General features: G+C 31.8%; 8 protein-coding genes across 8 annotated transcripts; 1 reads left to right on the forward strand and 7 right to left on the reverse strand.

The window, feature by feature from the left end:
- Positions 1 to 546: 546 nt before the first annotated feature.
- LOC145615530 (putative pectinesterase/pectinesterase inhibitor 41) lies at positions 547 to 4,799 on the reverse strand. The gene is made up of 2 exons (XM_081670606.1): positions 3,701 to 4,799; positions 547 to 1,407 (listed from the first exon to the last, which is right to left on the reverse strand). The coding sequence occupies exons 1-2, from the start codon at positions 4,788 to 4,790 to the stop codon at positions 716 to 718; spliced, it is 1,782 nt and encodes a 593-aa protein (XP_081526732.1). The 5' UTR covers positions 4,791 to 4,799; the 3' UTR covers positions 547 to 715.
- A 13,825-nt stretch (positions 4,800 to 18,624) lies between these two features.
- LOC145624106 (pectinesterase-like) lies at positions 18,625 to 25,978 on the forward strand. Its single transcript, XM_081677065.1, has 2 exons — positions 18,625 to 19,727; positions 25,007 to 25,978. Exons 1-2 carry the CDS (start codon positions 18,704 to 18,706, stop codon positions 25,705 to 25,707), a joined length of 1,725 nt encoding a protein of 574 aa, XP_081533191.1. The 5' UTR covers positions 18,625 to 18,703; the 3' UTR covers positions 25,708 to 25,978.
- A 577-nt stretch (positions 25,979 to 26,555) lies between these two features.
- LOC145625280 (basic form of pathogenesis-related protein 1-like) lies at positions 26,556 to 26,966 on the reverse strand. Its single transcript, XM_081678340.1, has one exon. It carries the CDS (start codon positions 26,964 to 26,966, stop codon positions 26,556 to 26,558), a length of 411 nt encoding a protein of 136 aa, XP_081534466.1.
- Positions 26,967 to 35,873: 8,907 nt separating this feature from the next.
- On the reverse strand, positions 35,874 to 36,686 carry LOC145625281 (uncharacterized). The gene has a single exon (XM_081678341.1). It carries the CDS (start codon positions 36,684 to 36,686, stop codon positions 35,874 to 35,876), a length of 813 nt encoding a protein of 270 aa, XP_081534467.1.
- A 437-nt stretch (positions 36,687 to 37,123) lies between these two features.
- Positions 37,124 to 38,989, reverse strand: LOC145625283 (pathogenesis-related protein 1A1-like). The gene is made up of 2 exons (XM_081678342.1): positions 38,549 to 38,989; positions 37,124 to 37,228 (listed from the first exon to the last, which is right to left on the reverse strand). Exons 1-2 carry the CDS (start codon positions 38,987 to 38,989, stop codon positions 37,124 to 37,126), a joined length of 546 nt encoding a protein of 181 aa, XP_081534468.1.
- A 2,450-nt stretch (positions 38,990 to 41,439) lies between these two features.
- Positions 41,440 to 41,934, reverse strand: LOC145625284 (pathogenesis-related protein 1A1-like). Its single transcript, XM_081678343.1, has one exon. It carries the CDS (start codon positions 41,932 to 41,934, stop codon positions 41,440 to 41,442), a length of 495 nt encoding a protein of 164 aa, XP_081534469.1.
- Positions 41,935 to 45,786: 3,852 nt separating this feature from the next.
- On the reverse strand, positions 45,787 to 47,665 carry LOC145625285 (pathogenesis-related protein 1A1-like). The gene is made up of 2 exons (XM_081678344.1): positions 47,647 to 47,665; positions 45,787 to 46,250 (listed from the first exon to the last, which is right to left on the reverse strand). Exons 1-2 carry the CDS (start codon positions 47,663 to 47,665, stop codon positions 45,787 to 45,789), a joined length of 483 nt encoding a protein of 160 aa, XP_081534470.1.
- Positions 47,666 to 50,170: 2,505 nt separating this feature from the next.
- Positions 50,171 to 50,662, reverse strand: LOC145625286 (pathogenesis-related leaf protein 6-like). The gene has a single exon (XM_081678346.1). The coding sequence runs from the start codon at positions 50,660 to 50,662 to the stop codon at positions 50,171 to 50,173; it is 492 nt and encodes a 163-aa protein (XP_081534472.1).
- Between the last annotated feature and the right edge of the window lie 16,756 nt (positions 50,663 to 67,418).

Below are 67,418 nucleotides of genomic sequence, written 5' to 3' on the forward strand. Positions count from 1 at the left end.
ATTAAACTATATAGCCACTTGAGGTTTTGTTAGATTTTTAATAATGATTTTAATAATCAAATATACGTTTTTATGGTAGAGCAAACTCAAAACATTTACATCATTTTGAGATGAATACAATTACAAAATAAAATTTATTAGCATACATTGGTACAATTGTAAAAATCTAATATATATATATATATATATATATAAAGGGGAGTTTTTTCCCGAGTTTTTAGAGAGCCACGTAGGATCTAATTTTCTCAGCGCGCCATGTAGGATTATAAATCTTAATAGTAGCCAATTAAATAAGAGATTATTAATTTCTTTTTAGAATTAAATAATTCAAATGCCATGTAAGCAAAATTGGCGAATGAGATTTTTAAGTTTAAATTAATTAAATATTATATATTATCTTTTAATATTAGGAATTTTATCTAAATATATAACAAATTTTAGGCTCATAAATACAAAAAAAAAAAAAAACATTATTTAAAAAAAATCAAACAAACCGTGCATCGCACGGGCTTCATCTAGTTATTTATATTTTTGTACGATGGAGTATCAACAAAACAATATGTATATAGTATATTGTCGAATTCCTATTCGATTTTACAAAGTACAACTTATTTCTTCTTCAATGCATATAACCAATAGATAAAGAAAATTAAATGTAATTTTTGAATAAAAATCTACCTAAATTAGAATTTTGAATGACACTTAAATATCATGTTTACAACAAGCCACTCATATAAGGTACCCCTGTTTGAGGTAACCATTCATCTCCAAAAACAAATGTAGAAACCGTAAAATTAACAGCATCTGTAACATTCATAACATGGTACCCTGCCCAATTTACTCTGTTTGTAACATTAGAACTTGGACCCGAATTGTTGAATTCGCCATAATATAATGTATCCAAGGCGAAATTACCATCCCATTCTCTCCAACCAGCCGGATCAACCACGTTATCAATATACGACTCTAAATAAACCGTCCTAGAGTATTCCTTCCACGGCCTCCCTAGATACGTCTTAGTCGTACCATTATTACTAGCAAGATCATCCGCTGCACGTATCACACAATTATTAATAGCAATGCCGGTGTTTTGGTTCGGGTCTGTTCTGCCTTGTGCAGTGATGGCGTTGAATTGTTTATCCAAGGGTAATCGAGGGTATATGTTACAATTTTGAAACACAACATTTGCGTTACCAAATATAAAATCGACTGTACCATATATGTCACATTCCCTATAGAATTGTCTTAGGGAATGTACGTATAACGTGTCTTGGTAACCTTCAAAGCTGCAACTATAAAAGGCGGATAAATCCGCGCCGCTTCTTAGAGCTACGGCTTGGTGTTTGATTGCACCAGCTGTGTTTCTTATGGTCATATTCATGCCCACAAATCCTGTTCCAGTTACAGCTGCATAACAAATGAAAATGTTCCTTAATTAGCTTACATACATTCATACATATACAATCAACTGGTTTAACCATCACCGATTTAAATTAAGGGAGTATAACACATTTTTCATATTGTTTTTAATAACTTATTTACAAATTACAAAATCGATCCAATAATACTAGTATGGTGCATTATCATCCTACAATAATTGATGTAGTAAAAATGAGAAAAAATAATTGACCATAAATTTTGAATTATTAATATTCGATTCAGATTTCAACTTGCATAAACACAATAATTTACTCCCTCCGTGTTTTTTTAAGTGACACACTTTCCTTAAACGGCCGTTTTTTTTTTAAGTGACACACTTCCCCTTTTAGAAATTCCTTACATTTTAATAATATATCTTCACCCCACTATCTCTTACTTTATCATTTCTCACTCCTTTCATGGTCCTCACTTCCTCTCACATTATTTTACTTTATCATTTCTCACTCCTCCAACCTACCCCACTAACATCTTATTTTATTAAAGTCAATAAAATCTCCTAAAATTACGTGTCGGTCAAACTGTGTCACTTAAAAAAACATGGAGGGAGTAGCAATTATCAAGTTTAAAAATTAGTTTGACCCTGTGCGACTTTACCGAACCTGACCCGGACACCAGAATTGACACCTCTACTTCTAAGCATGTTTGACCTTGATTTTAATTTTTGCGATTTAAAAGATTTCAAATGAGCTTTTGAATTGGTAGAAAATAGTGAACCACAATGAGTATTGAGTAATTTTTCCTAAAACAAAAACCATTTCCTCCTCTCTATGATATAGTTCATGCCCTCATGGTTGAAATCTTAGACTCACATTGGGTACAATTATTATATTTTCTCCAATTTTTTCAATTTTTTTTATTGCAATATTTTTCTCAAAAGTTTTCACTACGGAGTAGTCTATAATACTCCCTCCGTCCCCGAAATAACGATCCATTTGGCCTAATTTTAGTCCCAAAAAGAATGACCCATTTGCATTAAAACACCCACCAATTTGCAACAATATTTGTGCAAAATTAGCTTCCCCATATAAAAATTTGATTTTCCATGTAATTTTATTACTTTCTCTCTCTATTTTTTTACAAACTCCATGTAAATTTATGTTTTCAATATACTTTTACTTCTTTTTATTTAACTTTCTTAATACCCGCGTAATCAACCCAAATGGGTCGTTTTTTCGGGGACAGAGGGAGTATATTGATTGCACAATTTTTTTTATTTGATACTCCATTTTATTTATCTTTTATTTTTGTACACACAAAATGACTTTACTACCCTTATTCACCTAATAGTACAATTATTATAACCCCACATTTCTCTCTCTCTTTCATTTAGTTTGCATGGATAAACTTGATATTCTTTACCTTTTACTCTTTTTCTTAAAACTTATGTTCATACCAATTAACGCGATCAAAAAAATGTAAGAAGTATATACTTTGTGTCAAAATATTTTACAAAATTAAGATATTGGTAGATTTGCTTTAAGATTCTATGAATCTTATTCAGTTATTCCTCCAAAAATATCTTTGTTGGTCAAAAGTCAAAACCAAAGCATAAGTTACTACTTAACGAGAGAGGATTGTTTTCTAGCTTTGCTATTGCAAGTTGGTGTCGGTGAAGAAGTACGAGAATTCAACATACTCCTCACAGCTAACAACTTAGCACTACTCTTTCTGAATTTAACTCCATCCCTTCTTATTAAATGTGGCCTGCATATCATTTAATTTATGTTTATCTGTTATTTTTAATCATATTTTTTTAGGGATCATTTATACCACATTATCTATTGTATGTCTACTAAGCTGAACAATATGAACACACTTTATTACTACCTCCGTTACACATAAAGTAGAGAGGGAAAATGTCTAATCGTTGCACATAACCTGTTACGGAGGTAGTATAATTTTTCATATTATACACAAAATCAAATTAATAAATTAAATTAGTAATTAGTTTATCATATTGAATTATTAGTTTATTGCATGTGGTGCATTTCCTATAACTCATCATTCATGCATAAGATGTCTTTAATTATTTCGTGTACACCCGTGATAAAATTTCGTATTTAAGGATAATGTCATAATATCCCCATATAGACAATAAAAAATGCAAGCATTATTACAGCAAACAATGAAATTAAATAAATAATAACTACCCTAACATACATACTAGCTTAGCTAGTTTTCGTTATAAATGCCATTAATTAAACACGACCATTATTATGAAATGGATGGAGTACAGTAAAAATAATGAAAGTGTACTTACCAAAAGTAGCGGATTGGAAAGTAGTAAAATTATCCGCAACACTACGATTTCCGGTAATAATCGTCTGATTAATACCATCACCAATCATCATAATATACCTCTTCTTCTTATCAATGGAAACAATCTCGTCATAAACTCCGGCAGTAACGTAAATCAAATAATATCCATCACTTTCCTCGGTTTTATTTGGTGCAGCAGTAATTGCATCATTTATTGTACTAAAATTCCCGCTACCATCTTGGCTTACGGTAACAACATCGTATATATTCACTTGATCATCATCGTCATTGTTGTTACTAGCGAGTAACCGCTCGTGATGACGGCTAAGGCTTTTTTTAAATACGTTTCGAGCATTCTCGGACATATTTAGTCCGGGAATGCGGCCACCACCACTACCACTACCGAAGAAACCCTTGTGGGTTTTACCACGAGGGGTTAGGTTTGATCCTTTTTTCTTTTTCGGGATCCACGCTTTGGTGAATAAAGCAAGAGAGATGGAGTATAGTTTAGTGTCACTTGACAAAGGAGAGGTAATGCCACGGTCGAATGACCAAGCTGACTCGACGGATTTGACTCCGTCGAGACAAGTTTGTAAGTTTGTGAGGATGCCACTAAGGAAGGTTTGTACGTCGTCGGCTGTTGTGTAAGAGAGTGTTTTGTTTTGCTTGGTGTTGACGGCGTTGTACGAGGTGTTTAAGAAATCGACGTTGAGTTCCGCTAGGAATTGACAGTCTTGTAAGGCGCCGATGGCAGAGGGTGTGAGTTTGAGTTTACGGCTGTTGTGGAGGTATTTGTTGATTAGCTTGAGGAACTTTGAGGCTTGTGAAACGGACCGCTTGAAGGAAAAGCGGCCGTATTCGTAGACATTGCTAGATGTATTATTAGTACCGGATTGTAGGATGTTTTTGCAATAGGACGGGTATTGAGTAGATTGGCAAACGGTCGAGGCAGATACTGGCACAGTTGCGTTGTTTGGGTTTGACTGTGGTGATGGTGGTAATGGTAATGAATTTGTATGAGTTACGACGAGGTGAACGATGAGTAGGATGGATGAGAGTCTTGCAAGGAATGAGGGGTGGTAGAGTGTCATGGTGTTAGAAAGGGAGTGTAGAAGTGAGTAGTTTGATGGGGGTGGCAAAGGGTGGATTTTATAGTCAAGTGAATAGAAATGAAAAGTCAAAGTGGGGTAAGATTTGATAGTTGTAGCAAAAGCGCGTAGTCGTGGCTAATGGTATTGAGGTGCCAAATTAATGGAAGAGTGGTTGCATTGCATTGCATAATTGCATTGCATTGGTCTATCTAGAAGACTTGGGCTTTGTTTGATAATTGGCTTTTGGTTGTTTACCTTAATTGAATTGATTATTAATCATTAATTACTTTTTTTTATTAAAAAAAAAATCCTTTGTTTGACATAGTTTTTTTCTTTTTGAGAATTGAGATATTGATGTATGTATAGACAACGTGATAAATAAAATAATTAAGTCAAGTGAAAAAGAACCTAGAAAATATTAGTTATTGATGATCAGTTATTGATTATTAGTGAAAAATAAGGATAAAAAGTAATTCTAAAGGTGAAAAGTCAAAAGTCAATGCCAAAAAGCTAATAAAACTAGCTTTGCATTTATGGCAAAAAAAACTGGCTTTTCAGCTAGTAAAAAAAAAAAAACTCATTTATGGAGTACTATATATTTTTTAAATGTATTTAAGCAAGATATAAAGTTAAAAGTCAAAAGCTAATGAAAAAACCATCACTAGACGTCCATAAATATATAGCAAATACAAGTTACTCTGCCAGATTAACGAAATTTGTTAATCTGGCGCCATATTATATAAACATGTGCAAAAGCTCGCTTGGCCAATAGTTTTGTACTTTTTACAGCAGTTCAATGACTTTATGCAACTTGACTTTGATACTATTAGGGTTTGTTCACATTTACTAAACTGAGCTGAACTGAATTAAACTGATTGGACCTGAACTGAACTGAACAGAGCTCAAATGAATATATTATGAGAGAAGGAAATTAGGAACTGGACTAAACTAAAATGATTGAATCTAAACTGAACTGAATTGAAATTAAGTTGAAGTGAACAGACCCTTAGTTGGTCATCCAAAAGTCTATATAGCAAATTACGCATGTGCCCCACACTTCGTGAAAACATAATTATACCCCAAATAAACAAATTTCTTTATTCTAGCAGATTAACTTGGCACGGCTCTATGGTTTATGATGTCAAATTATAAATAAAAAAATGCATGAAATTTGATTTAATAAGTTAACTAGCTTCCTTTTTTTGTTCTTTCCTAGGAGTGGAGGGGGGGTATTGTAGGGGAAAAGATAGTACCTACATAACGTTAGTGGATTACAGTCTAGTCATGAAAATTAAATGCAAGAGAAAAATGAATAGCGATTGATATGACATTATTTCTATAACAAATTTATGTGTATAGAAAAATAAGCTCAAGGTAGATTTGTACAATATGCCACCGACACATGTCCATTACGTTGTGTTCCGGCAAGCTAAGGGAAATGAGATAGGTATCTTAACCCCGCTAATTGTGCTTACCTATAATATTATTGTTGTATCACTTGTATAGTTGTATGCAATATAATGCTTAATAATGCTTAATTCAGATCAATGTAGGGGAAAAGTGAGTATGATTAAGAAATGGAGTACTCCGTATTTGATAAGTATCGATCTCTTTATTTGAAGATCGAAACCTAGCAGTTTGTGCTTGAGTAATTGGTATATATATATTTATATAGAGCAAATGTGGACATTGGAAATAAAACATATGGAGTCTATAACACTAAATTTAGGTGCTTAACCTTGATCGGTCCAAGCTTCATATACAAAAACAATATTGGGATTGACGCTATAGAGAGTGTAAAGTTGGCATAAGTTTATACTCCATCTTAATTACAACAATTTAACTGTGCAGTGTAAGAATGTAAGAGTTAAAAGTGTTGTATACACAGAAGAAAAAAAACATGTATGTACATGTTTCAGTGATGCAAGATTGTAGCTTATCAAGGAGTTGGCGTCGGCAATTATAGAATCGCAATTTACAATACATCATGCATGTCTCCTACACTTAAGATGGGAAGAATTCTAGGACCCCATATGTACCAAAATGTATTTGTCATATTGATCATATAATTGTTGACGTACATCCGAATCTCTTCTCTTCGATAATTGGCATATTTGATCATCTACTAGGAAATAATCAATAATCGGTTGATTGAATCGCATGTTGGATGCTTAATGTCTTGTAGCCTAGACAATATACTTAAACAACTCTATTTTATTTCCTATTTTCATTACTAGGGCTTTTAAAGTTTTCCTACAATGACGATTATTTATTATTTTTCTTTCTCTTACCCTTTTAAAAAAATATAATAAATTAAAGAAATTTTGTCAGAAACCACCCGTTAAAAACACTTTTTTGTTAAAAACCACTCGAAATTTTTTTTGTTGTCTGGAACCACCCAATTTTAAAAATTAGTTGTCAAACGCCACTAAAGTCTATTTTCCGGCATTGACTCAGAATTCCGGCATTGACTCAGAATTCCAGCGTTGACTCCAACCAAGAAAATAAAAAAAAGCCCCGCACCACCGCTCTCCCACCGCCACTACGCTTAACCAATTCATTTGTCTTAACCCACCAATCGCACCACCTTAAACCACCCACCAGACTCACCTAACCCTAACTCGCCACCTTAACCCACCCCTCCCGAACCCACCCACCACCTTTACCCTCCTAACCGTAACCAACCCACCACCTTAACCCACCTAACCCGAACCCACCCACCAGAACCACCACCTTAACCCACCTAACCAGAACCACCACCTTAACCAACCTAACCCTAACCCAATCCGAACCCATCCACCCTAACCCAGATCTATCACCTAAACCCACACAAACAAAACCCAGGACTACCACCCTAATCCTACCTATTCCGACCAACTACCCACCATAAACCACCCACCACAACCGCCCAAAACCACAACCACAACCCAAAACTTAACAGAAATTCTTTTTTTTAAAGAAAAATTAAAAACAAGAAAACATACCTATAATCGAATTTGGCTTTGAATGTCACCTCGAATTTGGTTTAATATGGTCAAATTCGACCATGAAAACTCTAGATCTAGAGTTTTCATGGTCGAATTTGACCTGAATAACCATCAATTTCGTGTCGACCACCGTACCTCCACGCGACGCCGGCGAGAAAGAGGACCGAATTGGCGTTGTGACCCAACCCCTTTGCCAGCGACAAAGAAAAGAGAAAAGAGAAAGGGAGGGAGAAGAGGAAGGAGAAGAGAAAAACAGAAGGAGAAGAGGAAAGAAAAGAGAGAAAGAAGAAGGAGAAGAGCAGCAGATAATGAAGAAGAGGAAAGAGAAATGGAAGGAGAAGAGAAAAGAAGGAGACCAACATATACGAAGGAGAAGAGGAGAGAAGAAAGACAGGGGAAATAGAAGCCTAGAAGGGGGGAATTGGGGAAGGGTCAACGCCAGAATTCTGAGTCAATGTCGGAAAATGGACTCTAGTGGCGTTTGACAACTAATTTTTAAAATTGGGTGGTTCCAAACAACAAATTTTTTTTCGGGTGATTTTTGACCAAAAAGTGTTTTTAACGGGTGGTTTCTGACAAAATTTCCATAAATTAATGACATATCTAAATCCAAGTACTAATAAAAATAAGTACCCTTATTGAAATTATTAAATCTTTGACTTATGTAGTACATTGTGGTCAAAGTTTACGGACTTTCTTCAGATAATAAGATAACAAAAGAATAATGCCCCACACGTAGAAAACTGTCATGCAAAGAATAGAAAATAATGCACAAGGTTTCTTGAGCCTCATAAATAAACAATTTCAACCTAAAAAGTTCTTTTTATTTTAGTCCAATGTTGTAAAAAAAAAAGGGGAGGGGGGGTTCTTTTTAAACTAACAGATTAGAAATACAGTAGTATGGTACTTCGAAAGTAAGTAACGTTAATTAATAAGCAAATCTTGTCACGCTAATATGCTTCTTAATAATGAACTAGTCTTTTGACCCGTTCGATGCACAAGTTGTTACTTGGATAAATTATTTTCAAATAAAGGTATATTTTTCATAAGTTGAAACTTTTAATATAATATACGAAGTAATTATTTCATTGCTAAAATTTTTTAAAAAAAAAATATGGTTAGAGTAGAACTTTGAAAGAAGAAGAAGAATTAGGTATATATACATGAAAATTGTGGAATATGAAATGACGTATTAGTTTAAGTTATATTTTAAGTGGAGGAGATGAAAACACAATTTTGATTATAATTCATATGTTTTATGTTATATGTACTAATTATGGTGTAAATGAAACATTTCATTTTATTTCTTGAATTTCGAAGTTATAGAATGCATAAAGACTTGAAAAAAAAAAATTAAGGGAGGTGACATGTGGCATATGGGGTAATGAGTGACTTGTGATGACATGTGTAATGTGAAAAATATGTGGTTTGTGTTTTTAAATACTAAGTATAGATTTGGCTGACATTAATCAAAGTTATACTATTATATTTAGTGCTGTCAAATTTCAAACCGAAACCGTTTAACTGCCCGAAACCGACCGACCCAAATGAGAACCGAACCGATTAAAAACCGATTTTTTTTAAACCGAAAACCGACCCGAACCGTATTTTAGTAAACCCGAAACCGAATCGACCCGAATAATGTTAAACCGTATAAGAATCGAACCCGTTAACAAACCGAACCGAATATAAACCGAACTGAAAGAAAACCGAACCGTATCTAACCCGAAACCGGTTCCAACCCGAAACCGTTTAAACTGGCAAAAAATCCGCTTACACCGAACCGTTAGCAAACTGCTACCCATTTGCACCGAACCATTTAAAAACCGAACTGATTGTAAACCGAACTGGTTATAAACCGAACCGTTTATGAACCAAACCGCTTCTAAATCGAACCGTTTACAAACTTTTTTATATAATTAAATGGATTTTTTTTTTTTGACGGGGATATAATTAAATGGATTAAATATTAGAAATCTTAGAATATTTTTTTTAAAATAGCAAGGCAAATCATTCATTAAGGTCTTAAGGATAATCAGTGTTCACAAACAAGAGCAAAACAAGCAGGCTCAGGCCCTGCCTCAAACTATTAGCAACACTACTGCCTCTAGTCATGTATACATTTGAGGTGATGAAACCAAATGAACAAAAAGCTTGTAATATTAAGTACCAAGGCTTGGCTGAAGGCGTAATAAATAAAATTAATTCACAGAGACTATTAAGCATATGATTACATTGATTCTGTGAGTAATAATGAAATAAAGATGGGAGTGTGCTAGTGACATGAATATACTATTAGGCTATGTTTTAATTCAGATTCAACTATAATTTAGTAAACTTGAAATGGAACCGATATGAATAACGTTAAAGTGGTTAAACAATCGAAGAACTGAACCAGTTAAAAACTGAACCGAACCAGTTATAAACTGAACCAAAAAAGAACCGAACTGTTTCTAACCCAAAACCGTTTCCAACCCGAAACTGTTTGAACCGGGATAAAAACCGTTTACACCGCACCGTTAACAAACCGCAACCCGTCTGCACCGAACCGTTTACTACCCGGACTGTTTACAACCCGAACCGAATTAAAACCGCTTAAGAATAAACCGAAACCGAATCGAACCTATAACTATTTAAACCGAACCAAAACCGACCCGTGAGACAATTAAACCGATTCCAAACCGATTTCAAACCGAACTGTCAAACCGTTTTGACAGTGATAATTATATTATATAATCAATCAATCAAGTCAAACTTCGTTGAAATATATATGATGGTAGATTGGACAAATGGGATAATACCAAATACATGCATACAAAATGAGAGCGTTAGGCTACTGTCCTTAAAACTTATGGTCTTTGGACTTTGGCAGCCCTCCTAATTCCTAATAAATAGGCTACCAAATAGCTATAATACCAATTTGTAAACATATTAGCTTTGCAAAATTAGGGAGGCCTTGACTTTTTAGAGGCTTGGAAAATTTCAAAAATGTAACATTGAATCCTTGAAAAATTATGGAAAGATACCAAATACAAATTCATTCACCATAAAACTTTAACGGGCTTATTGTGTGGAATGTGATACGAGTAATGTTGTACATGCAGTGCCGGGGCTACAATGGTGCAATACTGCAATGCGTTAGGGGCCATGTGCAACTTCTCAAAACTAAGGGCCCCGTAATACTCGTAAAACAAACTGAATATTTTTCTATTAGAAATAAAAATTAATAAGAGTGAAATGAATTTGGAAAATAAAGGATTTATGTAGATTAATCGATAATAATTGAAAAATTAAAGATAAAACTGTTAATACTCCGTACTACGTATTAATCTTGGTAATAGAAAGATATTGTAGAAATTAGAAAAGGGAAATTGAATAATTGAAGGAAGGAAATTAAATTGGAATTGAATATGAAAGGTTTAAGAATGGAAAAGATGATTATGATGTAGCTTATTATCGAAATTGTGGGTGGAGAGTTTGAGGTGAATGAATTTATGAAGTTTTTTTAAGGAAAAAAAAAAGTGTTAGAGGAAGAGAATCGAACCTCAGTTGTTTAGAGCACTTTAAAGTGCACTCACCACTACTCCAACTACTTATATAGACAACCCTATAGAACAAAAAATTTATATAACCAGATTTTGGGGCCCCTGTTTCGTCGATCACTTCACATCGGGCCAAAGCCGCCCCCGTGTACATGCATGACATTCGTAGCAGCAGAAATTAGTCCTGTTCACGGCTCGGATATCCGATCCAAAATGTGATTTCGGATCGAATATCCGAATACTCGGATATCAATTGATATCCAATTCCGATTTGAAAATTTCGGATATCCGATATTCAGATGTCCAAAATTTTCGAATTGGAGGTTTCGGATATCCATTATCCAATATCAAGTAAAATTAATTATGATTGATTGCTTTCTAAATTTCACTAATCTTACCCTTTTTTTATCGTTATGTTGTACAACATATCTTAACAAAATAGTACTCGTTTTGCAATAAATATTATCATCAAATCTATTAAGAATACATTAAGAATACTACACTTGGTAGGGAGGACTCGTGTTCGATCCCCCGCAACAACAATTGGGAGGGGAGTGGAACCTAACCATCCAAAGCTGATCCCCGAATCCAGATTAGCCCAAAGGGTGAACCGGGTAGAACACTAAAAAATATATATATTAAGAATATTTATAATCTAATATATATAAAGGGGAGTTTTTTCCCGAGTTTTTAGAGAGCCATATAGGATTTAATTTTCATAACGCGCTACGTAGGCTTATAAATTTTAATTATAGCAAATAAAATAAGAGATTATTAATTTCTTTTAAAATTAAATAATTCAAATGGCATGTAAGCAAAATTATTGAATGAGATTTTTAAATTTAAATTAGTTAAATATAAAATATTATTTTTTGATATATGAATTTTATCTAAATATATAACAAATTTTAGCACATACATAAATTTTTCTTAAAAATTCAAACAAATCGTGCATCGCACGGGCTTCATCTAGTAAGTTAATAATACATGGTTAGTTTTATATGAACAATTTAAAATTTTTATATATGTTTCACTATTTTAGGCTTTATATTTCGGATATTGGATATCCAAAATTTTGAAAATCAATATCCAAATCTGCATTCGATATCCGCTTTTTCGGATCGGATATCCAAAACTTCGGATCGGTTGCGGATCGGATTATCACATTCTCGGATAGTTTTGTACATGCCTAACAGAAATAGATTTGTTCTCTACTTATTCAGTTATTCTAGGATGACATTAGGAAAGATTATTATAGAGTATAATTTGATCATTGTCTTTCTTTATCATGTTAAATGGAAGATGATGTAGTCTTATGACTTTTGACTACCACAATTTTTTAAATTGGACGGTTGAGATTATTTGTTTTATTTATTTATTTATTTTTAATTAGTAATTTTAATTAAAAATAATTTTTTAATTATTTTAAATATGCTTTTATCTTCTAGAAATTATCTTTTAATATTTTTGAATTCTGGAGATTATATATATATAATAATTAAAAATTAATTTTTAACTAAAATTACTAATTAAAAATAAATAAAAAAGATCAAAAGTCTTAGCCGTACATTTAAAAAAAAATCAATAGTCAAAAGTCATAAGACTACATTAGAATTTCCATCAATCATACTTTAACACTAATTTGATTAATCATACTTTAACAATATCTATACGGAAAATATATCAATCATACTTTAACACTGTCCCACAATCGTAATGACAGTAACTAACAAGAACGTTACGATTGGAAATTCTTCAATTTGCCGAAGTCGATATGCACTCTCTGGTGATGTCGCCTTCAATTTTTTTTTTCAATGATGAGAACGGACATTCATCTTTTTCGAACTCATCAGTCAACAATCAAGCAGGAACGTCATTCTTTTCGAACCTACAAATCTAATAATTTTGGTTTTTCCAAAGCAAAACCGAGCTCCAATCAAATATTGGATTTTCAGAGTAAACCACACTAAAATTTCTTATTGGTTTTATTTTTGAGCAAAACCAAACTCATATCCAAAGGAGCAAAATCATGCTCAAATCAAATCATAAACCTTGTCTCACGGCACAAGGAGATTCAATACATAAACCCTATCTCATGGCACAAGGAGAACCAATATATCTTGTTTCACGACACAAGAGAGCCGATTTTTTATTTTAAATATTGCATCAAGCATAATGCCCAAAGTGAACACAACTTTCTTATTTATTCAATGTGACCCGTTACAGTTGTCCACTTTATACGACTAAGGAGGTTACACCTCAAAACCATATGGCAATGAGGGGAGTAGCTCCTTGAGGGAATGGATATTTGGTCGTTGGGCAAACACCCTACAGTCAAACTACCTAACTAACCACTAACCTAAGCATAATGGTAAGTAAGGGTATTCTTCCACAGGGACTAAGGGGAATCACCGACAAGTATTAATTATAATAAGCTAGACCGAATTAAGGATTGAAAGTTTATGGACTAACTAATTTAGAGTAAAGAAATGACAAGGGAAAGAAGTGCTACGGATAAATGGGGTTCAACACCAACCAAACCAAATAATCGATAACAAGGATAAATCATGAACATACATGGGTGATAGAATGGGAACTCAATGTTGCCTTCTTTCAAATTAAAGCCACAGCACTAAGCATTTCCTATACCAAACAACTAACATAATAAGAAACAAAGTCTCAATGATAGGAAGTGGATCTCTAACTTGAGTTTGTGTTTCGACGGTCCGAGAAAGCTTAAGGCACAAATAATTGGGATTTCTCACCTAAATTATCACACTAAAGCATCTTATTCATTGAAACAAAATATCCATAGTCATGAAAGAGGCATAATCCAATTGCACAAGAAATGACTTACAACCAAACCCCATCTTTCATGTGAGTAAGGGAATGAACACATGAGCATAAAGTGGCCACCAAAATGCACATGCAACAATCAATTCAAGCACAAACAACTATCAATCCAAAGTAGAACATGAATAAATCCAAGTCAATCAACCATGGCTTGGTTGGGTTTTCACACAACCTCTTCACTACAAGAAAAATGTCTTTTCGTAGCGGTTATTTCGTAGCTATTGTACATTCGCTACAATATGCAAGTATGTTTGTGAAATAGTTAAGGAAGTCGTATCATTTTACAATCGCCATGGTTTTCCCAGATAAAATCAATATGGAAAACATAATAATACATATCCACACTATTTTTACACAATTATATAATTTTGAGAAATCGTACCATTTACAATCGCCACTAAATCCTAAAAATCAATACGAAAAGCCTTTTCAACACTAGATATATAAATATTGTTTGATAAATAATACATAAAATATGTCATAACTTATTGGTGAAACATTTAATATAAGAGTTTGAGGTTGCATGTTCGAATCTTGTAAAGATCATACGCATGTTTTTTTTTTTTTTTTTTTTTTTTTTTTTTTTTTTTTTTTTAACAAAATGAGTTAAACATTTGTAGCGATTGTAATCGCTACAATAATCACCACGATTGGATGTAATTTTTCGTATCGATTATTGAGGTTAACCCCAGCGATAATGAAAACCACTACCAAAGGCTAAGGCAACGGGGGATATTTTATCGAATGACCATCCGTTGGGAAAGCTTTTTGTTGCAATTACAATCGATACTAAAGGTTAAAATAATCGCTATGAAAAGGTTATTTTCTTGTAGTGTAACTAAAGAACTACACACAAGTCATGGATAAGAGTAACATTCTAACATTTAACATGAAATAACAATTAATAAGCATTAAGAGAAAATTAAGATTCGCAATTGCATATAAAAACAGAAATTAAGAAGAGAAGAGAGTAAGATATTACTACTTGAAGCTTTAAAGTTGAGGGTAAATGTTAGTTGAAATTGTAAGAAAAAGCTTGAAATTATATCTTCTACAATGCTTAAGTTTGAGAGATTCTAAGCTAAAACAACTAATTAATTACAGATCTACATTGTTAACTAGGAGAAAGGGCCTAAGAAGACTAAGGGAGAAGAAGATCTCCCCTACAAATGAAGCCAAAAGGGGTATTATATTACTCCCAAGTAAAAGGACGGAGAACACGAGGAAACGACCCGTCTACAGGTCGGCACGAATGTGAAAACCTATTAAAATACGAGAAGTAGCTACTACCTGAACTTGCACGGGCGTGCTTCATTAGGGACTTGCACGGACGTGCCACTTATTGGCACGGACGTACCCTGAAACTCTTTTTTGGCGAAACAACTTATTTTCGGAAGGTCATAACTTCTTCATTACTTATTGGAATAAGGCATGTGACCAGTCGTTGGAAAGGTCTTGTGATGAACTTTAATCTCCAGTTTGAATAACTTCAAAATGTTGAGTAGAAAAAAGTTATGGTCATTTGAAGTTGACCTTAGTGTAAAAATCATTTCAAAACCCTTCCAAATACTCTTATTTCACTCTTGGACTCTTTTGCTTGTTTCTTTCATTCTTCCATAACTCCCTTTTTTCCTCCTCTTGCCTCCAACTTCATTTCTTATTTGTCCATAAGCTTCAAAGTGTCTTCTTTATACCTAAATATGCACCAAAACAATAACAACACCGTAAAGCATAGGATACACAAAAAATCCATAAAAATAGAGTAATTAGTGAACTAAGGCATTGATCCTTACAATTCTAAGGCTCAAAATCACTCTAAAATCATACAAAATTACAAGCTATCACCTCTTAGCCTTATAAAGTGGACACAACTTTCTTATTTCTTTAATGTGGGACACACATCCTAATACAAACTCTCACTTATAAATTCAACCAATGTGGGACAACATACTACTCACACGTGGAGTTTCTCATGGACTCAACACTCCCCCTCACATGTAAATTGTCCATAATATTGGCCCAGATCACACAACCTAACCTGGCTCTGATGCCATGACAAATTAGGAGGAAAAGATAATAGAATGACTTGTTTATTATTCATTAATAGGTAGAATACTTATATACAAAACCTAGGCTCATAAAATAGGAAACAATATTCCTAAAAGATATATACTAGCATAACCAAACCCTAAAAATATATTCTCTAAATAATATCTTAATATAAGATAATACTATATATATTATTCTAATAACAATATCTATACGGAAAATATATCAATCATATCTCTAACAAATATTGTCGCTCATTTAATGGCATGGTGGCCTGGGATTCCAATAGGGTTTCAGAATTTGCTTGTATTGCCTTGTTTCCTAAAGTGTTTTTACTTAGACAGAAGTTAATCTAGTTTACTACGTAATAAAATGTCTATATCTTTTTCTCCAGAAAATATACTCCGTACTGTTTTCTGTAGTTAATTTAGATCTTTGAGTGGAGTAAATACCAACAAGAAGACATGTGCAAATCTAACTTTTAACGATCAATGTATGTGTATGTGTATGTGTGTGTTGGTTATATGGTCCTCTCCATTTGCATTACAACTTTACAAGACAGTCATCTATATGAGTACACTGTACAAACGTAAAGAATCTCAAGTACATATAGTTTTCACGGGCAAGTAAAATAAAGTGACAAGAATTAGAAATGAAGCAACTAACCCACTTCCATAGTTCTATGTATCTTATCACCCTTTAATATTGGTCCATATAAGTGCATAATACATTGCCGTGAATTAAGCTTCATCAATTTCATTCAAAAGAGAAAATTAAATATAGAGTTTAACAATTGTAATGTAATTTGAAATGCTAGCTAAAGGAAAACAATGATTTTAAATATTAAGATCAATAATTAAACAATCCTAAGAGTTTAAATTAGAATCAAAAGGTTTTTTTTTTTTTTTTTTTCCCTTACATATTATTGATATGAGAGTCTGTTCTGTACACCCGGATAATTTACTTATTTATAAAATGAAAAAAAATTAATTAGCATATTAGCTGAGTGTACGATACATCTGAGTTTATTTAACAAACTTTAACTGCATATCAAAAAAGGGGTGGCTAACTTGGTAAGGCGGCTCTTACCTTATTGGGCGGTAGGGATTCCCTTGCCCTCCCGTTTGTTATCAATTTTTTAATAGGCAATTAATCCTTATATGGGTTACTCGTGGGCGTCGTGGCTATGTCTGTACTTGTGGAGTGGTAGTCTTGGGCTTATTTGACAATAGAATGGATCACGGGACACGTATAGACAATTTACAAGCGTTGGAGTTTAGCCCACCATTTTGGAAATTTCTTCACTAGGACCATTTTGGTGGGCCCTAATGCTATAAAAATGAATAAAACATTATTCGTCTAATTTAAGGAGACTTTAGCAGTATAGCCAGAGTTCAACGTTAGGAGCTTGGTTCCCTCAACTTTATTCCAGTAACATTTCTATTCATGTTATCATGTACATGTAATTCATTCTATTCTTCTTCAGATCTAGACAAAAATCTCATAAAAAAAATCCAAACTATTCAGTACAAATTGTTGTACAACACCACAAACATTGAGAACACTACTTAAAACCACTTTAATAATATATTTTCCAAACCACATTTACGATTAGTTAAGTTAGGTGTTGTTTGGCAAAATGTAGTTTTTAGTCGTGGGAATGTGGGATTATCTTTCGATTGTTAACTCGTGTGAAGATAGATAGCGAAATATTTTTCTAAATAATATGGAAAATATCAACAAGTTTTTTTTTCTCTTTAAAAAGCTACTTGTAATATTTGCAACTTTTTGACAAAAGTTAGCCACTATTAAATCACTACATCGTCTGATTGTCAACATAGTTTCTCTATTTCGATATGTACAAAAATTGAAATTTGATGTTTTCTTATAAACTTATTTGAAAACAAATATGATCAACAATTGTCATTAAAAATATAATACGTAAAGAGTATTAATAATAGAGTTAATTTAACAAGAACCCTCGTAATTATATTTTTACATAGTATAATTTCTAGTCAAATCACGTACTATGGAGTAAAAATTACTTAAATGCTAAAGCTGGCCAAACAAGACCTTTGTAGATTAGAAATACTTTGTTCTACTAAAAGTGAGTAGTATTATCAGATTAATGTGATTTGAAAACTATTTAATTCTCATTACATTCCTTTGGATACTAAAATATGGTGTCATGACTATTGATTTATACTAGTTCATAATTTGTTGTCTTAACATGCAAATAAAATTTGAAAAATTCTCTTCAATAATAATTATATAACTCGTAAGAAGAAAGATTCTCCTTGATTAACACAATTAACATGAAAATTCATTCCATCTTAACCTTATTATGGCTGCCCAATATAAATTAAAGCTAGCTAACCACCTTATCTTTGTGTGTATATATACAAGCGGCTTATTTCCACAACTACAAGTCACTCTCCAACTCTACTCCACACAACTCCTCCCACTCATACACCTAAAAAAAATGAACATACCAAGAAAAACTAAGTTTATACTAATAATACCAATCTCAATTCTCACCATTTTTGTACTAGTACTTAAACCCTCCTTTAAAACCTCTCATAAACCTCACATTCATCATCTTCACGTCCAAAACCACCTCCAACTCGCGCAATCTCATTGCGATGGCACCCTTTACCCCGACTTTTGTATCTCTACTGTATCCACCATCCCTCATCTTCATAAGAAGTCGTTAACGGAGATCCTCCGTTACACTATTAGTGTCACTGAGGTGATAGTCCGCACCTCCACCGCCAATGTCTCAGGCCTTGAGTCTGGCAACCGACACAGTTTGAGTCGGTTGCAGCACATTGCGGTGAAGGACTGTCTCGAGCTCCTGAGTGAAACCTCAGACCAGCTCGAGACAGTCCTTAGTGAAACGGCGGACCAGTGTGGTCCCACTCAAAATTTGAGTAGTATTCTCTCATTTTTGAGCGCGGCCATGACCAACCAGTTCACCTGCTTGGACGGGTTTGCCGTAGGGTCCAACAGGACCGTACGACAGTTCATCCAAGCAGGCCTGTATAACATCTCCCACCATGTCAGTAACTCCCTTGTCATGCTGAAGAAGATCCATGGACCCCGCCATTGCAAGCATAAGACAATGCCATTGCCCTACGATGATCTCGACGATGTGAACGGGCTTGACAAAGCCGGGTTCCCGGGCTGGATGAAAAGGAAGGATCGCCGGCTATTGCAAACAGTAGCTCCACCCGGGAGCGGCAACACAACCACCCGGGTGGATTTGGTGGTGGCAAAAGATGGTTCTGGTAATTTCACAACCATCAAAGACGCGGTGGCGGCCGCCCCGAAAAAGAGTACAACAAGGTTCGTGATATACATAAAGGCTGGAGCTTATTATGAGAATGTGGAGGTTGATAAGAAGAAGACAAATATAATGTTCCTTGGAGATGGAATTGGAAAGACTCTTATTAAGGCAAAAAGGAACGTTGTTGATGGTTACACAACTTTTAGGTCTGCTACTCTCGGTAAGTCTAGTAATAACTCAAACCTTTTTTTTGTTTCATAATACAAGCAATATTTTGTTTGATTGGTTACAATATTCAGGTCTATGTATAGACCGCGACTTTTTTTACTAACGATCTAACATATAAATATTTATATCAACGTAAAAATTGTTATGGGATAAGTTTTATTCTGTATTTTTAGAATATAAAATTTTAATAATTTTTAATTAATTTTATGTATAAAATAATTAATGGTTAAAGTTGTGTGTTAATAAATTAAAGTCAAAATGATGTTAGTATAAAATTTTGACTTTATACATTATTGTAAACATAGACAAATAGTATTTACATATAATTCTGTCTAACAATTGTTTACAAATTAACTTTGATTAAATTTTTACATGTATAATACATAAAATATGTAAAATAATAATGTTGGATTGATCTCAATTCTGAATGTAATATATATCAAGATATATATTAATTTTCTATTTTATAATCCATGTATACGAAAATAATAGTCAACGTGTTATGTCGAAAATAAAACAAAAATAAAAACATTGTATTTATTGCGAAACAAAGGTAATACTAAAAATAACAAAATTCCTATAATTTGTAAATGCCTTCATAACAACCAAACAAGTTGTTTAACCATTTCCTAGCTAAGATTTGATGTGAGATCTTCATTCATTCCAAATTTCCAATGAATTAAATACACCAATGAGTATTGATTTAATTCCTATATCAAACAAACAATACTTTAAATCAAGAAAGTAAAACAGGTAGGAGGTCAACCATATACATTTAAGACTTAAGTAAATTTTAGTAAGGGCATAATGTTCACTGGCAGTTCTAAGCCTCTAAGGAGACATACCCGGGGGGCCGGGTCATGTACCGCTCTATCAATAATCCACACTACTCCTACTGTATGTATGGCTTGTACTAACAATACAGAAGTTGTAGGTTTAGCTTGATAGAAATCGATTTTGGGCTTCAATTATCATAGCTTTATTTTTTATTAGTTGAGTTGGTGTTTTAACCTGGTGTTAAGAGACCTCATTACAAAAGATCACAAATTCAAATCTCATGCTTCAAAACCTGTTTATAAGCGAGATTTATTTCGTGTTAGGTGTTGCTAGTGGTTAAACGAAACCCATAATAATCAGTTTATATACTCTATCATAGCTAAGCTAGTTTTCTTAGGTCATATGGCTCAAAGGTCATAACTTGTAAGTTTTAATAATGCTCGCAGCCCACTTATGGTTTCTAAGTTATGTTAAGGTATTAAGGGATTAGAGAGGTAAGGTTTAAAACAAGTTTTGATAAAAAATGAAATTAATGTACAAGTAAATCAATTTTCAAAACACCCTAAAATAAATACAAGGAGTGAAAAAAAAATTATATGCTAAAGAAATTTATTTTTTCGAGTTATAAATTGGTTTTTTTTTTTTTTTTTTTTTTTTTTTTTTTTTTTTTAAAGTATGAAAATAAGCAGTTAGATTTTTATCATATTATTAATTTTAGGGGAAGCAATGCAATAATTTTAAACTTTCTTTTAAAAAATAAAGTATATGTGAGTATACTCTTTTTGGTCACTTTTGCACGAGTAAATTTCTTTTGTCATTATCATTTTTCGCACAAGTATTCAAATAACGTTAGTACGTCGGCACCCTTTTGAAAATATCCCTTTAAAAAAAAAAAAGTATTGAACATGATTGTATTGGAAAAACCGTATACTATTTAGATAAGATTATTGAATAAAATTTATAAAAATTTGCATATTTGTATGGAGGACAAAATTTGAGTTAGAATGTCCAAAAAGCGAGAGTGACCTATGTCTTAAAAGTTTATCGTGCTATATTTCATCTTTTATACATGGATCTACCTACCAACAACGCAACAACTTAGACAATTTATAAGGTCATGTGAGTGGGGACTAGAAAATATATAATGCTAATTTAAATCTTATGTAGCAGAACTAATTATACATCTACAAATTAATGATATTACAAACAAAAACTTGATAAGCTGTAATTCTTAAGGTAAAACAATCAATAATCGATAAGTTGAATATAAAGTAGTAATACTTGAACACAAAATTGAAAATTACGAAAAATGGGTACAAAATCTTTTATAACATTGAATAATTGAAAGAAACAACTCAATAGTTAGTTGATCAAAATGCATGACTATGTAGTTACATGAGAGGTCTTACATCATGTAAATTACATATTCATAGAATCATCTGATACAAAAGTTGATCAAAATACCTACGTAGTTGTGCATTTAGTATATGCTAAATACCTAGAAAGTCGATTCTACTATTTAGGAGAGTGCACAATATTATAAGTAGGACTTGTTAAGAAATTATGCTCTAATTTGTACTTGAGATTTCTCGATTTCAGTTTATAGTCTAACCTAAAAAATCTGGTGTAACCCGGTGACTCAAAAGAAAAAAAAATTTATGTTAACTTTTTTGAAATCGTCTTATAACAATTAATACATTTTTTAGGAATAAATATCAAACATGGATGCTCCTTTTTTTTTTTTTTCCTTTCTCGTTGTTTACTTAAATGTAACCATATCTATATTTAAAAGTTCCTTATATTTATACTTCTAATGGCCAACCATAACAATGACTGATAGTTAATACGAATAACTAATTAACTATTATCTTTCAATAATCAAAATTAATGAACCAGCTAACAACCTACATGTTTAAAAAACCCAAACTTGCAAGCAAGGTCTACGTACAATTATATTCTTTAAATTTTGTAGATTGTACAATAAAATCATGCAAAGAGTCATTTATCTTAAAAAGTGTGTGATATTATTTATTTATTTTATAAGAAAGGGTGTGTGATTTTATTAAAAGCAAGGTACTTCAAGAGTTGCATAATCCAATATTCCAAATTTCCAATTAATGAAAAAAGCTAAAGATACCATGATACATTTTTCATGCATGCTTGACAAACCTACAGAATGACAGTGTAGTGTAATGAATTATAGTAGTGAAATACTGAAACAGAATTGAAATCACCGACTAAAAATCAAGGCGCACAACAAGTTGAAAATGTTTGTACACAATTTTTCATGTGGGATTTATTATCCATTTTATTTACAAAATAAACTTTCGTACGATAATATATACTGTAATGCTATAATATAGAAATATTCATCTGTGTTACGGCCCCATTGAAGATTGCATGAAAAAGGTTTTAAAGTATAGTTATCTACAAACAAGAAACAACATATGTACTATTTCCGTTAATTGTTATTATTTGTAATTTTTGAGCATTATTTATGAGATTAAAAAAATTTCAATGTTGCACAAAGTAATTAACGAGGTATTATTTGTTCCACATAAAATAAAATAAATAAATAGAAACTCAAACAAACATTTTCATAAAAATCTTCAAAAAAAAAAAAAAAAAAACATTGTCAATGCTAAAAGTTGACTATAAATAGTTGAAATTGGAAAAAAAAAAAAAAAACAAAAAGAATATGAAATTCATACGTTTCTCAAAAATCCTTAATACAAACATTGAATCATGCAATAGATCACTCAAATCCCATCAAACAAACACCTTATCCCTTTGGAAATTATTCTGATTTAAGAAAAATGAAGATGTTTTGACGTTATAACTAAAATTGAGCAAAATAATAATAATGAGCAAGTGACTAATAGCAGAAAACGCATTAGCAAGTTATTAAATAATTATGCATGTGGAGCCATAATTACTTACGAGGGTGGGAAGGGGTTGGATGCCACAAATACATGATTGATTTTGTTAGGTCCTTATTTCTCTTCTTTGGCTGTCGGTGTCCACTTTTTACTCTCATTAATTATGACTACTCTTTCTTCTGCTTAGGTCGATCTTCTTAATTCTCATTATATGAATTAAGTTTTAATTTTAAGTTTTTAACTATCATTCTGACCCGTACAATGCACGAACTGTTTATAGGTATACAATATAATTTTTTATTTCATAATATATTTTTATTGAAAAATGATTAGTTTATAAAGGAGAAGAAGGGGTGGAGCCATAATTATTTAATACACCCATAAAAAAATTTATTAAATACAATTATGTTTTTTTATATAGGCATTAGGATAAGTCAACAAATCTTGATAATTAGTTAAGTAGTACATTGTCATTAACATTGAAAGTAGTATTGAAGCATGATAATACTAGCCCATTAAATAAAGCGAGGATTATATGGGCCTTTAGTCCAATGTGTTAAGTAGTTTTAAATTTGTATTGAATTGGAGCATTGGACTTTTATATTCTAAGAGGGATGTGGACTTTATGAAGTTTCACTTAATGGTGTTTGCCGTGTTTCTCACCATATAAGTACTTTGTAGTAAAATCGTGTGTGACTCGGACAATATCAAAATTATACTCGTATTATTTGCTGGGACATGAGAAAACATATTAAGTACACCTGGCAAACAGGTCATTCAGGTCGGGTTTGGGTCGGGTCAATTCAGGTCAGATCAAGTTCGGGTCAGCAAATGTTCAGGTCGGGTCAAGTTTGGGTCAGCAAATGTTCAGGTCGGGTTTGGGTCGAGTCGGGTTGATTCGGGTTTCGGGTCAAAATCGGGTTAGCACTTCGAGTCAAGTTCGAGTCGGGTCAAGATCGGGTCGGGTCTGTTTGGGTCGGGTCAATTTTTAAGATCAATTTTCGGGTCAATTTCAGGTCGGATCAAATTCGGATCGAGTCAATTCGGGTCGGGTCTATTCAGGTCAAGTTTGTGTCGGGTCACCAAAATAAATTCACTTAAAAAAAATAGTTGGAAAATAAAGTAAAATCGTTAAAAAAAAAAAATCATGAGTACCTATTACGTAGGAAATAAAGAAGCCCTAAACTAAGTAATTCACTATTTCACCCTATTCACTTAGGATTCGGGTCAATTCGGGTCGGGTCACTATGGGTCGGGTCGATTCGGGTCAATCAATTTGGGTTAAAATTGGGTCGGGTCACTTCGGGTTTCGGGTCATTTCAGGTCGGGTCAAGTTCGGGTTTCGGGTCAATTTCGGGTCAGGTCATTCGAGTCATCGGGGCATGTTCGGGTCAACTCTATTTCGGGTCAGGTCGGTTTAGTTCGGGTCAACTTTTGGGTCATGGGTCGGGTCATAGTCGGGTCAATCAGGTCGGGTTAGGATTGCCAGGTCTAATATTTAGTAGCAAAATTATTTTTGCATCAAAATCCATTTTCAATTTACCATTAGAAGATATTCCATGACCAAATTGATTTTCATACATTACTTAACATAATGTATCTTTCTTATATGCAGCTGTAGTTGGAAAAGGCTTCATAGCCAAAGGTATAACGGTAGAAAACTACGCAGGGCCGGAGAAACACCAAGCAGTAGCTCTACGAAGCGGATCAGATCTCTCAGCATTTTACCAATGCAGCTTTGTAGGCTACCAAGACACGCTATACGTCCACTCGCTAAGACAATTTTACAGGGAGTGTGACATATATGGCACGGTAGACTTTATATTTGGTAACGCGGCTGTTGTACTCCAAAGTTGCAACTTATATGCTCGAGAGCCACTTCCAAAACAAAAGAACATCTACACGGCACAAGGCCGAGAAGACCCTAACCAAAACACCGGCATTTCCATCTTAAACTGCAAAGTTGCGGCAGCAGCTGATTTGGCAGCTAACAAGTCAGCCTACAGAACATTCCTAGGACGACCATGGAAGGAATACTCTAGGACGGTCTTTATGCTCTCGAATATTGAGGATGTCGTCGATCCTGCTGGTTGGTTGGAGTGGTCGGGTGATTTTGCGTTAAGCACACTCTATTACGGCGAGTACAAAAATAGAGGACCAGGGGCGGATATAAGTTCAAGGGTTACTTGGCCGGGTTACAGAGGAGAGATCAGCACCAATGATGCAAGCAACTTTACCGTTGGAAATTTCATTGAAGGTGGTGATTGGCTTCCATCTTATGGAATTCCATACTATTCCGGTTTGAGTAGTAATTGATAGCCAAATTGAGTTGGTACATTGCCAAACCAAAGTATTGTTATCATTGTTTGAGCCATTTGAGCTTAATTACAATTGCTATAGGTGGTATTAAAGTATAGTTAGCTAAATGATCAATTGTTTAATTCGAGTTCTAAGTTTAGTTCCTTGTAGCAAGCCATTGGCACGTAGTACCAAATTATAGCTACATAAGGGAATAATGTTGTATTATATACATCGATTAAGCTACTCAAATAATATATGTTGTGCATACTTGATCCGTTCGTTATAATCTATTATCTCAACCGAGAATTGATTTATTTATAAAGGGGAGTATAGTAGCAATGTTGAATCATTAGCTTCCCAAACAACACATGTAAGTGTCTATATTAATAAAGGAAGAGAAGGTTAATCCAATTTATAAGATTAACAGGTTATTCCATCAATTATTACGATGTGGTTTTGAGATGAAAAGTTCTTGGACATATAGGGCCGGGTAAAGTGGAGTTTCTTTCTCAATAATGACTGGTCTGACCCAAACAGATGTTTAGCATGGAATAAGAGTCAGGCCCATAGTTGATACTTTTTTTTTTCTTAATTTAGACTTTATTGAATTGGATTATGTGAGGAGGTGTATAAAAATGCACTCTGGCCTCATGAAACATCACATGTCCTTGAACAAAAAGGAATTTTACTTGTTAGGGGGAATATTGAAGCATAACTATATATGTTTAACAATCATCATAAACACAAAATAATTGAGGCAACAATATACGTTTAACAATCATCATTAAATTGAAAGTAAACATCAATGCTATTACGAAGTATATTATTTGTTACATGCATCGATCATCATATTTGTTACATGATTAATACGGTCGTTCGCCTGGGATATTTCCTGCAGGATCATAAACACAAACATATAAAGGCCATTCAGCGCTACACATAACACTAGCACAGCCAAGGCGGACCGACTTACGCCAAACAACTTGTGTATAAGCCGAGCAATCTTGACCTTGTGCACACGAATTCGAAGTATAGTTATAATTTTTCTTTTGGTTAACCCATGTATTCATCGCTTGCGAACTACTCAAGGAATCGTAGCCAATCCCACGGTTCAACCCATACGAACCCTTTGAACCCTTGTATGTGTTACAATCTCCTAATTTCGCGTTGTTAGCATAGTCTTGAGCAAAGGCTTCAAGCGTTTGGTCCCATGTAAATGGACCAACACCGACTTGGCTTCGAGCCAAGTTATGGCCATCTAGGAAGACCTTCATGTCACCAGCTTGGTCGTCTGCTTGGCATGGATGACATTTGAATAAGAATGTTATGGTGAAGAGTAAGGCAATTGAAAGTAGGGGTGATTTCATTTTTTTTTTTTTAAATTTTTTTTTTTTTTTTTTTTTTTTTTTTGTTGGGATTTTGATTTTAACAAATTCAAATGCCAATAAAAATATAATGACATAAGCTAAGCTAAGTAGCTAACATCTATTTATATAGGCCACAATTTAGAGCTTGTAATATTTGATTGATATTTTGAAGTAATAGTTTGAATATTACTCTATCTCACATGATTTTAATTTTTTTCTAATATCTCAATTGATATTCATATTTTTTTTATTCTAGTATCTCACATGATTTTTTTTTTTTTATTTATTTTATTTATTTTTTTTTTATTATAATATCTCAGTTGATATTCATATTTTTTATTCTAGTATCTCACAGTACATGATTTATTTTATATTTTAATTGATATTCATATTTTTTATACTAGTGTCTCACATGATTATTTTTATTATTTTTTTAAAAATCTCAATTGATATTCAATATTTTTATACTAGTATCTCACATGATTTTTTTTTTATTATTATTTTTTTGATATCTCAATTGATATTCATATATTTTTTTTATTTTATTCTAGTATCTCACATAATTTTTTTTTCTTAACTGATATTCATATTTTTTATTCTAGTATCTCACAGTACATGATTTATTTTATATTTTAATTGATTTCATATTTTTTTATACGTGTCTCACATGATTTTTTTTATTTTTTTTAAATCTCAATTGATATTCAATATTTTTATACTAGTATCTCACATGATTTTTTTTTTATTATTTTTTTGATATCTCAATTGATATTCATTTTTTTTTTCATTCTAGTATCTCACATGATTTTTTTTTTTATTTTTTAAATATCTCAACTGATATTCATATTTTTTTTTATTCTAGTATCTCACAGTACATGATTTATTTTATATTTTAATTGATATTTATATTTTTTATACTAGTGTCTCACATGGTTTTTTTTTTTTTTAATATCTCAATTGATATTCAATATTTTTATACTAGTATGTCACATGTTTTTTTTTTTTTTTTGATATCTCAATTGATATTCATATATTTTTTTATACTAGTATCTCACATGGTTTTTTTTTTTTTTTTTTTTTTTTTTTTTTTTTTTTTCCTTTTTTTTTTTTTTTCTCACATGATATTCTATTTATGAAATAAAATCATCATCAATATTTTCTATAATAAATATCTATACTCCATCCGTCTCAGATTATTTGATACATAGCTAACACACACCAAAACACTAACCGAGTATAACTTGACCGACAAAGTAACCCCTAACTGACCGACTAACCCCTAACCGATCGCGTAATTCATAACTGACCGAGTAACCCCTAACTAATTAAGTAACATCGGTCACACGGTGTAGTCAACCACATATAAAACTCTGTGTAAGGTTAAAATAGTGCATCGACATGCGTATCAAGTTTGACTATGTCAATTATACAGTGACAAAGCTAGTACTTCCTCCGTTTTTCAATACTTGCTCCATTTCTTTATTTGGAAAGATTTTACAATATGTAATTTAATTCTCTCACGTAGTGGACCCACTATAACTCATATTTTATTAATTTTATATTCCTTCTCCTCTAATTCTCTTAACTACTTTTGCTTTTTATAATTTTTCATTCTTACCCCTACCCCACCACCTCCATATTTAATTATTTTCTCCAATTTCTCCTACAACTCCGTACATGAAGAAATGAAGCAAGTATTTAAAAATGGAGGGAGTAATAATTAGGTTTATTAGGTCAGGTACCACACACAATAACTTTTAGTGTTATTATCAATTTAACACTGTTTTTAATTGGTGTAAAATAATTGTCTTAAAATAATGCGAAGTAAACTACCAAAATATTTACTAAAATTAAACATAATCACGAAAAAGCCGATTAGTTACATACTTACATATGTACTTACAAATTATGCATTTGATCATATGATTTTTGTGTAGTACTGTATGTTATAGTGTTATTTTTCTAGTTAATTAAATGAAAATTTTAAAGCTATGTATCTAATCCTGTGAATAAATTCTTATTCACACACTATTAAAATCACTCTATTATTTAATCCAAAATCAGATCATGCAACCCAAATTTCCATATCTTTTCAACAACGTTTAATTTTCTTATTCAACTTTTCTCCTATTATATATGCACTCTAATTAAATCTCAATATGTTTTAAATTATATTTTTATATAATAATTAATTGTTACCAATCAATAAATTATATAATTATTGATTGATGATTGTTGATTGATTGATATTTTTCACGTGGTTATTGATTATTAAAGTAATTTGCTTGGAAAAAATAATAAATATATTATTTTATTATTATTATGGATTGTAGACTTGTAGTGTATTCTACTCCACTGTCCCATAATACGTGGGACGTTGGAGGGAGCACGTAGTTTAAAAAAATGTAAGTGGGTCCTTTTAATATATTTGTTTATCGTAGAAAAGATTTTATTTTATATTACTTTATTGCTAAAAAAACTAAGCGGGGCTAGCTGTTAAGAAGGGGGGGAGGGGGATTAAATTTTTTTATTATTTCCTAAAAAGCAGTGGGCCCATAGAGTATGTAAAGAAATATAATTTTATAATAGTGACCTCTTTCCAAAATTGGTAATGTATTAAGTATTGTGGGATGACCAAAGATGGAAAGTATGTCAAGTATTATGGAACGGAGAGAGTATATAATATTTTTCCTAATGATTTGTTTTTTTTTTATTCTTTCTAAAATAAAATTTTAATTAGGTAAAAAATAATTTTCTATAATTAAGGTTATTTACAGTTAAGTCAACGGCTTTTACCACATTAAAACTTTAAATTACTTTTTAAAAAAAAAATTTCTAAAAAAAGAAAATTATATATATATATATATACACACACACACACAAAGATATAACACGTGTCATTGCTGGTGTGTCTTTTAGCATAAAGTTATTGATGATTTATAATTGGTGTTCTTTATATATGGGCTTAGCCGCTTAGTCCACCCATGTCATCAAGATAGAGATCTCATTTCGCAGGTACAAAAAAGTTCTACTCGGTAATCCATTTCATTTCATATGGAAACTTTGTTTTTCCCATAAGAGTAACTCTAATATAAATACTTCCCCCGTTGCTATTTAGTTGACGTATTCAATTTAAGAATACATATTAAGGAAAGGAGAGAAAATGATAAAGCAAGTGGGGGTACACTAGTAAATGCAAGGTATAAAAACTTACCCTGTTTCGATGGAGTTTCATGGCTCATGGATGGGTGGGGTTTCAAAGGCTAGTGGTAAAGACAGGGCGACGTATTCGAGGTGGACGAAGGGGTGTAGCTAGGGATTCGGGACTGGCGAAGGGTGGGTGGGTGGGAGTTCCGGGCTTGTAATTGGGTAGGCCAAGAATTATGGGTTGGTTGATTGTGAGGGTGGGCGAGAAGGCCAGATTTGGGAGAGGGGGCTATCAAAGTGGTGCAGTGGTGGTGGGGACGAAGACGGGGAGAGGGGAGAGGGGAGGAAAGAAAAAAGATAAAATTTTTAAAAAAAAAATATTTAAGCCAATAATAGAGCGACACATGGCATTGTTAACTTGTTTATCAGGTTACTTTTGGTTTTGACTTATTTAAAACTAGCATATAGTGCCCGTGCGATGCACAAATTATAAATCATATTATTAATCCCACATGAAAAAAATAAAAACAATTCAATCAGTAATAAAGGACTCGTTTTTACTAACAATTTAATCATTAAAATTTTGTTTGGTCGCAGTAATGGCCAGTACAGAAATTACGGAATGTGATTTGAATAATATTTTATGTCATTGGCATTTGTTTTAACATTTTATTCGCTATTTTTTTTATTAATGTTGTTTTATTAATTGAAATTTAAATGAATAATGCTCCACATAACTATATAAGAGAAAATAAACATAGCATCAAAAAAAAATATATATATATATAAGAGAAATAGACATATTCATTTTTTTATCCCCGGTCAGTAAAAACTAAATATTTTCTTGTCATATCATCTGCTTCAATAGCTATATTATAATCTAAATTTTTTTAACCCGTCGCAGTTACCAAATCTATAGACACAATAATAACCTTATATCTCACACACTATATATAAATTTTTGGCATATTTTTGGCTAGGAACATATTGATCGACTTTTTGTAATAAATTATTTGGAATCAATTAAAGTCAATAAAATATATTTTGAATTCAAGACAATTTATATAACAAAAACTAACCAAAAATATGCAACACAATATATCAAGTCTTTGTTATCTCATTACAAATATAAGATAAACGAATCAGTGATTGATTTGTTTGTCTTATAGTATAATGCATTAATTGATTGGTGTAAATTAGGATATTCTAATTAACAACATTACTATATGTAGAACAATATAAAATTATTGACAATAACGGCTATATATTTAGTATTGCACCCGTGAAATGCACAATTTTATTTTGAATCAAAATAATATTTTTCTCAAAATTCTTAAAAGTAAAAGCATTGTCAATATATGAATATTACCGTGTTAAATACGAGTAGTTGTTGTAAAAAATTTTACTCCTATATATATTTTCCTATCAAATGTTTAATTTAACTTGTATTCTTCTCGTTTAGACTGATTTTTGCTTCAAATTTCTTATGTAAAAAAGGGGAAAATGTCATTGCAAGAGACATTGTACAGAAATTGAAAGGACAATTAAAGTTAAATTTATATTCAAGTTTAATTTTTTTTAAAGCAACATTTCAACTTAATATTCAATATTTGTCAAGGAGTACAACAACCGATAAAATTAATTATAACACTATTTTGCATTGTACCTTTATTGACTCCATAATTGATCTCAAACTAAAGTCTACCAATAATTTTGTTTACGTTTCAGTAGAAAAAACAATATTAGGCTTTCAATATACAAATTATCTTGTTTCCTTATACCACTTAAATTATATTTATTCAAATTATTTATTCTGTAACTTGATGACTTTTGTAATCATAGATGAAGTAAATGTTGCAAATATATTATGAGTTATTTGTAGTATTAGAGTAAGTAAATCTACATAGTTATACTATAAAAATTACGGATAACATTTAATAAATACAATACACATAGTATAATTTATTGCTAAAAATAAATACAAAATTTAGTTAGGAAATCATGAATATCTTATGCATGTACAGAACTTCCTGTTTATTGATAGATTTAAGTTTGAAGTTTAACAATAATAATTATGCTAGAAATATTTATATAAACAAGATAAGCAAAAGAAGGAGTGACATTTGTCAGTCTCACATTGAGGCGCTTGTCTTTTAATAGAGTACTAGATTAGGCTCGTGCGATGCACAATTTAAATATTATTTTATGATTTCAACAATATTATTTAATTTAGCTTGTTTGTGTGTAATATGTATTGATAAGATTCAGAAATTGAGAGTTTAGAACAATTTCTAGAGAGAGAAATTAAGAATTTTTGTCAATATATCAGCTAACTGAGCATCAGTAAGGACATAAGACAACTCAATGAGACCTTCCAAAACTTTATCTCTGGTGAAATGGACATCAATCTCAATATGCTTAGTCCTTTCATGCATAAACTGGATTTTTTCCCAAGTGAATTGCTGACTGATTGTCACAATTCAGCTTGATTGGTTTCAAATTTGTAACACCAAGATCTTGCAGCAACCTGACAAGCCACTCAATCTCTGATGAAGCTCAGCCATTGCTCAATATTCTGCCTCAGTTGATGACTTTGATACAGTAGATTGCTTCTTAGATTTCCAAGAGACCAAACTCTTTCCAAGCATCATTAAGTAACCAGTCACAGACCTTCTACTATCAATGCAGGCTGCCCAGTCTGAATATGAGTAGGCCTGTAAAGTTAACTGTGTAGAGGCTTCCAAGAATAAACCTTGTCCTATAGTACCAGCTATGTACCTTAAAAGGTGTTGTAGAGATTTTACACGCTGTACTCTGGGACTATGCATAAACTGACTTAGAGTTTGTACTGCAAAAGAGATATCAGGCCTTGTATGAGTGAGAAAAATCAACTTTCCTACCAGGCATATGTAGAGTTCTGGATCACTATAAAGTTCTCCTTCTGTTTCTGTGAATTTTAGGCTAATAGGCAAAGGTGTCTTAGCTGATTTTGAAACATCTAAACCACAGCCTTCAAGTAACTCCTCAGTAAATTTCAGAATGATACCTCTAGGCAGTCTTGAAACCTCAATTCCAAGAAAATAGCTCAGCTCCCCTAAGTCTTTGATGCTGAACACTTGATACAGATGAACCTTTAAGTCTACCAAAATCTCAGAATTTGAACCAGTGAGAATAATATCATCAACATATACTACTGCAATGCAAATGTCATTGTTTTTTTTTTTAAAGAATGAATAGAGAATAATCATTCTTATTCTGAATAAAACCTTTCTTCTTTAATTCTGAGGTCAACCTAGCAAACCACTGTCTGCTGGCTTGTTTCAACCCATATAAAGATTTAACAAGCTTGCACACCTTATTCTTTGGATTGGGTATACCCGGAGGCATCTTCATGTAAACTTCTTCATCAAGTGTGCCATGCAAAAAAGCATTGTTAATGTCTATCTGGAACAAAGGCCAATTATAACCAGCTGCAATGGCCAGTAAACACCTTATTGTTGCCATGTTAACAACAGGAGAGAAGGTTTCATCATAATATATTCCATATTTCTGTGTAAATCCTTTAGCAACAAGTTTTGATTTATACCTTTCAAGTGTTCCATCTTTCTTTAGTTTCACCTTGTACACCCATTTACACCCTATAGCTTTCTTACCCTTAGGCAAATCTGTAACAACCCAGGTGTTGTTGGCTGCCAAAGCTTTAAGTTCTTTATTCATAGCATCTATCCATTCTAGGTGCTGTACTGCTTCAAAGTAAGTAGCTGGTTCTGTTACACTTGAGATCTGAGTAATGAAAGCCTTTAATGGAACAAGAAACTCATCATAAGCAACAAGATTACACCAATGAGAGGTTGCAGAATCAACTGCACACACATAATCAATCATCCAGGCTGGTTTCTTTGTGGGTCTGGTTGATTGTCTATCAGGTGGGGGTGGTGTTTGGGTTGTAAATGGAGGGTTACTTGAGATAGGGTGAGGTAATATTTGTGTGCTTGGGTTATTTTGTGGTTCTAGTGTAGGGTCAGTAGTAATTTGCTCAGGGAACAGGACAAAAATGTTAGGTATATCAGGATCAAAAGTAAAAGTGTATGTTGTTTCTGCTGGGAGAAAAATTGGATCAGGTTTGGGTGTATTGTCTAATAAATGAAAAGGAAAGTGTCTCTCATGAAAAGTGACATCTCTAGAAACAAACACTATGTTTGTTTCTAAATTTAGGAGCTTATAAGCTTTTTGTCCAGTTGGATATCCAAGCATTACACAGGGTGTTGCCCTGGAATCAAATTTTGTTCTGCCATTTTTTAGAGTAGCAGCATATATAACACAAACAACCAAACACTTTAAGATGCTCAATGCTAGCTGCAACCCCATAAACTTTCTCATATGGTGTAACATAGCCAAACAGGACAATGGCATCCTGTTTATCAAATGTGTTGCAGTTAATAAACATTCTCCCCAATATTTTGTAGGAACCTTAGACTGAAAAAACAAAGCCCTTGCTGTCTCTAAAAGATGCCTATGTTTTCTCTCCATAACTCCATTTTGCTGTGGAGTATCTACACAACTCCTCTGATGAAAAACCCCAAACTTCTCATATACAGTGAGTATTCTACCCTCACACAACTCCTTTACATTATCAGTCCTCAAACTCTTGACATATATACCAAATTGAGTGTGAATAAAAGTAATCAAGAACTCTAAAATATCAACACAATCAGACTTTTGTTTCATTAAAAATGTCCAAGTATGTCTTGACATATCATCTATAACAGTCAAGAAATAAGAACATGCATCATGAGTTCTTATTTTGTAAGGCCCCCAAGTGTCTACATGTAACAAATCAAAACAGTTGACACTCTTAGCACTATCTTTTGGAAAAGACTTCCTAACTTGTCTAACTTTTGGACAAATTTGACATATGCTGTCATTAGAAGCTTTATTTGAGAACTTAGAATCTATATGACTCATTTTATTGAAAGGAAAATGGCCTAATCTCAAATGCAGTAGCTTAGCTTCATCTCCTATAGCCAAATTTATTGAGGGTTTAATCACTGTCTTCTTCAAATCATCATCTGATACAGCATACAAACCTGAGTCCAAATTACCAAGAACCAGAGAAGTGTTATGGGAATGATCTTGAATCAAACACTTATCATGTGTAAAGACAATATCACAGCACATATCTCTACAGATCCTATGTGTGGATATCAAATTGAAATGCAGATCAGGAACATGCAGCACATTGTTAAGCACTATACCATTATCAAACTTCACAGTACCTATATGCTTAACTTCTACTTGCTTTCCATTTGCCACAGTAATTGTACTTGGAAATTTATCAAACACATCATATGAATCAAATAAACTCAAATTTGAGCATATATGATCAGTTGCTCCACTGTCTATTATCCACTTAGAATTCAGACAAGTTATTAGGCAATTACCTGCCATATTGGCCATTCCATTGAACTTCTGAGAACTATCCTGCTGTTTATCTTGTTGAATAAGGCTAACAAGCTTCTCATACTGTTCTTTGGTAATTGGTGCATTCTTCTTCACTCTGACCTTCTCCACAGGATACAACTGCAACTCTCTTCCCTTTGTTCTTGGTGAAACCTCCCTTTGCAGGATAGCCATGTAATTTCCAGCACTTGTCTATGGTGTGATTGTTCAACTTGCAATGATCACAAAATAGAGGTGCTCGAGCAGCTGTGGGATAATGCTTACTATAAATTCTCCTCTCCTCTCCTCTGCAGCTGCAAATGCCATGCTACTAGGCTGCCTGGTAACTGCATCAGTAATCTGCATCTGCCTTTCATCTTGAATAAGCAGATTATATGCAACAGACATAGAAGGCAAAGGATTTATCATCAAAATATTTGTCCTAACTCCAGCATGTTTAGGATCAAGCTTCATGAGAAACTGAATCAGTCTTTCATCTTGCTGAGATTTCAGAAATTTTTGTGTCAAATTACAGGTACACCTTGAACAATTACAGACAGGAATCGGATTTGCAACACTAATCTGATCCCAAATTCCTTTGATCTTTGTAAAAAACTCAGCTATTGAGAAAGAACCTTGTTCTAACTGATTCAAAGTTTGTTGCAATGAATAAATCTTAGGTCCAGAAATTACAGAATACCTGTCTTTAAGATCCTTCCAGATCTCATATGTAGTTGAGAAGAAAATAACACTCTTAGCAAGAGTATTATCCAAAGATCTCAGTATGTATGATATTATCATATTATTGCACCAGCTCCAAGCATTATACATTGGATATGCTTCTCCTGGATTCTGCAAGCTTCCATCTATGAAGGACATCTTATTCTTCATTGACAGTGCCAAAATCATACCTCTCTTCCAATCTTGATAATTCTCACCATTAAATTTCTCAGAAACAAGTGAAATTGTTGGATTTTCACTTGGATGAATGTAATAAACTGATCCAGGATCTTGTGTTGGATTAACACTTTGTGCTTCCATTATAATCAAGGTTTAATACTTGAAGAATTGATTTCAACAGAAAATTATATGAAAAATTGTTTTTGAATTCAAAAATCGAATCAGAAAAACACAAAGAATATATGAACTGATACTAAAATGAGTATCAAAATTACTGCATTTTATGAAAAATTTGCAGAAAATTAGCAGATCTTCTGCTCTGATACCATGATAAGATTCAGAAATTGAGAGTTTAGAACAATTTCTAGAGAGAGAAAGTAAGAGTTTGTTTTATTAATTGAGGAATATTTCTGAATGAATCAGAATATTACAGCATTGTTGCTTATATATGCAAGAGCTCTAACAGAATTATTACATAACAAAATATCTATACAAAATATCTTGTAACAAACTCTAACAAACTTATAACAGAAAATAGTAGCTTCTAGACTTCTTCCAGCTAGCCATACAACTCATCATCAAGAATTCAAACTTCTGTCCTGCTCCAGCTTATGAGGAAAAGCTGTTGTGTCATCTCGAGCTAGATCAACCTTGTTGTGCTCTGTAAGAACAGAATCTGGAGCCTTGATAGTATGATCACTATCATGATCATCAATATGTACGCAGTACAAATAATTAAATCAACATCTAATAAATTGAGAAATTAATATAGAGTGGAAGCCTTAATTCATATAATCTGTATAAAATATACGGAGTAGGGGAAAAAGGTAATGTTTATAAGAAAATGAAATAGTCTGACGTTCATTTAATTTTTCCAATCGAAATTGCATAATTATTCAATTTAAATATAAAATTTGCTAGAGATATGTATAATTAATTTATCATTTTCAAATTTTTATTTATGTTGAAAAAAAATAATGATGTCATTATTAGTTTTGTCAGGAAATTTTTTATAAGAGGTTGACATGTGGAAAATAATGATATCAGCGGTAATTACTTTAGTTATATTTATTACTTTAGTTATATTTATAGATAGATATAGATATAGATAGATTGACACCCCAAACGTTGTTGTAATACTCACGAATAATAAAAAAGTTGTCTTGTTTAAGCGCTCAAAGGTTGTAATATTAATAGTAATTTTCCCCTTTTTTTAAAAAATAATGTTTACATATTGATATTTGAATATGTTAATAGTTGAATATATGCACTCAAACGTTTCATCTAAATTAAACCTAAGAAATAATTTGACTTGTTTTGTTAGGCTTCTTGTATATGTTTACTTCACCTGATTTGATATGAATTTATGTCTTTCTGATATGATATAATCTCCATATTTGACTAAACTTTGACTTTATTTATGCATTATGTTGTATATCCATTGATAAATAATATCATATGAATTGAATGTCATTTGATTTGTATTAATGTGTATTATTTCCCAAATTAGAAAATTTCATATTTTATTAAAAATGGAATTAAAAAATACAAGTAAATAAATTTGATCATATCATATCTTTCATTTCTGAAAATAAGCTGAAATGAAAGTAGTTTGAATCATTTCCTAAAAAAAAATAGTTTGAAACTTTGAATCATTGATTGTGATGAATTGGACCAATATATTCACTGCAACATGGAACGTAACAATGAAACAAAAGAATTGAACCCAAATTTACAACGAAAAATTAGAATGAAATTGTACAAATAGATAACCGAGACAAATAAACAGAAACAAGATAACTAATTATAAGTTCATTTTATTTATATATATATTACACCTCTTATTATCATCTTTGTTATCAATCAAATTAAAGAACTCATCAAAAGCCCTTTAATTGATTGAACAAAGCAAAAAGTACATGATAATATGATATAGAACTACATAATGATTATTAATAAGGTTTTTCTCCTGGAATGTTTCCCTTAGGATCATAAACACATACAAATAAAGGCCATAAACCACAATTAACACTAGCACACCCGAGACGAACCGATTTACGCCAAACAATTTGTGTATAAGCCGAACAATCTTTACCTTTGGCACAAGAATTTGATGTGTAGTTATAATCGTACTTTTGACCAAACCATGAATTAAACGTTTGACCACTAGTCAAGTAACCATAACCTAAACCAAGGTTTATACCATATGGAATCTTTGAACCCAAGTCTGTTGAACAACTAGGTTTCTTCTTGTTAGCAAAGTCTTTAGCATAGGCTTCAAGCTTTTTGTCCCATGTAAATGGATCCACCCCGACAACGCGACGAGCAGCGTTGTGGCCATCTAGGAAGGTTTTATTGTCATTCAGTAGGATTTGGGATGAACAATGTTTGAATAAGAATGTTATGGTGAAAATAAAGGCAATTGAAAATAGAAGTGACCTCATTTTTTTGGGGGGGAATTTGATTGGAACCAAATGTAATTGCTAGATGAGCATATGAATAATGGATGTATTAATATATATATATATAACATATATATATGTTATAAATTATATATTAATGTATGTTCATTATTATATTTGTAACCTATTTAGCTTTATTATTTCCTTTTATAAACCCCTTTTAACTCCCTTAATTAACCTTATTACATCTCTTTGTAACTCTTTTCATAATGTGGCTTCTTATTGTCATAAGGAAGTTATAGTTCCAATAATGTATATATGTATCATGTATGTAATTGTACAGAAAATGGAAGAGGCAATCAATATTCGTACATCTTTTTTTTTTTTTTTTTTGAGGAAAATATTCGTACATCTTTATCTTTAATTCTTTCTTTTATTCTATTTTGTAACAATATAGGATAAAATCATTTTATAGGCCAAATTAAAATTTGATTGATGTACTTTTTTTAGTATGTTGTCTCACAAGATCTTATATATAAGGAACTAAATAACTAAATAATAAGGTGAATTATCTCAATCAATATTTTCTATGCTAATAGTGATCAGTCATTGGTATTCATACACTGCAGTATTCTTGGTAGGATTGACTAAAACTATTGAGCTGTTTTGACTTCGAAAATAGTAGAAAATAAATAGATTAATGGACAAAATAAAAAAAAATCTTAGTTTGCCACAATTGAGATTTATTTGATTGAATTTGATTTAATAATTTTGTACTCTATCAGAAAAAATTGTACAAATTATTATTATTATTATTATTATTATTATTATTGAATTACGAGTAATTTTAGTTTTTAGATATAATAAAGGTAAGGAATACAGAGTCGGGAGAGTATGAAAATGCCCACATGCAGTGTACTATAAAATTTCTACCAGACATATGTACAAAATGTACAAATACTTTGAATAAGTGTCATGGATCAACTTATCAAATAATAACCTAACTCAACCATATTAACTACTAGCAAGAGTAAGAAAGGGTTGAACCCATGAGAAGTGTTGAATAAACCACTAAATGCTATTGTTAAAACGAGTAATTGTTAAACAATAAAGTTCACGATCAAAATAAATTAATGTTATAATGCACATTATAGTTTGTACTATCCCAAAACTTCGTAGTTTGTAATTAATATTCAAAGAGTATATTTTGCTTATTTGATGAGTAAATAAACAATAATATTCAAAACAAATAAATAATATTCTTAGGAACATACACTGGCCTGGCCACACCCGATGTATATAAGAATCTCTAGCTTTTAGGAGCATTTGTAAAATATTTTTTATTTTACAAAATATAATTTGTATAAATGATATTAGAGGTCCAAAGGCTGATAGATACTAGTGCAAGAATTACATGGCCAAGTTAAAGAGGTGATTTGCTTAATTTCATCATCTTTTGGAATTCCCTTATATCTCAATTTGACTAGCTAATACTCCTTATATGATTTTTATTATATTTTGAGCCATTTGAGCTTGATTATAATTGTTATTGGTGTTATTAAAGTATGATTAGCTCGATTATCAATTGCTTAATTCGATATCTAAGTCGAGCTCCTGTAGCATAGCAAGCCATTATCACTACCAAATTATAGCTAGGTATGTTGTAGAGTTATTCTTTGGAGCTTTGTCTGTTATCTCAAAGAACTGTGTATTCGCACAAGGCACTAATAGAGACGAAGCTAAACCAAATGACTTGCCGAAAGCTATCCATTATTATACTACCTCCGTTAAATATTATGTGCAACTTTGAAATATTTTATATCTCACAAATAATACCCCAAAATTGCACATAACAATTAATAACAATTAACGGAGGTAACACTATTATAGTCAAGACTTAAGAGGCTCATATGCTACAATAATGTACCAGATCAAATATAAAGGGCCATGGAGTAATTATTGATACACACCTTTTTTTGCTTAGTTGTAACGTCAATAATTACACCTTTTTTTTGTTTAAAAGATATACAAATACAATTAGTCTATCTTAATTGATACCTCCGTTTTTTATTATGTGCAACAAAGTGATAGAGAATAAAACATATTAATGGACCTCAACCATAAGCTTAAGTTTTTAGTTGATGTGGTTCTTTTAACATCATATCAAAGAATGTTTTTCTTTTTTGGATAAAAAGAAGTTTAATAAATTGTGTCCGATTTGTCGAGTTGATCCTATTATTTGTGAAAAAAGCTTAAATGAATATAGTTTGAATGAGATGAATTGGATCAACAGGGTTGATTGAGTTATGGAACAAAACATTTTTGAAACCAAATATAGTCAAAGTAGATGAAAGGTTGAGATTTAATCTAATATAATAATATAATGGCCACAATTTTATTGTAGCCATTTGAAAACTGTCCTTATTTAATTTAACAAAGCAAGATAGTACATGAGTACATACTAATATGATATAGAACTACATAATGACTTATTAATAAGGTTTTTCACCAGGGATGTTTCCCTTAGGATCATAAACACATACAAATAAAGGCCATCCAATGCCACAAGCAACACTACCACAACCAAGACGAACCGATTTACGCCAAACAACTTGTGTATAAGCCGAACAATCTTTACCTTTGGCACAAGAATTTGATGTGTAGTTATAATCGGACTTTTGACTAACCCATCTATCAATCGTTTGAAAACTACTCAAGGAACCATAACCTAAACCTAGGTTTATACCATATGGAATCTTTGAACTCAAGTCTGTTGAACAACTTGATTTCCTCTTGTTAGCAAAGTCTTGTGCATAGGCTTCAAGCTTTTTGTCCCATGTATATGGATCAACCCCGACTTCGCGACGAGCAGCGTTATGGCCATCTAGGAAGGTTTTATTGTCTCCGGGTTGGATTTGGGATGAACAATGTTTGAATAAGAATGTTATGGTGAAAAGAAAGGCAATTGAAAATAGGAGTGACTTCATTTTTTGGGGGATGAATTTGATTGGAACCAAAATGCAATGTAATTGCTAGAGGAGCATATGAATAATGTATGTGTTAATTACATTATTTATAGGATAAAATCATTTAATAGGCTAAAATTTGATGCAATATTTTTGGTATGTTATCTCATATGATCTTCTATATAAGGAAATAAATTACTTATGATAAAAAAAAATTATCTCAATCAATAATTTATATACTAATAGTGATCTGTCATTGGTATTCATATATATATTGTACTCCGTAGTATTTTATAACTAATAAATTGGTCCCAAAGAATGAAAATTCAAGAATTTTTTAAATTCCGTTAGATTTAATAGTTATTTTAACATGTAGCAAAAAACCAATTTTAAATTTTTACTTGGTAGTATAATAAAACTTTTAGAAGTTTTGGTAGTAAAAAACAATTTCGTATTTTTTTGTGGTGGTAAAAGTCAAACTGTTACTTATTAATTTTGATCTTTATTGGCAAAGTTGTACATTTTTTTAAGCACTTAAGTATTGTATAACCCAAGCATTGATTAGGTTGCTATTTTGAGACATGACATTCGTTTAAAGAAAAAAAAACAGAGGATTTAAAGAATATAATTCACTATTGTCTTGAAATTGTTGAGGTTATTCTTTGATCTTTAATTATTTTTCCAGGCTATGCTTTTTGAAAGATATACTTTGTATTTTTTAAGTGTATATGAAAATCCTAAATTACTATTGGCTGAGATACTAAAAAAATGTGATCTTATATTCTTGAGGTTTAGTGTTTGAAACATGAAAATTTAATAGGGTATACTTTTAAAAGAGAAAATTATTAATCAAATAATTGGTATATTAATTATACTGATTTACGTGTAATTTTGTCATACATTCCTAATTACTGTAGTTTTTTTTAAGCATCGCCTGCAGCTGGCAACTCCGGTTGTCATTTTAAATCATACAATTGAAAGAAAAGACGAATGTGTTCGTTCAAGTTAGGGAAATTCTCATTGGTAGCCATCAACTTTTGCTTATTTCCATTGGTAGCCACTTTGTATATGAATAATCTTTGGTAGCCCTCAACTTTTAAAATATTACTTCTGTAACCTTATTTAGTTAAAAATGTTAAAATAAACATTAACTTTGAATTAGAGTTATTTTAATTGTTAATTAATCTTTTAAAATTAATAATTAAAAAAATTCTTTCTTCTTTCCCCCTCCTCCACCGAGTCCATCTCCTTAGGCATTTTGTTCCTCTCTCTCCTCTATTTGCTTCTCTAACTTCTCTCTCTTAGAATTCTCCCCCAAATTGTTTAATGAAAGGTAGATCTAAGCCTCTGAAGCTTACTCTGACTCTTTGAGTTCTCCATCGAAGTGACTTTTGAGCTTTCTCTTTTTCATTGAAATAGTTTGTGAGGTAAGATGGTTTTTGTAATCATCGAAAATCAATTTCCCAAAAGCGCAATCCACGTTGTCCATGGTGGCCTGGTTCGATTGTAGTGAGGGCATGGTGGTGTCGTGGTGATATTTGATTCGATTGTTGGGTGGGGATTGATGGGGCTATAATTGGAGCTTGCGGCGCTTCTTGGTAGTGCGGCGGTGTGGTGTTGTTGGTTGCGAGTTGGTGTGATGGTGGTTGGTTGTTCGGCAGCTACTATGTGACGGTTGTGGGGAGTTGCCCGGTTGTTGGCTGGTGTTGCGGGTTTGGTGCGTGAGGGAGCAGGGGAGACAGTTGTAGTAGTAGTGTGGAGGGACGCCTGGGGTGTCGGGAATTGGGCGCCGGTGGGAAAGGATTGGCCGGCGCCGGCAGCGGAGGGGGAGAGGGGAGGGGGTGGCAGGGCTGGTTGGGGAGGGTTTTTTTTTTTAATTAATCAAATATAATATAACTAACCTTAGTTAAATATGTTTTAAATTTTATAAAACTAACTTCCGTTAAATTTAACAGCCAGTTAACGGTTTTTAACCATATAAGGTTACAGAAGTAACATTTTAAAAGTTGAAGGCTACCAAAAATAATTCATATAAAAAGTGGCTACCAATGAAAATAAGTAAAAGTTTAAGGCTACCAATGAGAATTTCCCTTCAATTTATTACATTTTCCATCATCTTTGTTATGAATCAAATTAAATTACTCAAAAGTATTTGATTTGATTGAACAAAGTAAAATAGTATGTAGATGACATCGTCCTTGTTCTTTTGAGTTGTTCTGCTCTGTTGAGTCCTGTTGTGCTTTGTTGAAATTTACTCTGTTCTAATTTGCTAAAATTTACTTTGCTCTGCAGTGTTGGAAAGCTCTGCTGTGCAGAAATTGGTTTACTGAAATTGATCTGCTCTAATTTGCTGACCCCTACTCTGCTTTGCGCAAAAGCTCAAAAGAACATAGTACCCTGTTAATAGTGGCTGATTAGTAAGGTTTTTTCCCTGGGATGTTTCCTTCAGGATCATAAACACATACAGATAAAGGCCATAAACCACAAGCAACACTACCACACCCAAGGCGAACCGATTTATTACCCCAAACAATTTGAGTATATGCGAACAATCTTTACCTTTGGTACAAGAATTTGAAATATAGTTATAATCGTATGTTTGATTAATCCATCAAATCAAGTTATTTATCCAGTATTAATGCTACTATGGTAAAGATCTCCAAAATTAATTCTCCTTTATCCAGTAGTTCCTCCATCTTTTGGATAATTCAAGTGCTTTTTTTTTAAAAAAAAAAAAGTGGGATCTTGAAAACTTCTTAATTTTCAAAATATCAAAATAATTTAAGGAAAACATGTTATATATAGCTTTAAGGGCTATGTATAAGAAATTAAAGAGAAAAATACTAGTGAAATATATTCATTAATTACACTAATTTACGTGTGATTTTATCATCCATTTCTAAAGCATTTAATGCTTATTTGTAGCCATAATGGCTACATTTAGCATGACACATAATTTAATGTTTACATATTGATAATTGAAAAAAAAAATAAAAAAAAATAATTCTGTATTAATTTAATATTTTGATTTTAACTTTACACGGTTTTTAAGATGTACCTTTGACCGTCAGCATTTTTAATTATATATTGGTAATTTTGAACATTGGCTATGTTCAGAAGTTTTTAGATTTGACTCATTTGACAATTCATCATGATATATGTCAAATGAAATTTGACAAATAACAATAACAAATGTAAAATAACAATTGTATATTTGTATTAAATTATTAATGTGTAATTTTCAAATATGATATTTATGTCTTTTTAGCCACAGATTAAAGTATATTTAAATTAAAATAAATAAACACAAATATATAAATTAAATGTTATACTTGATTTAATCTGAACTAAGCTAACTGTGATGAGTTGGACTAGTAAGGATAAGTGCAACATGAATTGGAACAAATTTATTTTGAACCCAAATATTTGCAATGAAAATTATAAAAAAAGACAATTATAGTATTACATTCCTCATCAACTTTGTTATTAATGGAAGAAAAAAAATAATGAGTTCTTCTTAAGTTAGTTTTATTTAGTACATGGCAGATCTTGGCCAAAAATATTAAAGGGCCGAGATTTAAATCTTCTATCTTTTGCCCGCTCAAAACTAATCACTATATTCTAATATATTAGAAGTAAAATAAAGTTATTTAAGTTCATTAACTAATAAATTACAATAATTTACTGGGAATCGAGCCCCAAATGACCCCGGTAGAAGGTCCCTTTTGCGTACATTCCTCATAATATAATCTTTGTTACTAATAAGAAATAACTCAAAAGTATTTGATTTGATGAAGAACTAATATAATCTTTGTTACTAATAAGAAATAACTCAAAAGTATTTGATTTGATGAAGAACTATGTATTGGTTAATTAATAAGGTTTTTGGCCAGGAATGTTTCCTGCAGGATCATACACACATACATATAAAGGCCATCCAGCGCCACAAGCAACACTACCACATCCGAGGCGAATCGATTTACGCCAAACAACTTGTGTATAAGCCGAACAATCTTTACCTTTGGCACAAGAATTTGATGTGTAGTTATAATCGGACTTTTGATTAGCCCATCCATCCATTGCTTGCCAACTACTCAAGGCTTCGTAGCCCGACGCAAGGTTTAACCCATAAGGACCCTTTGAACCTTTGTCCGTGTTACAATCAGATTTCGCCTTGTTAGCATAGTCTTGGGCATAGGCTTCAAGCCTTTTGTCCCATGTATATGGATCTACCCCGACTTCGCGGCGAGCAGCGTTGTGGCCATTTAGGAAGGTTTTGTTGTCATCATCTTGGTTTTGGCATGAATAAGATTTGAGTAAGAATGTTATGGTATAGACTATAGAGTAAGGCAATTGAAAATAGGAGTGACCTCATTTTTTTTGTTGGTTGGGATTTGATTGTGTAAACAATTTCAATGCCAAAGAAATATGTATGGTTTGAAGAGCATGTTAGATATTTTGATCAAAAAGGATATTAATTACTGTAATTTGTTTTAATACTCCCTCCGTCTTTTTATTAGAGTCTCATTTCTAACATTTATTACTCACGTAATAAAGAAAAATGGGACTCTAATAAAAGGATGGAGAGAGTATTATTATTTTTACATTCCAATTTAAAATATTTCGATTACTAAAATAATTATGCGTTTTACTCTACTTTTTAATTTGGTTTTAATGATGTTTAGTAAATAGTCGTTTGATCACTTTTTTTTAATAGCAAAAATATTTCATTAATTAAAAGTCATACGACATCTACAATAGAGATTCGACGTTAACAAATACATAAGATATTGAATTTTCCTTCATAAAAACTACGATCGTCGAGTAGATCTTGCACTGCGGAACATCTCCCGCTTATATCGCTGAAAATTACAGCCTTGTTGGAGAGACAATCTAACGATCCTTTATAGCCGTGAGGATGTTTTCCTTCTGATTTATCTATTCGTATTCGAAAACTTGATAACTTTTTCACCAACAAAATAATTTCTCGACAATCCATTAGATCTGCTACCATGGATTCAAAACTAAGAAATTTCTCCCTCGAAAAGAGGAGACAAACCTTGTCTTTCGAAGGAGGTCGAAAAACCCTTGTCTTTCAAAGGAGATCGGAAACCCTTTCTTTCGAGGGAGAAAAGTTCCTCCCAAAAGGAGGAAACATTATTATAAACCTAAAAAAAACAATAAAGAAACAAGGATTGGGGCTTTCCACCGATTAAAATCGATGGAAGTCCCTTCAAAATTCAACAATGGAGGCTAGGGTTTTGGAGAGAGAAAGGAGGAGAGAGAGGTGAGTAGCAGGGGCGGACCCATGAAGGAACAAAGGGGGACCATTGTCCCCCCACTTTCGGGAAAAAAAACAGAGGAAAAAAAATTTAGGAAAAAAAATAAAACTGGAAAAATAGTTGTATAAAGTTGAGTGTAAAAATAAACAAGAAGTTTGCCTTAGCTAAGTTGGTTGTGGGCTAAAAATAATATGTTAAGGGGCCCAATTTCAGGTTTACCTAGATCAGGGTTCAAATCCCCCTTATAACATCATTCTTTTTTTTTTTAAAGTGTTTTATTTTAAGTTATTTTGACTTTTACTACCCGCAAAAAACGAAAAATTTGGTATTACCACTTCTATAAAAAAAAGTTTAATTTTACGACCACATAAAAAAAAAAAAAAAAAATTGGCTTTTACCACCAATCACCTCTAACTAACGGATTTCGTCCATAAATCCGTTAGGGGCGTACCATGTCCACGTGTCACCATATTATTGGGTTTTGTTTTTTTATTTGTTAATTTATTTATTTTATTACCCAATAATATGGTGACACGTGGACATGATAGGCCCCACTAACGAATTTATGGACAGAATCCGTTAGTTGGCGGTGATTGGTGGTAAAAGTCAATTTTCATTTTTTTTATGTGGTGATAAAATAAAACTTTTTTTTATGGAGGTGGTAAAAACAATTAAGTTGTTTTTTAGAGGTGGTAAAAATAAAAAATTTCTTTATTTTAACCAAACCACTCTACTACTCCCTTATTCCTATTTCCCAACCACGAGGCACGAACCACCACCCACGCGACCACGAGTCACGGACTGTAGCGAGCATCTTCGGCAAATGTTTGCTAAGAAATTAACATCACAAGATAATATGGCATTCGAATCCCCCTTGTAACATCACTCCTTTTTTTGGGGGGGTGTTTTATTTCAACCATACCACTCGACTACTCCCTTATTCCTATTTTCCAATCAAACCCAAATTACTTGTGTTGTGTACCCGTTTTTTTTTAAAATAGGTTGATGTTAGTTGAATTATCGAAATTGTCCCCCATTGTCAAATTTCTAGGTCCGCCACTGGTGAGTAGGTCTATAGTCACTTATGTTTGGAATACTATGCATGCATTAACTAACAAATAGAAATGAATGTTGACCTTGATTTGAAACCGTTTTCGTAAAAGGATTTTAAAGATGAACGCTTAATGACAATATATTTTATTGAAGGGTTATTGATTGCCTGAAGTTAAAAGGGTGTTTTTGCTGATTTATTTTTGTAATGACTATCTTCTTTTTTTTTTTTTTTTTTTTTTTGGGTGTGTTTAAAGAGCCACAAGGGCGGGGGTGAGAATCGATCCCAGGATTTCCTAAAATCGGGACGAAAGCTTTAACCACTTGAGCTATCCTTCACTCTCTAATGACTATCTTTATTGATGGCGTATAAAATGTATTTTGAGCATTAGGTTTTTGAACTTCTACTCCTCAATATGCAAATTGCATAGGTAGCGGATTGTATAGGTTGGGGCTTTATCCTTGAGACGATGCGTTCAACATTTTATTCTTTTATAGGATAAAAAAAATCTATAGTCCAAAATTCAGAGCTTAGCAATTTGATGGATTGATATTTGTTGTACTTGTTTGGAAACTCCATTACACATAATCTTCTATATTAATTAGACATAAATAATCCACGATAATAGGATCTAACTTCGCATGATAAAAAAAATTAAAAAAAATTAAAAAATAATAATAATAATAATAATAATAATAATAATAATAATAATAAACTAACTAATAAACAACCTGATAAAACCCAGATTTTATGAAAACTACCAATTAAATAAAATGTTGTAAGAAATTACCTAATAAAAACTAAAATATTATAAAGGATTTTTTTTGTAAATTACCACCCCAAAATGTACCATGTATTGAAATAACCACCCACTTTTTTTGAAATTAAAAATAATCACCCATATTTTACAAAAAATGTAAGTTTTACCACCCGACCTATACTCCGAACAGTTTTTCGAGCATGGGCTCCACATAACGGCTCTTTTTATTTTTATAAAAGTTGTTTCTCGATTTATTTCCTCCCTTGTTTCACAAACTACTCCCAAAGTTAAAATTCTTCATTTTTTCCACAAATTCTACCAATTTTTACTCCAACTTTTGCAAATTGACAAGTGAATCCTTCGAAAAACGCACTTAAATTTTTGTACACCAGTTTGTACAACAAGGTAATTGAAGATCGCAGTTAATTTTAATTTTAATTTTTTTTAGTTATTTTGCAATGTTTAATGAAGTAGAATTCTAGTTATACGATATTTTTTGTTTGGAATGTGTTTTATTAGGAATTTAATGATGTAATCGTTGTTTGTATCATTCGATTTAACTTGAATTGAAAATTAGGGTTCTTCATAATGAAATTGTGGGGCACATGATCGGAAAACTGGTCGGAGTATAGGTATGGGTGGTAAAACCTACAATTTTGTAAAATATGGGTGGTTATTTTTAATTTTAACAAAAATGATTGGTTATTTCAACACATGTTAAATTTTAGGGTGGTAATTTACAAAAAAAAATCCTATTATAAAATACTAATTCTATTTCCGATGTAGACCTAATTTTCCGACATTGACTAACCTCCATTAGGAGTAAAATTTAAAAAAAAAATCCTCAAGCATAACCGGTTCTCTTCCATGATTGAAATCAAACATGGCAATTGAATGAAGTAAGACAATCCCATCTAACATGCATGGGAAATAGAACTAATTACAATCAAACCAGCAAATAATTATTCTTATATAATCCTCTATGATAATCCCCCAACTTATAAATTCGTCCTTGTGGCTCTCCAAACACCAAAAAAAACTAACAGGATTATTAGTTTTGTTACAACTCGATCAAAACATATTATCTTCAATCAAAAAATCAACCTATTTGAATTGATTTAACAAAGGAAGAGAGTAATTGCATAAAAATACATAGGATTTCAACTAATAAGGGCGTTGGCCTTCAATATTTCCCGGAGGATCATAAGCACAAGCATAGTAAGGCCATCCAGCACCACAAGAAACATTACCACAACCAACACGAACCGAGTTACGCCAAACCAATTGAGTATAATGAGAGCATTCTTTACCTTTGACACATGAATTTGAAGCGTAGTTATAGTTGTTCTTTTCACTAACCCAATCACCTATGACCGCCCAACCAATGCTAGCCTCATAACCCGACGCGATGTTCATCCCATATGGACTCTTTACACCATCTTTGACAATGCAATCAGATTTCACCTTGTCAATATAGTCTTGAACATAGGCTTCAATCTTATTGTCCCATGAAATTGGTGCTACCCCTACTTGGGCGCGAGCATTGTTATGGCCCTCAAGGATGAATTTTTTATCACTTTCGTCAATGCATAAATTACTTTTGAATAAAAATATCGCGGTATATAGTAATGAAATTGAAAGTTGGAGTAACCTCATATTTTTTTGTTGTGATTTGATTTGAATTGTTTGCTAGAGGAATGATATAGTATGTGTTGCAATATATATAGACTAAATTTATCCATCCATTTTGCTTGGCTAAACTAATGTAAATGCATGCATTATTTGTGGTTGATTCTTCTTATTCACAAATCACAATACAATTGATGATTATATTTCGCATGACCAATAATCCAATATTTGATTACAAGTATAGAGTTCTAAAATTAGGTTGGGTAAACTAAATGTAAATGCATGGATTATTTGTGGAAAAATTTTATCAATTATCGATCACTAATTAGATCATTATATACTTTTGGAGTTAAAGGTATGCTATGTTCAACTATCAATTATTTACGGCCACAATTAGCGCTACATGAAATTGTTGTTCATTAAATTCTTACATACACCCAAGTGTAAGGTGAATTTAGAGGAAGTTTTTGCTCATTTGATGGTTATATTTTATATTACCTCCGTTTCATATTATTTGCAATGATTTGACGTATAGTAGAGAAAAAAAAATGTCTAATCATTGCAAATAATATGAGTGAAAAAAATGTCTAATCGTTGCAAATAATATAAAATGAAAGTCGTATAAACAATAATCAACAGAATTATGTTTTTTATGTGCTCAAAATTTGGAAGTGAACATGGGTGAAACGGATTTTATAGCCCAGTCAGACTAGCCCATAAAAGAGAAAGCCCATTTTTTCTATGAGCCCAGTAGGCTAGCTTGTTTAACCCAGACTGCTGCTACACAACTAGGATGATGAGTCCAACTTACACCCAATTTAATTTTTCACCCAAGTAAAACAAAAGTACCAGCCACAAACTCATTTCTCACATATTTGTTGTTTAACTGACCAATCCAAAAATATAACCCACCATTTTTACAATTCAAAAACAGGCATGTTGGATCCAAAATTGATTAAAGTCTAATATATTGATTTTGATTTTGAATCTTGCTTCATCACTTTAGTTTTAGGGGTGTCCATAATTCAGATTAAAACTGAAATCCAACTCAATCCAAACCGAATTAGCAAGTCGGATCGAATTGAAATTTTAATCGGACCTGATCGGATTGAAATTCTTTGAAAATTCGGACTTTTGGATTGGATCGGATTGACCCTAATTGGATCCAATCCAAACCGAAATCCGAATTGTAAAAATAAGCTTTTACTTCGTATAAATACGTATTTCTTTATTTTTGAAAGTTTAGCTCAAATACTTATTACTACATAAAATAAATTTGGGATACTTTGTACAGTATTAATTAATTAATGACTTGATGTTGAACTATATTATTTATTTTAATTTTCACCAAAAAAAAATATTATTTATTTTAATCATGATTTTGAACACTTCTATTTATATTAAAACTTTATTTTATAATCGAATTAGGCGCTAAAAAATAATGTACTATAATTCGGATTTTCGGATTGGATTCAAATAACCGAATTTTATTTCAACTTAGATCGAATTGGATTGGGAGATCGAGAAATTCGGATCGGATCAATTGGAAAATTTAAAACTGAATCATATTTCGGATTGGATCGGGTTTGAACGAACACCCCTAATTAGGTTTTTCAAGCAAATTATGTGTGAACTTGGTATTTGAGCTGTGAGTTTGTGAATTTGTCATTATTGTGAGAATTCTATAATAAAGTCTGTGGTCATATAATCTAATTCAATCAAATACCTCAAAAAAAAATAATAATAATAATTATAATAATAATCCTTTGTACTCCGTTTCAACTCCGTGTTCAGCTTACTCAAGGGTTTTTGATGGGGATATTTATCGGGATCATGCAGTGTCTTGTGCTGGGATGGTGGGTATTAAACATCGGCACAACGTTGTTCGTGACACCCTTGTTGATATTTGTTTTCGGTCTGGGATTTCTGCTCGAAAGGAGGATAACTTTGGGTTGTCTGGAGGGAACGACGATGGGGCTCTTCGACCAGCATATGTGTTGCTTTATTCCTGGGATAGAGGCCTTGATGTATGTGTTGACTTGACGGGGTCTTCACCTTTGACCCAATCGGGGTTGTCTTACTTCGTTCCTGGTCATGTTGTGTCGGCGGCGTCTCAGCGGAAACGAGACAAGTATGGGGCGCGTTGCAGGGCTATTGGCTATGGTTTTCTTCCTTTCTCATTTTCTTCATTGGGGGAATTAGAGAAGAATGATATTGCGTTGCTGAAGCAGGTTCAAGCGTTCGCTAAAACTCAGGATATTGGTGCTCGTGCAGTTGCTCACATCTTCAGCAGGATCGGGTTTGCAATAGCTAAAGGGGTGGAGGCCCAGATTGTATCTCGCGTCGGCTTCCCACCAATTTCTTGTAAATTGATTGACTTTATAGGTTTTTTGAAATTTTATTATTGTAATAATAATAATAATAATAATAATAATAATAATAATAATTAGACCAATGAAATAAAATTCAAAATGAAAAGAAAAGGAGGAATGGATTGTAAAATTATAACTTTATAAGTAAGTATTTTGGTTGGTGGTATTTGGTACATCGTCAGTGGTGCTTTACATACCTTTGTTAAAATTCTTGTTCCACCTCTGCTTACCTGTTGCGAATTTGCAATCTATCTATCTATCTATCTATATATATATTATACTAAAAGACAAGCGCCTCAATGTGAGACTGACAAATGTCTCTCTATGATTCGCTGCCTTTTTTTTATTTTTTTATATATTATACATTTATGTTTCTATATATTAAAAAAATATTCTTAATATATTATAAAAAAGTATAGCAATATTATTTCTAAAATAGTTTTAGGATTATATTTTAGGAAATTGCCTTTATTAATAGCATAGAGTGATATTTCTTTGCTCATGATGTAATCAGTTATTATAATAGATGGTCGTGAAATTTGGTTAGAACGTTTATTATAATAAAGTTAAGCAATATTATTGCAACATAATGAGCGAAGGAAAGAATTATACAAGTATTTGGGATTACATAATATGAGTATAATGGTCAGAGAATCTATTATAGTAAAGTCTACAAATATAACGACAGCATGATACGTTAAAAATAAAATATTCAAAAAATAAGGTAATAATAAAATAAGATACATTTTTTTTTTTTTTTTTTTTTTTTTGTATTTTCATCTATATAAATAGTAGCCATAGTCATAACATATATGTCTTTATAATTATCATTTTAAGGTCATATTATATATCTATATTATATAAAGATTAATATATTGTTCTTCAACATGACATTTACTATGATATTTGACCTTACCCCTCTTAAAAAAGCATGGCAAGTATATTAAATTAACTTTGATTAAAAATATATATAACTAATGTAATTTTAGATTAATATAGAATCTATGAATTGTTAATATACAAATTATTGAAATTAAATTAACTTAGATTAAAAAAATATATATCTAATGTAACCTTTTCCTAAAAAAAGTCAAACAACATTTTCCTAACAATAATTATGCCAAAAATTTATGCATAGATAATAATTAAAAATTTCGTACAATTTTAAAATATTATTTTTAATTAACATAGATTTGTAATGAAATTTGTATTATAATCTATATAAATAATCGTCATAGTCATAATAGTCTTTATAATTTTCATTTTAAGGTCATATTATATATCTATATTATGTAAAGATTAATATATTGTTCTTTAATATGACATTCACTATGATATTTGACCTTACCCCTCTTAAAAAAATCATGGTGAATAAATTAAATTAACTTTGATTATATATATATATATATATATATATATATATATATATATATAATGTAATTTTAGATTAATATAGAGTCTATGATTGTTAATATACAAATTATTGAAATTAAATTAACTTAGATTAAAAATTATATATCTTATGCAACTTTTTCCTTAAAAAGAGTTAAAACAACATTTCCTAAAAATAATTATGCGAAAAATTTATGCATATATAATAATTAAAGATTTCGTACAGTTTTAAAATATTATTTTTAATTAACATAGATTGGTAATGAAATTTATATGAAGAATATTCTCATTTCTATAACCATTAAATTTTCATATTCCTTACTAATTTAATGCTAATATTCAAAATTTAATAATTACAGTATAAGAATACATATCCATAAAAAAAAAATACTACATACATGATTGGGTACTTGATGAAATTTGTCTTTTATTCTTAAAAATCTTAACAAATATATTTCGTTCGTATAAAAATTAACCAATATCCGTATCTATATATTTGTGTTGTATTCTATCAGTTGTTGATTGGTTGTATGGATATTATGTACTCCGTAATTGTTTTTGACACAATGTTTTGCTTAGGAAAAATGTATATAGTGGTGGGTCAAATATAAGGTAAGTCATTATTGAATCTAAAATTTTAGTAAATACGACGAGTAAATCAAATATTCGATTGTATAGCTGCTGAAAGTGAATAGTATGGTAAGAAAATTTTAGTTTTTATCTACGGGAGGTAGGAAAGATTTACTCATTTAGTCTATATCTCTTATAGTTATGTGGATTATTATTCATTTATTTTTCAAATAAAAAAATAACATTATATACAAAAAAAGGAAATAAAATAAAATAAATCCAAATGACATAATTAATTTGTTAGTGAAAATGAACCCTTTGAATTATGTTAGTTTTTTTTTCTTTTCCTACGGGATTAATAATGCTTTTTTCAAAAATTAATAAATTGATTTATAAATCAGGCATCGCACGGGCACTATGCTAGTTATCAAATATTTCCTTACTAGGTGTCTAGGTTAGAACCCGTGCTCACGATTTATATAAACTTATTTTTAAATTGTACATTTTAAAAATAAATTGCTATTATGCATGAATATAAATAAGAATTACGTATATTTTGTAATTTTAAAAAATTTTATTTTCATCAAAATTTTGATATATTCCGTACTATCTGTTCAACTTTGTCTAATTCATATTTCAATGTAGGAGGTTATTTAATAGTGTGCTATTTAAAATTGTTTCAATTTTCTACGATAAAGTAATAGGTTTTAGTTGTAATGTAGGAGTTTTCAATATTTAAATTTCAAAAATGTTAAATATGGTAGCTCCAAAATAAATAAAAAATGACATCATCATTGCATTTAGGCGGAAATTTTTTTTTTATTGAGAAAGCAATAAGTGGGCAATGGTGACATCAGCAACTTCACAAAGTCTTATATGTGGCTGGCCACACCGTGTGGCCAGCAACTATAGGAGTTACTTCGCTACGGTGTGTGGCCAGCTACTATAGGAGTTACTTCGCTAGTGTAATGGGAGTTACTTGATCAGTGTTAAAAGGGTTACTTCATCATTGTTATAGTGTTACTCGGTCAGTGTTATAGGGGTTACTTGATCGGTATTACAAGGGTTACTTAATCAATGTTATAGAGGTTACTTTAAGTGGTCACACAGTGTGGCCGGCCGCACACAAGACGAGCTGCAGCAGCTTATGTTTTAGTAGAGTAATATTTAATAGATTCGGTTATTCCTTGAAAATAGTAATTTGAAATATCATTATTGTTTAAGATGTGTTTTATTCACCTGATTTTCAAGTATCTAAATTTATCTTATTTTATTTGAACCAGACCTTATAAAAACTTATTTTATCTGTAATTTGTTTTAGGGTAACCTTTATCAAAACTTATTTTTTCTAAAATTAAACTTACTTAAATTGAATTTATCTGAAGTTAACTAAACTTATCTAAACATATTTCACGTTTTAAAATAAGTGAATATAAGATTATAAGGTGAACGGAACATGTCCAACTCGTCCACCAAATAAATTCTACCAATCACATATATTTTAAATTTTTTTTTTTAAAAAAAAAAATTTAAAAAAAGTCTTCCAAACTGCTCCAATGGACAAAGCGTAGGCTCCATCATATGTGGAAAAAATGAAAAAAAAAATCAAGACATAAAGATACTTTAGACCTACGCAATAACTAGTACTGTAGTCGAATGTTTGCTGCGCCAATTAGCAACTCAAATTGCACTAATCGCGGGTATTAGTGGACTATAATTGCTAAAGTAGGGTAATTAAAAAACCCAATTATGGATAAACCCGCCAAATTAATCCTAATTAACATAAAGGTAGTATAATCTTTCAAAAAAAAAACATAAAGGTTGTATAAAATAGTAACCGTAACAGTTAGCCGAGAATCACGGGGTATAAAGTTTAGAGAAGTGTTTGAGATATGCAACATTATTAATGATCAACTGTTGCTAATTATAGTGTTACACCAATAATAGCCTAAAACTCATTCGCGACTTCAGCCTAGAATCAACTCTAATTCAAGGTTTCTCAAACAGTCAGGAATTCAAATCATAATACACCCTAACGAGTGTAAAGTCCTAGCCTTTTAAAGGGTCATGGGAATCTAAGGAAAAGGATCCCCTACGATGGGAACACCTTCCTTACGGCCTGTATGTTCACATTTACTGAACTAAGTTGAGCTCAACTGATTGGAGCTGATCTGAACTGAATTGAACTAAACTGATTTGAGCTGAAATGAACTAAACTTAACTAAACTAAGTTGAAATGAATATTTATGAGAGAAGAAAATCAGGAGCTGAACTGAACCAAACTAATTGGAGCTGAACTGAATTGAACTAAACTGATTGGAGCTGAACTGAACTGAAATAAAGCTGAACTGTACATGCTCTGATTTTTTTATCTTACAAATTGAATCTATAAAACTTTATCCTACGTGGCGCGACACTTGGCGAAAAGTTGGAATGCCAAGTGTTGTTGTCTCGTCGCCTGACTAAAAATTTAGTTTTATTATTAGTTATATGATTAAAGCTTTTTTATTTCAAAAAATATATATATAAAGCTTTTCTTACATTCTAAGAGAAGGCATGTTACCAGTTTGAATTTCATAATATTGATGTTTGTCTATGCTTCTTAGACTCGGTTATCCATATTCGACACATGTACATGTTCAAGTGTCCGACTCAACTGAGGTTCCAATACAAGTACTTCCTTCGTTTTTTATTTATTGCACCACTTGCCTTTTAAGGAAGTTTCACAAATATTGCACCATTTATATTTTAGGAAACAAAATATCTCTGTTCACACTACCAATAACCAATATACCCTTACTTTTTCCGCTTGATTCTTTAGTTCATGTTTACATTACATGGATAGCTTTGTAATTTTACCCATCTCTCTCTTCCCTTTTCCCACTACCAAAAAAAAGTGTACCAACCTCTATGGTGCAATAATAAAATAATGGAAAATTTGTCAAAAATAACACCACCTTTGGGCGGTCTTCCCATAATAGCACCACCTTTTGATTATTCCGAATAACACCACCTTTCACATGTATTTGCCAAAAATGAAACAAAAAACCGGTAACCTGTTTTACAGGTAACCCTGGGACACGTGTTCTAATTTGATTGGTCAATTTATTTATTTTTATTTTTGACTTTGAAAAAAAAAAATTTTAAAATTTTTTTTTTAAAAAAAAAAAAAAAAAAACCCTTCCCCACGACTATCACCGGCATCCACCACCCCCACTAAGACCATCCACCTAAAACAACCCAATCCCCGGCCCCCGTCCTAGTTGCCGACCCCCTTTCCGTCACCCCCTCTCCTTCCCTACCCCTTTTCGGCACCCACCTCCCCTGCTCGACCCCTTTGCACCACCCTCTCCCCTTCCCTACCCCTTTCCGGCCGACCCTTTCCCCTCTTCCCTTTTTCCGATTTCGGCCCCCTCCCTCCTTCCCTTTTCAATTTCGGCTTCCTCTCCCTAATTTCCGTAGGCTAGGGTTAGTTTTGGTGGTGGGTTGTTTAAGGGTGGGGGAATGGGTGGAGCCATGGAGGGGTGTCGTTCAGGGGAGGGGGAAGGCTAGGGAGGTCGATCGACAACGAGGGCGGGGGGAGAGACGCCGGCGAGGGTGGGGGGAGGGGCGTCGACGAGGGTGAGGGTTGGCAGGGAGGCTAGGTGGTTTTTTTTAATTTTAATTTTACTTTAATTACTTAGGTTTTTTTTAAAAAAATAAAAATAATTGACCAATGACATTGTGACACGTGTCATAGGAAACCAATACAACAGGTTACCAACCGGTTTTGTTTTATTTTTGGCAAATACATATGAAAGGTGGTGTTATTCTGGAATAATCAAAAGGTGGTGCTATTATGGGAAGACCGCCCAAAGGTGGTGTTATTTTTGACAAATTTTCCTAAAATAATAGAGGAAGTATTTAAAGTGAAATAAAGAGTAGCCCGGGTAGCACCATAGCATAGATACTTGTAAATTGATCAATACTAATATATTAAAAGGCGTTTCCAATAACATCGATGGCCACGTAGTCCTTTTTGTATTGTGTCACATCACCTTTTCAAAATTTCACGATGCAACATCATCACTCAAACAATATTAATCATTACGACACGTCACACAATAGACCAATATTATTTCGTATAATACGCAACATCACCCAAGCAACCTCTATATAAAAACATAAGGATATGGAGATTTGAAACCTCAACCTCTTATAACAAAAATGGCTATTTAGCTATCCTATTTAAATATCAACTATGTTACTAATATATAAGAAAATTTATATAAGTGTAAACCACAAGGTTCAGTTAAAAAAATATATAAAAATAAGATACTCAAATAATAACTCAATTTTGATTTGACAATGACAATTTCAATTCTAAAAATCCTTTTAAAAAATAATTATATATTTCACGTCTACAACAGTAGCAAACTGGGATAACGCCCGGGTTACTCACTAGTTAATCATCGATTATCGAATTTACATTATAGTGGTAGGGTGTGATTATTTTCCCCTTTTTCTGATTCTTAATTAAGGTTTTCCACGAACCTCATTTCTCTATCTGCTCTTAATATCTTCATTAACGGTTGATTGCTTCACTTGTTTCTTGAATGGTTTATTGTGGAAATTAATTGCAAATTTGTTCCAATATCACTTTCTATTGATTCGCGACCCATAATGATTTGTCTTTTTAATCCAATAATGGCATAGACAAATGAGCAATTAGAGGTTTGCCAAACAAAAATGACCAATCTTGCTAAACCATTTTAAGATGATAATATACGAGTGGCTTAATTATAATTGTCACTTCAAGGTGTAGCCCTTGTTTACAAAATAGTGTAAAAACATGCGCGATGCACGGTTTATATAAAACCTATTTTTAATTTGTACATTTTAATAAAAAAAATCCCTATTGTACATGAATATAAATAAGAATTACGTACATTTTGAAATTTTAAAATTTTCATCAAAATTATGATATAGTATCTGTTCATCGTCGTCTAATTCATAGTTCAATGTAGATGATCATTTATTAGTGTGCTATTTAAAATTATTTCAAATTCCTATGATAAATTAATAGGTTTTAGTTGTAATGTAGAAGCTTCCAATATTTAAATTTCAAAAATGTTAAATATGATTGCTCTACAAAAAAAAAAAATGACATCATCATTGCATTTAGGCGAGAAAATTTTTATTAAGAGAACGACACGTTTAGTTCATCAACTTGGAATGGATTGGTATGAAATTTCATACTAGACATGTATGGATTCTAAAACCCATACAAGTTCAAAGTTGTTTGGTTTTACTGTTGGAATGAATTTTATCTTTCATTAATAGAATTGTAGACACCCATTTGTGTCTCCCCAAAACCAAACCCAGTGATGAGTACCTTTCGCGTCGAATCATAATCGAATGAAGTGAAAGTGTGGAAAGTCTAGTGTTGCGGATAGTTTTAATTTCTTTTCTCCTCTCTCTGTTTTTGAAAACTTATTTTAAGAAAACAGCCAATCCAGTTTGGTTGGTCCATGATATGGGTCTAATATTAGTGTAGTTGGATGGGGCTTAACAAGAGCTTTCCAACGATATATTATAAGCCCAATTCCGATGAAGATTGAGGAAGTTATGGCCAATTTACTGAACTGGGACCGGTTTGAGCCTTATATGCGGCCCAATGATCTAGGGGAGGGCCTAATATGATTTATCATTCCTAATGCAATTAGGAATGGTTTTAGTCTTCTAGATTCTTCTAGAAGGTTCTTTTCATTCCTAATTCAATTAGCATTGATAAATTGACTTTTGTTGACTTTTCAGAGTTTTAATTAAAATCAAAGAGCATTTTTGAGGAAAATACAATTTTATCCTCCTGTACGGCAATTTTTATCTGATTTTAAGAAAACGCGTAATTTTCCAGATCAGCGCCAAACGCCAGCTGTAGCGCCTGGCGCCAGCATTGGCTCCTGGCGCTAACGTTGGCGCCTGGCGCCAACAGCCAGCGTTGGCGCTGGTTCTGTTTTTTGTGCGCCAGACTCTGTTTTGATAAGTTTATTTTTTTGGCTGATTTTCTTTATAAATAACGTCGTAAAAACTCCGTTTTCATTCACCTACAACCAGTTTTCATTATCTAATCATTCACCAACTCTCATCAAGATTTTCTTGATTACTCTCTCTCTTTTCTAAACTAGCCTTCTCTCAAATACAAAATTCCGCATTCGCAAGACTTAGATACACCTAGCCATATTCGAAGTTGCCTTCGCCCTAGACGTGAAAGGTTTTAATTTCTGAGGGTTTGGTCCCAAATCTCTATTTCAATTATTTAATTTAATTTTTGTTTATTATTTTCCTTGAATTTACTAACGTGTGTATTTTGTTATTAGAAAGAGGTACGAGGCATCCAAGTAAGTATTTTAATGGTTTTTATTGATGTTATTATGTAGAAATCATGCTTAGATTGTTATTATGATTCCTAGTATCATGTTAGGATGTTTTCCTTAATTTGATGTTTAGGGTGACAACAATAAATTCCTAGTATCATGTTTAGGGTAAATTTAATCTCAAGTATGATTAAAAGTATGTTGCCTTTTATGTTCTTCCTAATATTTATGATTGTTAGTATCATGTTAGGGTTAAAGATTTGATTTTTATTGTTTAGTGACATGCTAGGGTTTGTTATTAATCTTGTTAGTATCATGCCTAGGATCTTGCTATGCTTTAACGTGATTATTATTATTATGATGATTATTATTATGATTATACTTTATGATTTTATGATTATAATTGTTATAATGATGATTATTTTTAATTATGATTGTTATGATTATGATAATTATTATTGTTATTATTATGTTTCTTGATATATTGTTATTGCTTGATCACACCTTTTATGCATGTTTAAAGGGAATTTGTACTTGTAATCACGCTTAATAAGATAATTAATAATCTTGTTTAGGGTTAATATGATTATAATTCAAGTGATCGCCAATAATAGATTTATTTGTGCATTAAATTCAACCAACATAGATTAACAGGTTTAGGGTTAATCCTATTGATTGCATGTTAGTCAGAAAGCGCACATGAATACGATCAGAATAAAGTAGAGGCCTATTATTAGGGCAGGTTCAATCTCTTTTAGGTTGGATTTGTACCTTCATCCCCGACCCCTATTTGGTTCAAGACCTTATGGAGTTGACGATCTCTTGGATCGTTAAGGGGTGTAACCTTCACCCTGTGAACGGTTTACAAGTTCCTAAAACTTGTTGGCGACTCTTTTGCTCTATCTTCTTCCCTTTTGGACACCACCGTACTTTAGTGTATGATCATAGTGGGGTTCAAGCTAGGGGATTAACGCTTGAAATATTCACTACAAGAATGAATTGTGAATCTTAGAGGAATGGGTGAGTATGAGATTCCATGCGTATGGAGGGAAGTTAGAACTCCTTATGTATGAGTTTCTGTTACTAAAATCTCAACCAAACAAAAAACTAGATGGAATAGATTCTAATTCCATTTCAACCCATTTCAAAGGATCCAACCAAACGACAACTAAATAATTTATGTATCAATAATCAATACTCCCTCCGTCCCTTAATACAAAACCTCTTTTGGTTTTGCGCGGGGATTAAGAAAGTTGGAAATTCTTTAATATTGATGATTAAAAGTACATATATGCATGTGAGGTTAGAGAGAGATAGAGAGAAAGAAAAAGTAGTTGGTAATAATTGAAGAGATGGAGAAAGAAAGTGTTGAAAATTGATGTTAAAGCACAAAATTGTTAAGAAAAAAAGATGACAACTCATAAAAAAATGGTAATAATGTCAAAAATAAAAAAATTGCTAAAAATAATACAACCTCTGGCCCATTCTTTTTTAATAATACAACCTTTGGATTATTTTGTAATAATACAACCTATAGGGGGTATTCATTTTAAACAAGATAAAATCAAATTTTCAGTGGACTTTGAGGTTAAGAAAGGGGACGGATGAGTTTTTGGTGGTGGGGATGAGGAAGGATGGAATATCCCCTCCACTTCTCCCACCTCAAAACTCACCGAAAATTCGATTTTATCTTGTTTAAAATGAACACCCCCTTAAGGTTGTATTATTACAAAATAATCAAAAGGTTGTATTATTAAAAAAGAATGGGACAAAGGTTGTATTATTTTTAGCAATTTTTCCAAAATAATAAAACCTTTAAATAGAAAGAGACATTGTATTTTGGTTTAGCCAAAAAAAATGAGGCTTTGTATTAAGGGGAGAAAGTATGAATTTATAATAAGGATATACCAAGTAAATTACAATTGATAAAGAACGGAATAATTATTTCTCCCTAACTGCTAATACACAAATATGTAATGACATCCGGTTTACACTAAATTAGTGTAAATCGGACTGGGCATGTAACTTCATTAACTCTAAGCAATGGAGTCACCGCCGAAGTCAGCCGGACCACCGCCGAGAAAAACACCCACCGCCAAACCACCAACCCTGTCGCCACTCCCAGCTGCCGCGCCACCGTCGAACTCCCTTAGAATCTCCCAATAATCCAGCCGAACTCCGATCTATTGTTCCTTGTAGATTGTCATCTCAAATTTTTGCCTAGAAGGACATTAGTTATCCATCCAAAGAAATTATAAACTCTTGATTTTAAAATCCCCTCATGTCCTATTGAAGCAGGAACAAATCGTAAAAGAATTCAATAAGGAATTGTTTTGCCCCGATTTCGCGTCGATACTCTGTTTCAGAAACAAGCTAAAGAAGGAGAAGCTCCCTATTCAAGCGGTCAAGCCCCAATTTCATAAACAAGCTAAGTTAATTGTCATTATTTCATTAAGCATACGACATTAATCAAGTATACTTTTGCATGCTTTTGTGTTTATTTTTTTTTATTTTGATACTCTATTTTTGGGAAGAAAAAAAAAGTCACTTTTGTGAAAAAAAAATGGTCACTTTTGTAAAAAAAAAAAAAAAAAAAAAAAAACACTTTTGCGGAAAAATGAGCCACTTTTGTGGAAAAAAGGGTCACTTTTGTAAAAATATAGGTCACTTTTGTATAAAAAAAAAAGTCACTTTTGTGAAGTTTAAAGGGTCACTTTTGTGAAAATATGGGTTACTTTTATAAAAAAAAAAATGGTCACTTTTATAAGTAAAAAGGGTCATTTTTCGAAAAATGTTCGATGTGAAATAAAATTATTGTAAACCGGGGGCATGCAAAAGTTTTTGCTGCTAATATTTGTCAACATATGTCGATTGCAATTTGGATTTAGCGATCACTTTCATGTTAATGTAATATTTTATTTCTAGAAAGTTTGGATACACTTGATGCCTTTATACTCGGTATTATAGGATTATCTTTAAAGAGAAGCTTTTGTATGAGACCGAACTCACCGTAATTCTAATATATTCGGCAATAATATTTTAATATATGATAATAATATTATAATATATGACATTATTATTCTAATATCTGACATATAGATATTAGATTATTAATCAATGTCAAATATTAGATTAATAGGTTAAGGCCCTGTTCTCTTCACCTTAATTTTGCTGAACTGAAATTATATTTGTTGAACTTAAATTATTTTTACTGAACTTAAACTAATTTTACTGAACTAAAATTATTTTTGTTGAATTGAAATTATTTTTACTGATTTTTTTTTATTATAATTCTTCTTTAAGAAAACTGAATTTTACTGAACTAAACTTATTTTTACTGAATTGAAATTATTTTTACTGAACTGAAATTATTTTTACTGAACTGAAATTATTTTTAATTGTGTTTAAAAATAATTAGTAAGGGTATTTTTGTACTTTCATTGAAAAAAAATTACTAAAAAAGGAAAAAAAATAGAATGTTGCAACTAATATGTAGCAACCCGTTTTGGCAAAAGTTGCAACTAATATGTAACGGAGGTAGTAATCCAATTCAATAACCTTTACGTATTTAGTATTGGTATAAACTAATTAAAATTCAAGTGATTTTGTTAGAAATAATTTTTTTGGATAAATTATCGTTGAATTAACACCATTATTTATTATTTATTTGTTACAAAAATTTAATTATGATCGTGCATGGAACGGGACTTAACCTAGTATGAACTAATAAGTGAGAAGCAAACAGAGGAGATAACACTTTACCGCTTTACCCCCATCCTGACATTAGCTCTGTCGGATTATCCCAGTGGGGATAGGCTTTATGAGGGTAAAGAGAGGTCTCAACAAATTTCATTACGACCTCCATTGTAAAGTTTAGACCTAATCATTATTCAAGAAGAAGTGAAAACGGTGGAAACCATGCTTCCATAAGATTATATTAAAATGAATCCTAATGATTCATTGGCCTTTCAAAATGCTTTCTTTCCTAGATCAAGATACATACAAAGACAAACAGAATGAGAATTTGGAGTTCTATTGCGGAAGGTTAAGAAAGAATATAAAAAATACGAGTAGCTAACATGGAACAAGCCTCTCTTCCATGGTTGTAAAAAGTCAATCAACAGATATAACGCCGACCTATGAATAAATGAATAAACCACTCGCACAGTCATACATCTTTATTTTTTGTGATAAAATAGAGTGCAAATTATGTAATAACTTTCTCCAGAAGCAGGAAAAAAAAAAAAATACTCATAAAATATGCCTCACATAATAAAGAATTTATATCATCATGTTTATAAATTGCAGGATATAGAATCCTACAATCAATTACATCTACACCATTGCGTTTTGTGGCTTTCTACAGATCATTTCTTCCTTCCTTTTCTTCAAAAAAAATCTAATAGATCAAACCTGACAGTTTACATGGCCCCGCAAATCCAGAGATAAAAAAAAAAAAAAAAAAAAAAAAAAAAAAAAAAAAAAAAAAAAAAAACTATACTACGCCAAAATTGTAGCTATAAGATTATGGACAATTACAGAACAATCTAGCCCTCGATTAACAAATCAAAAATGGCAGGCTTATTCATCTTCAGACTTTTTCGTACTCTGACCAATCTAGCCCAACTTGAGAGATGGACAGCAACCAAAAACATGAAAACATTTTTTTAAAGGCCTAGCTAACCTGACTTGTTGGAGGGTAATTAAGCAATGAAAAGCCTTTAACATCAGTATGCATATCAAGAACGACTACTTTCAGTCGTGATAACCCTAAGGCCTCCATTTCACTTTCTTTATCCTGAAAATGAAACAGAAAAAGTCTTATTAGACAAACTGGAAAATATGAGTAAGGCATTACAAACTAAAGTTATACTCATAATACTAATTTAAAAATAAATATAAATTTAATTTTATTCCTAACGATATCAATGTATAAGGTTTTATTTTTACACGTGTTGCGTTATTATTGATACCAATTTTAAAAGTAGAAAACAAAGTGTATGGATATCTCTTAACAAAATGGATTTATTTTTAATTTAATTAAACATTATTGCAAAAGTAACAAAATTGGAAGAAAAAAAAGTTAATATATAGTATTATCGAAAACTAAAATAATATATGCAATATTGTTTAATAATATTTACCTCATTTTTTTTTTACAAAAATAATACCTAATACTCACTTCGTGTTTTTTTATGTGTTACAGTTTGACTGGCACATAGTTTTAGGCAATTTAATTGACTTAAATATAATAAGAGGTAAGTGGGGTAGTTTAAGTATTAAAAAATTGTAAAACAAAGATAGTGGGGTTAACAGTGTATTGAAAAGTAATAAATGTGAAAGAAAATATACACGTAGTAATAAAAAAAAATAGTAGTAGTGGGTTTGGGTGGGGACCATGAGAGGAGAGATATATAATATTTTAATGTAGTTTTTAGCCAAAAAAAAAAGTGTAACACTTATTAAAACACGGTCGGATTTGGTAAGTGTAAGGTCATGTTCTCATTGACTGAACTCAGCTGAACTGAACTGAGCTGAACTGAACTGAAATGAAATGAATATTTTTTAAGAGAAGAAAATTAGGAACTGAACTGAATTGAATTGAACTGAACTGAACTGAACTGAATTTTAACGTATGAGAACAGGCCCTAACACTTGTTAAAACACGGAGGGAGTATAAAAGACTACGTATATGTAAAAATATATTAGTTGGGTTTATATGAATCTTTCCGTCCCAAATTAAATAAAACATTTTTGTAACAACTTATAGAAAATTTAAGCAAAATAATATTATTTAAAAAGATATGCATAATTTTTAATATCGAATTTTTTCATACTTATTATAAAAAAAAATCATAAAAAAAGTTGTTGAAATAAAAATATTTATAAATTTTGGTAAATCCGTGCATTGCACGGGACCATAAGCTAGTTTTATAAAGAGTCAAATGATATTTAATTTATTACTCCATATGTTAATTTTTCCTTCCTATAATAAAATTTGTAGAGGAAGAATGTCATTGAGTTTTTCAAAATTCATCAAATGTTATCGAATTATTGAAAAAAAATTCACCAAATCCCATTAATAACTAATGA

This window comes from Chenopodium album, chromosome 3 (assembly GCF_948465745.1).
Source record: "Chenopodium album chromosome 3, dcCheAlbu1.1, whole genome shotgun sequence".
NCBI lineage: Eukaryota > Viridiplantae > Streptophyta > Magnoliopsida > Caryophyllales > Amaranthaceae > Chenopodium > Chenopodium album.

Excerpts from the sequence above, each read along its gene's own strand:
- LOC145625284 (XM_081678343.1), bottom strand. The coding sequence starts at position 41,934 with ATGAAGTCACTCCTATTTTCAATTGCCTTTCTTTTCACCATAACATTC.
- LOC145625280 (XM_081678340.1), bottom strand. The coding sequence starts at position 26,966 with ATGAAGGTCTTCCTAGATGGCCATAACTTGGCTCGAAGCCAAGTCGGT.
- LOC145615530 (XM_081670606.1), bottom strand. The coding sequence starts at position 4,790 with ATGACACTCTACCACCCCTCATTCCTTGCAAGACTCTCATCCATCCTA. Across the intron at positions 1,408-3,700 it reads TTTCCAATCCGCTACTTTTG|CTGTAACTGGAACAGGATTT; the intron begins GTAAGTACACTT and ends TTTGTTATGCAG.
- LOC145625281 (XM_081678341.1), bottom strand. The coding sequence starts at position 36,686 with ATGGAAGCACAAAGTGTTAATCCAACACAAGATCCTGGATCAGTTTAT.
- LOC145625286 (XM_081678346.1), bottom strand. The coding sequence starts at position 50,662 with ATGAGGTTACTCCAACTTTCAATTTCATTACTATATACCGCGATATTT.
- LOC145624106 (XM_081677065.1), top strand. The coding sequence starts at position 18,704 with ATGAACATACCAAGAAAAACTAAGTTTATACTAATAATACCAATCTCA. Across the intron at positions 19,728-25,006 it reads TTTTAGGTCTGCTACTCTCG|CTGTAGTTGGAAAAGGCTTC; the intron begins GTAAGTCTAGTA and ends TCTTATATGCAG.
- LOC145625283 (XM_081678342.1), bottom strand. The coding sequence starts at position 38,989 with ATGAGGTCACTTCTATTTTCAATTGCCTTTATTTTCACCATAACATTC. Across the intron at positions 37,229-38,548 it reads GTGGTTTATGGCCTTTATTT|GCTCCAGATTCTGTTCTTAC; the intron begins GTATGTGTTTAT and ends CATACTATCAAG.